Raw genomic sequence first — 72,089 nt, 5'->3', positions numbered from 1 at the left:
AGCTTGATTCAAGAAGCCAGCAATGCAGGGGAGGCAGTGAACTAGTGTTCAAAGACCAAGTCTCTGAGTTGTGCCTCTGAATCAGGAATTTTTAAGGGAAATTAGAGGAAATGATGATCAAAACATTCTTGTAAAATGTGCACAGTCTCAGGTGGATAATTAATCATTGCTTTCTCAGTTGCTGTTCTGTGGCCTTCTGCAGGCATTGTCAGTCTATTCTTATTAGGCCAGTCAGCTCATTTCCAGGGTTGTTAGTCAGGGTACTTTCTTTCTTTTTTTTTTTTTTTTTGAAATGGAGTCTCACTCCGTTGCCCAGGCTGGAGTGCAGTGGCACGATCTCAGCTCACCGCAACCTCTGCCTCCCAGGTTCAAGTAATTCTCCTGCCTCAGCCTCCAGACTAGCTGGGAATACAGGCATCTGCCACCATGCCCGGCTTTTTTTTTTTTTTTTTTTTTTGGATTTTTATTAGAGATGGGGTTTCACCATGCTGGCCAGGCAGGTCTCAAACTCCCGACCTCAGGCGATCCACCCTCCTCGGCCTCCCAAAGTGTTGGAATTACAGGCGTGAGCCACTGCACCCAGCCTAGGATACTTTCTTTTACTTCTTTCGAAGGTCCTTTTTTCTGAGGCTGTTTTTAGGGAATAATCTACAAACTTGCGTAATCATTGTATTCAAGCAAGCAAGCTTTTCTCTAACATGGAGTCAGTACTGTTGCACTTTGAGGATGGAGGGGCACACGTGAGAAGGGATGCAGGTGGCCTCTAGGAGCAGAGGTCAGACTTAAGCCAGTAATAAAACAGTAACCTACAACTTCAAGGAACTGGTTTCTGCCAACAACCTGAATGATCTTGGAAGCAGATGTCTTCCCAGAGCCTTAGATAAGAGCCCAGCCAGCTTATACCTTGATCTTGGCCTTGTGATTGATGGCCTCGGACAGAGCCCTGTCAGCTTCAATAGGACTCCAGGCCTACAGAACTATAAGGTAATAAATGGGTGTGGTTTTAAGCTACAAAATTTGTTATAATTTGTTACGCAACAATAAGAAAATGGATACATGAGCTTTATGGAATCAGACAAATTTGGGTTTGCATCCAGAACCTGCAACTTGTTCTCTCTACCATCTAGGGAAAATTCCTTACACTTCTTTCCTCATTGGTAAAATGAGTATATAAGTATAACCCACCCCATAAAGGTATTGTGAGGATTAACTGGTATAACACATTGTAGAACACTTAGCCTAGCACATAGTTAAGTATTCATTAAATAAATTAGCTCCTGTAGCTGGTAAGGCTGGGTCAGGTCCTTGTCTTCACAGTACAAAAGAATTTAAAAGCAAGACCACAGTGATAGTATAGAAGCTTTATTGCAGAGCGAAAACAAGCACACACTCAAGAGAGGAATGCAGCTGTGCTCAAAAGAATGAACTATGATCAAGGTGGCCAGAGCTTACATATATATGGATAAGCAGAATGAACGCATGAAATAATCTATAGTGGGAGAGGGGTTTTCTGGGAAATGGGCAGGCAATTCCTAGAATTGGGGTGCTACCCTTTTCTCAACTAGCTAAATATGGTTAATCTAGAACTGTCATAGCATCAGGTGCATGATGGGAGTAAGGGGTTTCCCCCATGGAAATTTTATGGTAATAAGGGTATAATGAAGCCAAGGGTCAGCAGTTGGTCAAGTTTTTCAGCCATCTTAGATTTAACCAGTTGTGCCAGTTGCTTCTTTTTTACATTCTTATCTGTGCCTAAAGCAGGATGTCTGCAATCTGTCTTCATTGTTGCAGCCTGTTGTAATAGTTCCTTTCTACTAGGGGATGGATCCTTGTGCTAATCTGTTTGGCCCCATTTGTATTGCTTTTAGCCGCCTGCAAGAAATCATGCCCTGTTCCCTTGCTAATTGCCTGCCTCAAAAGAAACATTTCAATTTTTTTCAGTTTCTTAAGTAAAAGCAGGATTTTTGAAAAATACTTGAATAGCAAATCATTCAAATAGAGCAAATATCAAACTACTTTTATGTTGTCATAGAGACCAAATCTGTTGATTGAAATCCCTGCTTGCCTGTCCTGGAATTTTCATCTACCACAGAGACCCTGAGATCCTACGCTGCCAGCCTATTATAGGAGGAAAGATCCATGCTTCAAGAAAGGAAACAAACTTGGCCTCTCATTCCCAGTCCTGTAATTAGCCAAGGCATCTTGGGAATATACTTCCATTTTTCTGGGTCTTGTTTTTCTCATCTGCACAATGAAATCAAACTCTCGACATTCCCATGAGCCTTCTCACTGTCCTCTTTTGGAAAGTTCTAAGTTAAAGATAGGAAAATGAGCTGTTGGCATCAGAAAAGCAACTTTGTGTCTTTGCATTCAACAGGTAGATCCAAGGCACAGCAGTGAGAACAGTTTCCTCCCGTTTCACTACTGGTAGTTCTCTTCATATTTGCTTCTGCTTCTTAAGGGTTATGAGAGCTAAAGAGAGCCTAAGTGAATGGTGGAGTAATCCATCTAGCAAAAAAGACTATTCTCCCAGGATCTGCCAAGCATTCATTAAGTCAGCTTCTCATTAATCTGCACAAGGTAAAAATTACTTCCAGAATTAGAAGAGAATGAAGGCAACATTATTATTAATATCCATGTCTTATTACTTGTTCTATTCCTCCATACGATATGAAACCCGTCTTTGTAATCATCAGTCCTCAGCAAGTCTCCTCAGATGTTATTTCAGCTAAAGCATGGTGATGACAAATGCCAACTCCAGCACTGGGGAAAAGCTTTGTGGATGAGAACATTGGCATTTGGGACAATTTATGCTGCTTTCCAATTCTGAGTGATTGCTGGTGTTCATGTTTATTCAGCAAAGTCCTTGGAGACCTGTTTGAAAGGGCACATGTTCTCTGGATATGGAAGAAAAGTAGCTCTGTGGGTAAGGAAGGAGTCATCAGCGATCTCAGCTTTCTGCTGCCTGGGACCTGCCTGCTGGGAGACTATTAATGAAGAACCCACAGAGAAGATAGGAAACAAGATTTGCTTTCAAAATAATGAATGGTTGTGTGCCCTTGGGCAAGTTACCTGACCTCAGTGAGCCTCCTGGGTAAAGTGGACATGAAGTGAAAAGAAGCATTCCTTTTTAAAATTTGTTCCACATGATTACAGTGTGAGGAAACTTACCTATATTATTTTTCTAAATCTAAACAAATCTCATTGTCAGAGTTGATGAGAAATCCAATATCAGTTGTTATTGGAGTGGAAGAGAGGCATGGGCTACAGACAGCAGTTTTGGTGGGCTAACACTGTCTGGAAAATGTGGGGAAGACCCTCTGTTCTTCAGTCCATTATGGTGGCCACTGAGGTGTCCACTGTCCACCTGGACTGTCCCAAGGTGGGCAGCTTCTCTGCTCATGGTGGCCTCCACCTCTCTGTGCTCTGCCTTGTTCTCAGTACCTTTAGCACGGCTCCCAATACCACAGAACATGGGGCAGAAGCCCTGCAGCCATGCTTTATCCTGTCCCTGTCTCTGCTAATGAGGTGTGATTTCAGATTCCTATCACTCCCCCATCGCCCTATCCCCGTTAGATCTCAAGGAATCTCACCTCTCTCCTCTAGTTATTCTACTTCTCACTCCTCCAACCCTTGGTGACTTTCCACTTTGGATCAATCTAGATCCATATATTGATGGACCTAGACTAGAGATCAGAGTGGACTTCAGCATGATGGCAAATGTCAACAATCATTCCAGTCTTCTGGAATGCAAAATGAACTGGTAAGACTATGGTGAACTAGCAAACACATGTCCATCTAAAAGAGGAAGTTGCTACTCAGCTCCAAGTGGTCATGTCACATGGAAATAAAAGTTCAGAACTGTATGTCTCCCAATGTTTCAAGAAAAGCATATTATTTTAGGTGAGAATTCCTGACTTTAAAATGTTGGTGCAGTTAAAAAATAAAAACATCACGCAGGCTAAACACACCACATGTGAAGCTAGCCAGTTGGTAAAGCTGTCATAACAAAGTACCACAGACTAGGTGGCTGAAACAACAAAAATGTATTGTCTCACACTTCTGGGAGCTATCAGTCTGAAATCAAGGTGTTGGTAGGGTTTGTTCCTTCTAAGAACTGTGAGGAAAGGATCTGCTCCCAGCCTTTCTCTTTGGCTGGTAGATGGCCATCTTAATGTTTACATGGCATTCTCCCTGCATCTCCTCATCATCTACCCTCTGTGCATGTCTGTGTCCAAATTATCCAAACTTCCCCTTTTAGTAAGGACACCAGTCATCACCAGTCATATTGAATTAGGCTCCACCCTAATGGCCCATGTTAACTTTACTCATTACATCAGCAATGACTCTGTTTCCAAATAAGGCCACATTCTGAGGTACTGGGCCTTAGGACATCAACATATGAATTTTAAGGAACATAATTCAATCCATAACAGTGGTCTCAACACAGACTTTTTAAAACAACTTACTTCTCTCCACATCAGCAGAAGGCCCAATCTTCATATTACACAAAGAATTGGTTATTAGGGGTGGGAGGTGGACAGTAGATTAATAAAAAAGGTAAACATTATAGGAGGCCAAAGTGAGAGCCTTGCTTAAGCCGAGGAGTTCGAGACCAGCTTGGACAACATCGTGAGACTCCGTCTCTACAAAAAATAGTAGTACTCCCATCTACTTGGAGGGTTAGGGTGGGAGAATCACTTGAGCCTGAGAGGTGAGGCTGCAGTGAGCTGTGATTGTGCCACTGAAATTCAGCCTGGGCAACAGAACTACACCTTGTCTTTAAAAGAAAAGTAAACACAACTCATTCTTTTGAGACGAGAAGCTACAATTCATTTATCAAACAGGTTATCTGCTCACTAGGGTATCTGGCATATAGTAGATTCCCAGTAAATATTTGTTGAATTAGGATGAGTTGAAGTAAATCAGAATTAGATAGAATAAAAGGAGAGGAGGGAGCAGATTAGAGGTGGTTAGAGGCTCTTCAGGATGCCCCTCTCAAGAGCTGAAGGAATTCCATCTTTAGAGTAGAACAAGAACTTAGCAACTTTGCAATGGGCATCAAATATGCCTGTTATTAATCAGGCATTTCCCTGGCTTAGAGGTAAAAATATATCAGGTTCTAACCTGGATAGAATTTGGGGCTAGGGATGTTGAGAGACTTAATTTATCAACATTGACCAAAAAAGTGAACCCTATAATTCATGATGAATTATTAGTGCTATGAAGCTGCATGCTCATTTTGGTCTCATCTTATTAAAATATGTTGCCACAGTAGTTGACATTTCCTTATTTGAAGAAGAACACATGGACTTTGAAGAAAAACCTAGATTCACATCCTGCCCTCCCCCATTATTTGCTGTGTTTTGTTGGCCAAGATAGCAAGCTATTCTGAGTCTCAGCTTTGTCATTTGTATAGGATTAAGTGATGAAAATATGGTGTTCCCAATGTTTGGGTTCTGGCATCCAACACAGGACAGAATGAAAATACTTCCTACTTGTTTAGATGTAAGTCTTTTTTCAGAACTTTCTAATCAATTTACTAATTTTGTTATTTTTTCCCTGAGCTTATTTTATGTTATGAAATATGATAGTCAGGTACCAACCTAAACTGACTTAAGTACAAAAGAAGGGAAAAAGCAATTAATTTGCTGGTACAAGTGGGAAGCCAGGCTTAGTTACTCCCAGGAGCTCCAATAATATCATCAGGGTCCTGTCTTTCTGCATCTCTCGTCTCAGCCTCTGCATGGTCTTAATCTCAGAAGCCTCTGCCTTTGTGATGGCAAAAGGAGGATTGTCACTATCTCCATGCTCACAACAGTCTTACAGCTTTGACTTCAGAACAAGAAATATAGTCTTTCTTTATGAATCTAGTATTAAAACATGTTTTTAAAGTCTGGGATCACATGTCCTTTCCTGAGTGGTAGCCAGGAGGTTGCAGTACCCTGATTGGTTAAGCCTGAGACACAGACCAGGAACAATAATTGGGCTAACTCCTGATTCCTTAAATGCATGGAATAGGAAAGAGTTGATTCCCCCCTGCAGCCCAAGATGGAACGCTGGGCAGGTGAGAATATAGCCACATAGTATAGTAGTATGCAAAGGGCTTTGGTTTTCTTCAAGATGATTTATTAAATCTTCTAAAAGTTGTCCAGCCAGTGCTTATTTCAGCCTTACAAATGAACCTGACCATGAACATTGATGTATTGGCTGGGCATATAAAGCAGCCTGAAAAAAATACAAGCTTCTAAAGATGAGTGACTATGTTTTGCTCAAAACGTAAGTCCACTTGTACACACACACACACACACACACACACACACGCAAGTGCACACTTCTACCTAAGGCTTTTACTGTCTATGTAATTATGTCCAGACACTGCAATATGACATTCATGGCTTTTCCTAAGCTGCTAGAAACTATCACTCCATATAGTTTGGGTTCAGATATTGAATCTTGCTTTGTAGTTTATAATACTGGGATTTGGGACTTTTCTGAGCCCTGGTCAGAAATGAATAAATCAAAGAATAGGTTAGGAGAATTCTGACATGGCTGGGTGTTTTTGGCACAAAGATGTGAGTGTAGAGCGACTATTAGAAGCCTATTTGTCTGAAAGCTAAGGTCCCTCCTGGAGTGAGAAAAAAAAATCCCCAAAACTAAAATTGCATGTACTTCTGGGCAAATATATGCCAAGATGTATTTGGGAGAAGTCTTCAGCAGGGCTGATGATTTTCTCTAAAGAGTTCCTGCCAGTAAGGAAAGGACCTTTGCAGCACCAGCAACAAAGCCTTAGTGGAGAGATGAAACTTTCTGCACAATGGGGTTTGTCCCTCAGATTCATCCTCCTGTTCCACTTTTCCTGGGTGAAGATATGAATCTTTTAAAGAGCAAAACAGCTGTAAGTAAGATGTATAAAACAGCAGGTGCTCCAGTGACATTGCTGGCACCTATCTGACAGACAGTAAATCACAGCAGAGAGCCGTGCTCTCAACTACATGAGACAGTTCCAACGCTGCACAGAGTGTTCCAAGGCCTTTGTCACGGAGCCCCATGCAGCAGAGTCAGACCCCAGGAGGCCTGGTTTTACCCAGAGGAGCAGCAGCAGTGGTCATGCGCAGGACAGGAACCTGCAGCACCCATGGAGCCCCAGGAGTTGCAAGGGAGTTTTGGGGAATAGCTGTGGTGCCCTCCATAGAGCAGTGGTGTCAACTAGAGGGGAACAATCTCCCTGAACTGCTTAGTTCCCTTGTACAAAGCAATTTAAGTTGGCTCTGCCTTGACTCCTTCAATCTGATTTTTCCTCCTCCAACTCTTAAAATTATCTTCAATTATCTGGACATTATATCTTCAATTATTTGACCATTATCTTCATTATTTTACCATCACATGATGATGCTGGCAATCAAAAAGCCTCTTAAATTAGAAGGATTTTACCCTTAATCCTGGAGTGGAGTGAATTTGGGAGGTGTTTATGTGTATAAATAATTGCTTTCTTAACACACACGCAGCTAAATGAATACTCATCAAAGCTTAGTTAACGTTGTCTTTGGTTAGTGCAATCATGAGTGATTTCTTTTTTGTTTTTATTCTTTTTCGTTTTGTTTTCTTTTTGGGAAGGCTTATCTGCATTTTTTAGATTTGCTGCAGTTATATTTTTGCCTTTATATTTTTTAAAAGGCCAATTTAAAAGAAAAGAAACAAAAATCCTCTATCAGTTCTTACACTCCACCTTAGAATCTAGTTCCTCACTGGAGCCATTTCTAACTTTTCCTCCTCCTACACTTCCCTGTCAAATAATGAGAAATTTTGAATCCCTGAACTAGGGCAGTGCCACCACCTCTGCAGGCATCAATTTAGCCCTTGCCAAATGTTGGCTGTCTGTTGAATGTACCCAGCCTGGGGCCTTAAATTAGTCACGTAATGGTTCCAACTCTTTAATTCAATTAAATTTAATAACTTATGATTGAATGTCCAAGTGCTATGCTGGGCTGTGGCCCTTTGTATTTACAAAGGTACAGTTAATGACACTGGCAGGAGAGCCGGAAATAAATTAAACTGTAAGCCCACCTTGCTCTTGAATCCGCCTTGTGCCCGCAGCTCCTCTCTCACTCCACTCCCACCTATATGATTCCTAAATCCTCTCCACATCTGGGTCCCTATGCTCTGTGTTGTACCTGCCCATATGAGTAGGATAGACACGTGACTCATTCTGTCTCTCCTACAATGATAGGGAACTTGCACTCCATGGAATATGCAAAATAATATATTAAAAGAACAGAAGGAAATATTAGAAATTTAACTTCCATTTACTTCTGACTTAAAACAAAAAGGAAGCGAAGCTTTACCAGTATTTCATATTCATTGACACATCAACCTAACCAGCTACATGTCACTTGTAGTGCTCTAGGGATCCTACGGGAAGAGGGAGGCTTCGAACAACAAGGAAGTTGACCGATGCGCTCAATGCATTGGTTTTCAGTTTTTACAACTTAGTTTGGTGAGTTTGAGATTCTGTTATCTGGCTGTAACTAAATCATCTCTCACAAAATATAACACTGGCTTAGAAAGATTCCTGCTCTAAAAAATCTCTGGATTAAAGATATGAAAAATCTAAACATAAACAAGAAACCTGCGTCTCTGAATTTCTATCCTTGATCTGAGTCCTTTTACACCCACAGTCAATCATGACTGAATCCTATTGTTAAAGTCACTATATATAGATATATATTTCACTGATATTAATGGTGAATTTTTCCCTAAGCGTGTTGCCACACAAGTTTTCTTGCTCAAATATTCTGGTTATACAGTGTTTTTCTCAAGTACTGAAACACTAGAATTTTGGGGGATGAGGTGTTGATATAACTCTTTTTATATTGAAAAACTTAATATCTGAATTATTTCTGACTTTAGCTATTCCTGAGAGTTATAAACTATATTAAAATTTCAGAGCAAAAAAAAGATATAGTTGTTTTAAAAGGGTTCTTCAGTATATTCAAAACTCTTGAGAAAGAAGAAAATAGTAATTGACCAAAGTTTATATTGAAATAATTTTTTTTCTAGTTCAAAGACTTTCCAAACAAGTGGAAAATGAATTGACAGTACTGAGTCTGATATGAGTAACCCAATATCCATTGGAAAGTCAATCTGTATGATGAAACTAAGATAAACCAGAAATTATTTCTTCAAAACAAAAGTATAGTTTACCATCATTTGAAAAATTATGGTTCTTGGAGAAAAATAGTTTACTATGTCCTCAAAATAATAAAACAACAAAGGGATTATTTGAGAAGGAAAGAGTTGAAGGAAAATGCTTCAAGTCAGTTTATAACTCTCTCCTTATAATTTCCCAACTAGAGTCTTAAGGCTTTTCCAGAAACTGAAATAAATCTATTCTAACAATTAAAACTTTACAAGATTACATTCTAAAAATTCAAATATATTTCATTTTCAGTGTTCATAATGTGTTGTATCAGTTTGCATTTAATGTGTGCTTTATTCTTTCTAAATAATGTTTTATTTTATCTGTAAATTTATGTTTGAATAATGTATGTTTTTTATTTCACTTTTAAGAAATTTGCTTTAACTTGTTGCTTTTGTACTACATTTATATATTTGTATGTTTGCAATATGGTGAATGTTATCTTTACTGACTTTTTATACTATGAAATCTGAACATATGAATTAAGAAAATATCTAAATTAACATGCATATTTTTATAATATACAAAATGAGTACCAACATACTTTTTTGCCATTTTGATGTTTTAATACTTTGAGGAGTAGGTTAATAAAAACCATTGCAATTAGGAAGAATTTTAAATATTGGTTATTTTAACTTTATTTCATCATTTAAATGTTTTATGGTGAAAATATATATTAAATGTGCTTATGCTGGAGGCAGGTGCTCAGCAACTTATTGCTAATGGGGAGTACAACAAAAAAAATGAGATTGTTCACTGTGAAAAACTATAATATGTATTATCAGATGACTTTTTTTTTTTTTTTTTAAGAAAAGCTAGCATTCAACAAATGAGTGCCATCAAAACTATCCAAAAAACATTTTTGGAAGTCCTCGGTTCCTAGATAGATCATAGTTCCAGCCATGCTTTCTCCTGCTTAAAGTTGACACCCCTAGCTGGGTGTGGTGGCTCATACCTGTAATCCCAACACTTTGGGAGGCTGAGGTGGGTGGTTCGCTTGATCTCAGGAGTTCAAGACCAGCCTGAGCAGCATGATGAAACCCCACCTCTACAAAAAATGCCAAAAAACTAGCAGGGCATGGCAGCACACACCTGTAGTCCCAGCTACCTGGAAGGCTGGGGTGGGAGGATCACTTGAGCCTGGGAAGTCAAGGCTGCAGTGAGCAGAGATGGCACCACTGCACTCCGACCTGGGCAACAGAGTGAGACTCTATCTCAATAATAATAATAATAATAATCATAATCATAATAATAATTTACCTCTTCATTCCCACCCACGCATTTCTCCACATAATACAGGCTAGACCAAAGCAAAGTCATGCAACTGCTTCCATTTTTTATGGCAGCTTGTAGCACATTCAGGTCAGTACTGAAGGGGAAAATAAGAAAATATTCCTTGGCTTTTGTTCAGGAAATGTTTTAACTGCATGTGTCTGAATAGCCTTCCCTGAATATCTGTTCTGTGAAGTCATTTGGCTGAAAGCTTCCCTCTGTCACAGGGTGCCTGTAATAAAACTATCAGAGAGTAGATAAATAGAGCCAGTTCAAACACTCATTGCTCTGTGTTGCCTTAAACAAAGGAGAGAGAGAGCCTATATCCCTGAAGAATAGAGCATTATTAAGATGTTTCTCTGCTTTGTGAAATATTCACTTGCAGATGGAAAGGGGCTGTTTGTTGGCATCAGGTACAAATAAAGCACCAAGAGCCTTTACCACGCACATGAAGTCCCGCTCACCCTTTTCCACATTAATGTTTATAACTTCAAAAGCTCACTGGGTGAAGAAAGAGAAGGAGGGTACTTCGATGACATTAGCAGTCCTGGCTTTTGTGTTAAATTGCATTTGACTGGGCATAAGCACTTGGGCAAGCATGGGAATTGTGGTCTTGATTTTTGGATTCTAAAGTTATGCCTCTATGGATTCAGAAATATCGTCTCCATCATTTTTATGGAGACTGTCCTCAAATAGGACTCACGCTTAGATTGCATGTAAATTTGCATAATGATTGCTTGAGTGATGACAGAGAACTTGGCACAGTGTCTTGCAGAGCCAGTAGAATCGTAGAGAAGCTGTTTTTATCCTTAGGATGGATTAAATCTAGACATGAGAAAGCACATGCCTTCCAAGAATGCTTTTCTAAAACATTGCTCAGGAGAAATGCAGCGGAAGGGAAATCTGACATGTGACTGGAATAGAGTAACTTACTCAACTTCATAATCAAACTCAGCTGTCATTTGATTGAAGTAGAAGACCAAGAAGAAAGTTTCTTTGTTCCATCCACTACGTGAATTATTTAAAGTTATAATCACCTATACCTGCAGATAAATTCTCAATAGAGACCATGTTATTACACATCTTAATTGTTTTAAGTTTTTTGTGTTAAATTTGAGAAAGTTTTGTTGTTGTTGTTGTTGTTTTGATTTTTTTTTAGACGGAGTTTCACTCTTGTCGCCCAGGCTGGAGTGCAATGGCACGATCTCAGCTCACTGCAACCTCTGCCTCCCAGGTTCAAGTGATTCTCCTGCTTCAGCCTCCCAAGTAGCTGGGATTACAGGCAGTCCCCCACGCCCAGCTAATTTTTGTATTTTTCGTAGAGACGGGGTTTCATCATGTTGTCCAGGCTGGTCTCAAACTCCTGACCTCAGGTGATCTGCCCCTCCTCGGCCTCCCAAAGTGCTGGGATTACAGTCATAAGCCACTATGCCTAGCCAAGAGAGTTTTTTAATAATGGTGACTGGAAACAGAAGAGATAAATGGAAAAATGAACATATAAGAAAGTTAGTTAACTAAGGTATTTGAAAGTATGCAGTAAATTTCATTCATAAGTATTTTGTGGTCTTAGTGCTAATGGTTTCTTAAAATTGTGGCTCATGATTTCAACAGAGGTAGAATCGACACTAAATAAAGTTGGAAAAATTGGTAATAGATGAGTTTCATCTCAATTTTTAAGAGACTATGATATACATAATTCTTGTCCTCATTTAACTATCTAGAAGGCAAAATAGAAATAAATATAGGTAACTATTATTTGAAAAACACATGACACCTTATTTACTAATACATTTGTATTAATCTGTATTCATCATTTTTTTATTATTATGTATTTTTGGTGCTTTGACATCTTAGAGCCTTGTTAACCCTGGAGGGACTGTACCTCCTAGGGCTAGCTAATTTCTAGAGATAGCAAAAGACTAACTTGTCATTATGCTTGTCATATGCAAACCGACCACTCTAGAACCAATGTCTTCAAACATTTTCTCTAGTGAGCTCTTACAGGCCACTATTTTCCTGCCCTAATCATCTCAGGGCCAGGTACTAAACTATTAGGAGCAGCTCTGACATTCCAAAGCCCACTGAAATTATTCAAACTAGCCAGTCCTAACGAAACCTGCCTTTCCCATTCCCATTCCTTACTATGGAAACCACAATAAAGCCTCTTACCACCATTTCCCTCTCTTCCTCTGCCTCCTGACCAACCCCAGTGCTTCTCCATGTGCTCCCCCACATCTCTGTGGCATGGAGTGCTCCCTCCTCTTAGGATCTGTGAGTATAACACACTATCTTATTAATTGTGGTCATTAATAATATCTTATTAATGGTCAATTAATGGTCTCTTGATCTGTTAGCCTTGCCATACCTAAATAATAATAAAATCAATGTTTTGAAACATAGCCTGGTAATATTAATGTTTCCTCTGCTATGGCAGACTGGATATTACAAAAAAAAAAAAAAAAAAAACCCTCCAGGCACAAATTTTTAGTGCTGAATGAAATATAAAAGCATATTATAAATGCACTAGAAAGTTAAGGAAAAGCCAAACTGATGCAAAGCACAACTCCAGACAAGTGACCAAGCTGATGCCAGAGACACTCCCTGAGGGAATCCATTAATGTCTAGTGGCCTAGATCTTCAGTTTTAGTTGACTTTGCACAGGAGACAGAAAGCAAAGCCTAGAGCCTGCATAAAGTGAGAAGTCACTCCCATAAAATAGGTATCCCTCAAAAATGGTAACCTTGGTTAATGGACTAGAAAAGATAAAAATTCACAAAACAAGATAGTCTTGGCTTGGGGATAGAGGCAGTTAATAATACCTCTTGAAGATTTATAATCATAACTCTATCCTCAAATAAATTTTGGGCTGGAATTCATAATGTCTTTGTATCTCCCCAAAACCCCAAGCCAATAATTTTGTTTAAAGTAGTCCGAGGAAGAATTCCCAGATGCCTGTCAGAAGCAAATGGAAATGATTTCTAAGGAAACTCACCTTCAACTTTGATCTCAAAAATTTCCCCCAGAGAAAGCTCCAAGTAACTTAAGCTCACATAAGCGCACATAAAAAATAACAAAACACATAAAGAAACAAGCCACTGTAAGTCAGAATCAGCAGAAACAATAGACAGGAGAACCCGACCCAGAGAATCTAACAATATCAGAATTACTAGGCAAAGAATGTAAAATAAGAATTTTAAATATGTGTCAAAAAATAAGAGAATGCATTGAACTTATATGGCCCGAGAAACAAATACTATAAAAAGTAAAATACAAATGAAAAAGAATCAAATATACATAAAGCCCTTTTAAAAGGTAATAGCAAATTAATTATAAATTCAAGTAATGGGTTAAACATCAAATTAGGCATAGTTGAAGAAAGATTTGTGAACTGACAAATCTAAATGTCTTAGTCCATTGTGGCTGCTATAATAGAATACCATGGGCTGAGTGACTTGTAAACAACAGAAATTTGTTTCTCCTTTTCATTGTGTTTTATACTTTCTTCTCTCTCTTTGATCTGGAAATTTTCTACCGATCTTTCTCATTTACTTAATCCTTTATCTTCTCTGTCTAAACTGCTTAAACCCATCTATTGAATTCATTGCATACATTATATTTTTTAATTCTGGAATTTCCATCTGATTATTTTGTATAGACTCCAGGAACCTGATAAAATTCTCCATATTTTCATTTATATTGGCACATTCTTATACTAAAAAGTTATTTCTGGTGTACCTGAAGTTCTAATTTAACTGGGCGTTCTGTATTTTATCTGCAACCCCTCATCCCCGTGCATGTGCAATTTAGAAACAGGTGAATACTTCAAGAGGATATTGGGCATGCAATATCTTCTCTGCAGTTCTTTCTTGGGGATCTTGGCCCTTCAAATCCTTGCAGCCTTATAACTCTAAACCCTAATTTCATCTCACCATTCTAGAGCACCTGCCACAAGCTCCAGGTGACACCTGTTGGACTCCATGCCCCATGCCAACCATCAGCAGATACCTCAGAAAGGAAAAGCAAGGCAAAGGGAGGGGTCACTCCTATGCATTTCCCTTTTCTCCAGAATCTTGGCCCTCAAGTGCTGGCTGACTTGTTGACTCTCCTTTGCCTTCAAAAAGCTGTTTGTTTGTTTGTTTGGCATTTCAATTATTCGTCCACGAGAAGTTTATTCTGATAGACTCTACACTGTCATGGCCAGAAGTGAAGTACAGCTGTGACTACTCATGTGTGGAATAGTGTTAGTCATACTGTTTTCTGGATGAGGATGAATACCCTTTCAAATTCCCTTTGAAGCATCAAAGCCTATCCCGTTACTGTCTGAAGCAGTTTTATGATTACACAGCACAACCAAAAGATTCTTCCATGACAGATTCTATCTCAATATCTCTGTGTAATGTTCCCTTGCAGCTGGAGAGAGTTGCTAAGATATAGAAAAAGACCACAGGCCCTGACTCTTCCTCCTCATCTTGGCCATCTCATCATGGTGGTTCTGCTGTGATTGTCAACTATTGAAATTGGTTACGCACCACCCTTACCCTTAATATCTCTGAAACTGTGGATGTTATTTCACCTTTCTGAGCCTTGGCTTACTCATCAACAAAGCAGCAATAATAGTAGTACTCACCTTCTAAAATTGCTATAAAAATTAAACAAGATCATCTCCATAGAGCACTTAGCACAATGCTTGGCATGTAATGTGTTTTATAATTGGCAGTTATTGTCATTACCTTTCCAACTGGGGAAGATAAAAATAAGTGTTTTAAAACATATCATCCCCCAGGCATGATGAGAATGATTTGATTATTCATAAGCATGCTGATATAACTGAGATATCTGTTAACTTCTGCACATGCAGAAGTTAGCATGCACAAAGGTTTCAAGCCATGCCTGAGAAAGGGAATTTTGAACTGAATCAAATTACTTATTTATTAGTTTACTTGCTTATGCCATAGCAACTCCTTATTCTAAAAAGTATTTGAAACAATAAGGACAGAAATATGTATATTGCAGCAGGATATAAAATTAAATGTGGCAAATAAACATAAAGGGGAAAATAAAGGTAAGATAATTGAAATATATAGTATATGACACAGAGCAAATTTGGAATAGAGTCTTAAAGTTCTAATAGCTGATGCATTTAATTTGTGCTTGAACCCAGAGAACGGATGGCCAGACAGCACATCTCAATTTATTCCCTAACTCATATGAGATTATGGTTTAAGACAAAGCCTTCTACAGAGGAACAATTATATGTTTCTTTAAAAGATGGCCAGATGACACCTTCAAACATCTAAGACCCTCAAAAAGACCTTCATAATTCTATTGTCTGTCTCTAAGCCACCCATTTTCTAGTGCATTAGAGGATCAGAGTGTTGGGTCCTCCTCAGAAGTGAGCATTTACTGCATTTTTGTCTCTTCTCTTCTTTTTTTTTAATTTAAAAAAATACTCAGTGCTTTTGAAATTACTGCCTTATGAATCTTGCCTTTCTAAAGCATAGAACTCATCTTCCCTGCTTACCTTATGGCTCATCTGACCCAGGCTTGCTCTACCTGCCAGATAGATGAAAGCTTTGAATCTGAAGCAGCAATGGTGAGGAAGCAGATGCCATGGGGAATCCGTCTTATTTCTGACCAGGTTTGTGGCTAAGGCTACAAAGTCCAGTGCCTGGTCCGGAGGTGGCACTGGTGATGCTAGGAGAAGCAAGTGCACTAAGTCCTGTCAGGTACAGAAGTGGAAGTAATAGAGATTCCAGCATCTAGGGCTCAAGAACTGTGGTAGTAGTTTTCTCGTTAGACCAGCTCTGCTGCACAGCTTGGTGTCTTAGTCCATTTGTGCTACCATAATAAAATACATGAGACTGGGTAATTTATAATAAGCAGAAATTTATTTCTCACAGTTCTGGAGGCTAGGAAGTCCAAGAAAAGGTACTGCCAGGTTTGTTGTCTGGTGAAAGCCAGTTCCTCATAGATGGTGCCATCTTAGTGCCCTTACATGGTTGAAGGGATAGAAGGGCAAAAGGGGACAAACACTGTGTCCTCACATGGCGAAAGAGCAGAAGAGTGTGAACCCACCCCCTCAAGCCATTTTAGAAGAGCCCTAATTCCATCCTGATTGCCCTCATGACAATCACCTCCTCAAGGCCCACCTCTTAATACTATCATATTTGCATTAGGTTTCAACAGATGAATTGTGGGGGGCACATTCAGACCACAGCACTAAAGGAGTTGTTTTTAAAAGTTTATCTCAAGTCCAGCAGCCGAGCCGTTCAATGATTCTATCAGTTACCAAATAAATATTCGTGTTAGTTCATTCTCACATTGCTGTAGAGACAATTAATTCGTCTCTACTCGTTAATTTATAAAGAAAAGAGGTTCAATTGGCTCACAGTTCTGCAGTCTGTACAGGAAGTGTAGCGGGATCTGCTTCTCGGGAGGCCTCAGGAAGCTTCCAGTCATGGTGGAAGGCAAAGTGAGAGGAAAGCATCTTACATGGCAGGAGCAGGAACAAGAGTGAGGGGGAGGTGCTACACACTTTTTAACAACCAGATCCCATGAGAGCTCACTCACTCTCTCAAGCGGATGGTGCTAGGCCATTCATGAGAAATCCACCTCCACAATCCAATCACCTCCCACCAGGCCCTGCCTCCAACATTGGGGATTATAATTGAAAACGAGATTTGGGCTCGGAGACAGATCCAAACCATATCAACACTTTAAAAAAACACTCTTTCTACCTGGGTCAGATTCTGTTGCTTGAAAACCAACAACTCTGGCTAATACTCCGGCCTTTTTCTCCACCTGCCTCATGCCACGTTCACACAAGTAGATGTTTTATTTCTAAAATTCATGATTTGATCCACCTGCTTTGTCAGAAGAACTGACTTCTAGGGAATCCTGTTAAGGAAAAGAGTTCTTTCACCTTTTTCTTTATTATTTTTACCTGTGTGTAATTTGAATTTGTTTTAAAGAGAATGAACTGCTTTGTTAATTTTTAAAAGCTTAAAATGTGAAAAACTCAAGTTGTGGCCAGGATGACTTTGTCTGTTGGGCCTTCAAGCTACCTGCTGAGAGACTGAATACAAATAGATCCTGGCCAAACCATATATAAAAATAGAGGCCAGGCGCCATGGCTTACGCCTGTGATCCAAGCACTTTGGGAGGCCAATGCAGGTGTTTCAGGGGACCTGCCCCGAAAATCACCTAGGTTCTTTTCTATTTTCCTAAGCATCGGCTGGCTTGAGAAATAAAGGGACAGAGTACAAAAGAGAGAAATTTTAAAGCTGGGCACCCGGGGGAGACATCACACGTTGGTAGGATCCGTGATGCCCCACAAGCCACAAAAACCAGCAAGTTTTTATTAGGGATTTTCAAAAGGGGAGGGACTGTGCGAATAGGTGTGGGTGACAGACATCAAGTACTTAACAGGGTAATAGAATATCACAAGGCAAGTGGAGGCAGGGCGAGATCACAGGACCACAGCTTGGAGGCGAAATTAAAATTGCTAATGAAGTGTTGGGCACCATTGTCATTGAAAACATCTTATCAGGAGACAGGGTTTTGAGATCAACCGGTCTGACCAAAATTTATTAGGCGGGAATTTCCTCTTCCTAATAAGCCTAGGAGCGCTATGGGAGACTGGAGTTTATTTCACCCCTGCAGTCTCAACTATAAGAGACAGGTATGCCCTGGGGGGGCCAGTTCAGAGACCTACCCCTAGGTGCGCATTCTCTTTCTCAGGGATATCCCATGCTGAGAAAAAGAATTCAGCGATATTTCTCCCATTTGCTTTTGAAAGAAGAGAAATATGGCTCTGTTCTGCCCGGCTCACCGGCGGTCAGAGTTTAAGGTTATCTCTCTTATTCCCTGAACAATTGCTGTTATCCTGTTATCCTGTTCTTTTTTCAGGGTGCCCACATTTCATATTGCTCAAACACACATGCTGTACAATTTGTGTAGTTAACGCAATTATTGCAGGGTCCTGAGATGATATACATCCTCCTCAACTGACAGGATTAAGAGATTAAATTAAAGACAGGCATAGGAAATCACAAGGGTATTGATTGGGGAAGTGATAAGTGTCCATGAAATCTTTACAATTTATGTTTAGAGATTGCAGTAAAGACAGGAATAAGAAATTACAAACGTATTAATTTGGGGAACTAATAAATGTCCATAAAATCTTCACAATCCACGTTCTTCTGCCATGGCTTCAGCCGGTCCCTCCGTTTGGGGTCCCTGACTTCCTGCAACACGGGTGGATCACGAGGTCAGGAGCTCGAGACCAGACTGGCCAAGATGGTGAAACCCCGTCTCTACTAAAAATACAAAAATTAGCCAGGTGTGGTGGCAGGTGTCTGTAATCCCAGCTACTTGGGAGGCTGAGGCAGGAAAATCGCTTGAACCTGGGAGGCGGTGGTTGCAGTGAGCCAAGATTGTGCCACTGCACTCTAGCCTGGGCAACAAAGCCAGACTCCATCTCAAAAAAAAATAGAACTCTGACCTGCAATCTGCAGCCACCGGTCCAGAAGCCAAACAGCAACCACTGTAGCCATCTGTCCAAAATGACCAGGACTTGATCATTAATTGACAGCCTCCCTAATTTTTGCTCCCCCGAATTAGGGAAGCTGTCAGTTTCCAATTTATGACCAACAGGAGGAAGCCAAATATACTCTCCTAATCAATCACGTAGGATGCTCTTCTTCTAGTTAGCCCACCTACAAGCTTCCCCATGCCAACAGCCTCCAATCATGGCATTCCTGAAGTCTTCCCTTTTTTTCTCATTATAAAACTTTTCCGCTCCCCTGTCTTACTTTGAGTCTCTGCCAAATACAAGTAGTGATGGCTCACTCCATTGATATAGCAGGCCCTAAATGAACAGACTTTGCTTGTTTTAATTCGGGTGGTTTTCATGTATTTCTACATTGCCAAGGCCTTGCTTCAACCACAGTATATTACTGCATGTGGTAGATTGACTTGAACTGCAAGTTGGTTGAATTCTGCAATGTTTCTACCTCTGTTCCCTCCACTCCTTCAAATGAGCCCCAGACCTCAACACCACACCCTCTGCTCTGAACCTGGCAGTGGGAAATGATGGATGGGATGGACATTTAGGGAGAAGCATTTGGCCTTTACACTTTCCTCTCCTTGTGCTATTTCCACAGTTCCTAAATCTGAATCCTGAAGAGAAAAAAATATTACCTTTTAAGTTCATAGAGATGAAGCATAATATAAAGATGTAGTCAGAGCAGATCCTATTAATTTAAGGGTGTGTTTAATGAAGATTTGTAATGCATGCAGCAAATGTTTCAATTTTCAAAATTAATTCTTAAAAAAGGAGGCTTTGTAATATCTATTCCCAAAGTAACTTAGATGATCTTGCTCTTCAAATGTACAAAGGTTCCCATAGATATTAAATGAACAATTTATAATTAATTTTCTTGAGTCACATTTGAATGGTTCTCTAGTTATTTGTATAATATTGGATACAGTATCACGAACTTAGTAACTGAAAATAATTCCATTGTTCTTGCCCTGAATTGTTAGAGATGGCATTTTTAAATGAACTGTCTGCCTAAACTAAATGAATTTTTCAAGCTTTCTGCAATCTCCCATACTCTTTTCATTTCTTTCTTCAGTAGTTACAAAAAGATGTTGTCAAAGCATGGAGAGGATTGCCGATTGAAACAGAAAAATCCAAACAGTGTTCCTTAAGTACTTTGCTTTCTTTGGATCGCATTTTTCATCACTGCTTATAAAGTCATCTTATTACTGAACTTTATCTACTCTAAATCACATTTTTTCACACATCTCAAATATGCACATGGTTTATAATCAGTGTCATGTCATAATTTGTTTGGCCACATTTTTTAATCTCCTGGTGATACACAATATAATGGCATATGTTACAATAGATCTTAAATCCAGTGGAATATGGTGACAGCCTTTTATTCAGCATGATTTTCTGGAGGTGCTGTGTTATAATTGGTACTGTAGAGATGTAGTTGCTGAACTAAAGCAAGCTGTCCCTAACTTAGGACATCAGCTTTCAAAGTGCCACACCGATTTTGTGCTCTAGAGTTTCTTGTGGTAAGGAAACAGGTAGGTCACCAGGACAGCCGCTCTGTCCTTTTGTTCTTTCTTTTTAAACAAATGGGACTTCTATATAAGCTTTCCTTAAGAGAGAAGCTGTGTTGCCAAACCAAACAGAATTTTGAAAATCAGTGACGAAAGACATTGACTCTCTCCATAGCTGAGTGAAATCAGGGGCTCTTCTTGGGCTCCTCCTGTTGTGATAGTTCCTGAACTCCATAGTTTACATATATGTGGGGCAGAGCATTTCACTGAAGCATTAATTTATGTTTTGCTGTCTATAATTTTACCTGCCCTGCCCCTTTTCTAGCAGGCAGCAGGGTTTTTGTTCTCTTTGCCCACGGGAGCTTTGTGGCAGGCAGAAGCAGGAACTGCTCTTCCTCATTTTTATAAAAGCCTAAAATCCTTGAAGAGATGAGGCTCACTGTCCTCCACCACCTCCCTCCAGGCTAGGAAGCTGTCTAGGTCAGTGCCGAGCAATTGTGGTTCCCTCTGCATAGGCGGCCTCAGGAATTGGTTTTGACTCCAAGGAGATATACAAGGATGGACCTCAGACATAGGACTCCCACTCTCTGTAGAGACCTGTTCCCCAAGACCAGCAAGAAAGAGCAGAGCCACAGAACCTGCAGCGACAGTGAATGTCTCCTTGGAACCCAGAGTGGGCAGATGCCTGGAGTTATCTCTGATATTTTGACACATGCAGGGCTCTGAGAGTTCTGTAGGATTTTGTAGATGAGAGGAGACAAGAGGGGAGAAATCTCCAAGAGTGACCGAACTTAAATTTCACACCCCTCTGTAGGTGAAGACTTGGAGTCAGTTTTAAGTCAATCAATTTCTTCCATAGAATTTGAGGTTGCAAATTTATATCAAGATACTTGTTTTATTTCATCAAACTTGGTAACATCTGAAAAGTTAGTGTTATATTTGTTTTACCATTGAAGACATGGAGGCTCAGGAAAGGAAGATTTGCCCCCCTCTTCAGAGTGAGCCTATCAATGCAGAATATATGGGTGTTCAAAGAAATAACAATGATACCACATTCTCTGGCAAAGTTATTTAATTCCTCGCTTCACAGTGACTTTCTTGTCTAGTCATTCCTCACAGATATACCTTCACATTGCTTTCTTTTGAAGAGTATTGAGTCATTTAGGAAAGAAAGACTGCATTTGAGGAAATATTCTCAATCATGCCCAAAATATCTGGATTATAAGTAAACCAAAAAAATTAAGAGAAAGCGTTCAACTACATCTAGAGGAGTAAGAGCCATGTAGACACAGCCAATATGACAGAATGATGCAGGGCATGAATTCAAATTGCAGCGTAGTGTTCTGCTTTGTGTTTGTTCTTTTCCTTTTCAAATAAAATCTGACATGGAATCTCAATATTTAAAATGGAAGCAAGTGAATGGAATCCTTAGGCAATTTACATTTTCACAGTTAGGCTGAAAATACACCATTGTTTGTGGAATCCATGAAGCATCTTCTCTGGGGCTCTAAGGGCCTCCTAAGCAAATCTGCAAACCATTTTTGGAGGAGGACCCTTACAGGAGGACAGTAGGATAGCGATAAGGAGCATTAACTCAGCCCTGAGATGGCCGTTCGGTTTCATGTTTTTAGGAATAAATTAGATAACCCAGTAAACATGATTAGCACAGTGTGAACAGATGGCAACCCACAGTTTTTTTAACTCTCAGGGAAGGCTGTACATAGGTTCAGGAGTCAGACTGCAAGGACTCTAGATTGGGCTCTTCCACTTGGCAGCTGGATAACTTAAAGCAAGTCATTTAACCCTGAGCATCAGCTCTATCTTCTGCAAAGCAGATATCATAACAGAATCTACCTCATGGATTGTTGTGAGGATTAAACGAGATGATGAATATAAAGCTCTTAGCCCAAGGTATCCACGTAATAAGAAATCATGACGTGATTGCCCTTATCATAAGTATTAATACTATGGCTGCTGCTGGTTACTTGTACCCACAAGTCTACAATTACTTTAAATTAAACTAAGACAGAAATCATTTTCTCTTCCTTCTCCTCCTCTCCCTTCTTTTTTCCTCCTCCCTCTGCTCCTCTTTCTCCTGCTCCTGCTCCTACTTTTTCATCTTCCCCCAACATGAATTGAGCTAATGCCAAAGTTCTAAGAGCCCACATCTTTTCAGCATGAGCATGAAAAATGAGGGCTTCCAGATCTTTGCCTAAATTTACTTGGAGAAAAAGCTCAGAACTGGAGCAGAATGATGAATTATTATTCACAGCTCCTTAAAAATTGGAAGGTAAATATTGGCTTTCTCAATGTAGAGAATTACATTTCCTCCAAAATCTGTATAAGATTGTTTTCCACAAAGAATACAAAATAGATGAGTTTGTTTTGAGAGCATTTATTATTATGCAGATTAGAGATTAAGCACCCAAATATTTTATTTGCTAGTTTGCCATTCATGAGAAAATTAGACATGCTAAAAAGTTCTCATTTTTAGAGCAAAGACTCCTATATTGTTGACTCAAAAGGAGGTCTACCATTGTCAAAAAGATATTTAAATATACACAGATATTTCTCAGAATCTTCAATCTAGATGAAGATTGTAATTCAGCTTACAGTGCTGCTGCTTTATGACATAGAACTATGATTTCTTTCCTGTTTCTTTTATATATGTATATATACATACACACACAATTTCAATGAAAGCAATGATTAATTTATAAAACTGACTAATTGAAAGTTCAGTGGTCTAAAGAGGTATTTCAGTGCCTCAGAGCAATAACAGCTTTGTGTTTTCTTCTTCATCTTAATGGGCCTCAACTTCCTGTGGCCTTTGTTGCTAGGAAACAAGAGCGTACTCAATTGAAAGCCACCTTTCTGTTGTTGTTGACTCTTTGGAGTCTGAAATGAACCAGGCATATCTTGAATCCTCCAGGATTAACTATCAGTTATGTGTCCTAGGACGACCTATGGATGATGTGAGAAACATTAAGCTCAACATTTGCTGTGGAGCCACGGTTTATAACCCCAGGAGCAACTCACTTCCCTTACAACTTCTCTTGGGAAAAATTCATAAGCTTGTACTGTGTGAAATTAAGTCCCACAGAATTAGAAAAATAAATGGAGCCAAACTGTTGTCATTTGTCCTCATTTCCATATTACATTAAAGTACAGGTCACCTTAGGAACCCTGACACGTGTTCAGAGAGTTAGACCTTCAAAGTAACAGTGCATTCCTCGGCAAATTAATTCTTTCAGTATAGTCGTTTTTGTATTTACACTTCAAACGCAGAGTTTAGATATATGCTAGAGGCTTTTAATCTTCCTCAGTGATATTGAAAATGGTGAAAGCTACCAAAATGTATTTATAAGATAAGTATGTTTAAGGAAGATGTCCTGGTCAGTGGAACAAGATAGGAAAGCATGCAGTTTCCAGCCTTGTTTTTTCCTCCATAACCCAACTCAGAAATATAGATTTTTTTTAACAGCATTTGATTCTGATGCAGTTCTGAGTGTACATTCAGAGGCAAAGGCCATGTCTACAAGATGCAAGTCATCCAACTGCAGAAGTAATGGCTCAAGGCAGGTTATTAAAGCAGCCTGGAAATCCAATCTGACCAAAATTGGACCATTAGTCAATGGTGAAATGTGATTCAAGAAGTCTCTTGAAGAGCCTAAAGATTGGATGGCTTGACTATTTGCAGCTTTTCTGCTTTTCCTTTACCATTGTAATATGCTGTTTTGTGTATGTGTGAGCCCACGTGTGTTGTGACTCTACTATATTTCAAACCCTTTTTCCCCCAGCCTTGAATCTCCTGTTCCCTTAAGCAGAGTGTCTTGCATTTATATGGAATCCACCAACAGTTACTAAAATTACTTCAGTGGTTGTACATAGGTGACTCTCCTTGTGCCTAAATTATGCCCTAGATTACGCATCTCTGTTTCTGTTAAACAAAATCAGTCAGGTCAGTTAAAAGAAAAATCAAACATCACATAGACACAGCCAAAAAGCTGATTATGAAGCAAGTCATTTTAATATGATTACATCAGATTTTTTTTTCTTTTTTTCCTTTCTATTTTTTTTTTTTTTTTTTTTTTTGAGACACAGTCTCGCTCTGTCGCCCAGGCTGGAGGTGCAGTGGCACGGCCTCAGCTCTCTACAGCTATTTTAAACCACTGCTAAAATTGGAGAGTCCCCTTAGTTTAGGTAGCTGGAAAGAGAATAAGGCTATGTCCTCTTCAGCTGTCACCATGAGGAGAAGTACTGGCTGCTGAATGGCAGCTGCTCTAGAGGGATGTGGTAGTGGAGCTGAGGGATCACCCAGCTGTTCTAGAGGCACAGGGTGGCAGCATGTATCCTCTATTCTGGCTTCTACCACAGGCACCAGTGCAGGCTCACGTTTAGCATTAGAAAAGCTCATCTTCACCAAGCTACCCACCAGCTCCTAGACACTGGTTTCAGACAGACTAGCTCAAGATTTCTACATTTTATGGGCCAATAGCAACGATGATTTTTTTCCTTTCCCTCAGTCACTTCCCGAGGAACTGGCCAGAGTATCTTTTTATGCCCTGAAACACCAAAGATCTGACGCAACATCCTTTCATTGGCCTGGGAGCCCCTTGCTCATCTTCCTGACACACCTACCCTTTTAAGGAGTTCTGCCTTCAAGATCTTGTTAAATTAACTTTTGCCTAAAGCTGCCTGCCTACATATATTAAGTTTGGCCTAAAGGTTTCTTCATACATAGTGAACCGTAACCTGACTTGATGTATAAACACATTGTAACATACTCATAACAAGTAGCCCAGTCTCAGACAATTGCAGACAGCCAACTGTTCAAACCTGGTTTAAATAAGGCAAACACCCAGCTATAGCCAGTCCAGCTGTTTATATACCTCACTTCTGTTTTCTATCCATCATTTTTCTTTTTCTGTCCATTAAGGTTATCTGACTATGTAGCAGCCCAAAAATCACTCTGAACTTATTCTGGTTCTGGGGACTGCCCAATTCATAAATCATTCTTTGCTCAATCAAACTCAGTTGTGAAATATGATCTACAAAATAAAGTTACTCTGGTTCAGAGGTCTAAAGTGGAATCAGGAAGCCATTCTAAGAAGGGCTATTTGCACAATCTCAACCTTGCAAAAACAGAAATTCGCCTGGAAACTTTGAATTGGGCCAAACCCCCATACCCAGAATATCATGAAAAATAGCTGACTTTTGTTACTGCAGCAACTCCTAAATAGCAACAAGCAATGAACTGTGGACTCATGTACTAAGCCAGCCACATCCACCAATGATAATTCTTTCAAAACAACTTTTAAAACAACAACTATGTAATCACCATCAGCATCCCTTTGAAAATCCCTGCTCCCCTTCATCTCCTCAGAATACAATTTGACTTTAAGCGAAATCTATGTCTCTTGAATTGCAATTGCTAAGACCCCAATAAATGCCTTGTGTTACTGCATTGCAATCTGGTCTTCTGTTTCTTCTTAGTTGACACTGTTAAATTTAATTTGCATAAAGTTTTTGTTTTAACAGATGGTGTCAGAAGTGGGATTCAAAGTAGAACTTCCAACAACTTTCAGGCACATGGAGTTATCAAAAGAGGTACACATCAAGCCCATTATGTCCATTGTTCTCTTACAGCAACTAGAGATTGTAGGTAAGTTCTCTCACAGATTCCAAAGCTCTATGAATTTGCATTTTGAGCTATCTGACTTTGTTTGAGCAAATATTGGATCTAAACTGGGTTTGGAAGTCACAACAGAAACTGGACTGGGTCTAGAATCAGATTGAGTCCAGGATCAGATTGGTTCCAATAGTTAACTGGACTGGATCCGGTTAGAGGCCTCAGATGTCTGATTGAGTCAGACAGAAGCTGGCAGTGATAGATGACGGAGGCAGATAAGGGGGAGGGTCCCCAGAGAATCTCTGACCCACCTATGTCCTGGGAGAACAGGGTGTAGCCATGAGAAGTTCACGCTTTGTGCAGCAGGGAAGAGGCTGGTCTCTTCAGCAGCGTGTGTGGTAGTCTGGTATTCAATCTGTGAGGTGGAGGGCCTGTCAGCAGGACTCTCTCTTACTTTGCTGAGATTTTGTTTTTGTTTCACCCAATAAATTTTCTTCTCACCCTTCAATGTGTCCGTCCACCTAATCTTTCCTACTCATGTGACAAGAACCTGGTTTTAGCTGAACTAAGGAACAAAATTCTGCAACAGCAATAAATGGCAATGACTGCAGGGGAGTACAAATTCTGGCATTCAGAAATTTGCAGGGATTTTTGTATTCTATTTCCTTTGTTTCTTTTTCTTGTACACTTAGGTCAGGAAAAATTTTTGACTAAGTTGAGCAAGAGGATCTGACAGCTAAAGCCTAGATTCAACAAAACAATGAGATCTTTAATTTCTGAAGAATTGAGAACTCCACTTTCTGGCTATTACCTTTAAATGTAGAAATATTAGGCCCCAGAAGCTGCAAACACTTACATAAATGGCAAAAGCTTATGAAAGATAATTTAAAATTACAATAGAATGTTCCAAATTAACACTGCAATTTAAGAAGTTCATTTAAAAATGAGGGCTCCCGAATTAGGCTCACCCAAGGATGCCTAGCAATATGAAGAAACTTCTGAAAAAGTTCAGTATTTGAATTGCCTATTTTTTTTTCTTTTTTTTTGAGACAGAGTCTCACCCTCTCACCCAGGTTGGAGTGCAGTAGCACAATCTCGGCTCACTGCAACCTTCACCTACTGGGTTCAAGAGATTATCCTGCCTCAGCCTCCTGAGTAGCTGGGATTACAGGCGCCTGCCACCATATCTGACTAATTTTTGTATTTTTTGTAGAGACAGGTTTTCATCATGTTGTCCAGGCTAGTCTCCAACTCCTGACCTCAGGTGATCCACCCACCTCAGCCTCCCAAAGTGCTGGAATTACAGGCATGAGCCACTGCACCCAGCTGTATTGCCTCTTTTAAAAGACTCCTTAAAAAGGGCAAGTAAAAAGCTTAAGCTAGTAATTAATAGGAAAAATTGAATCTGCTAAACTTTTGACTTAGTTACTATTCCACCTCAAAGGTGGAAAGAAAGCTAGGTAAAATGTTTATAAAAGATATGCCTCCAGGTGAATTAGGCTTGTTTCTTTTTGAGAGCTATCCACTCTGAGTCCACCCAGAGAGAATGCTTTCTTTGCTCTGTTCTTTAATGGTCTGAAAAGAAATAAAAACTAAGTTAAAAAGACCTCCTATTGAGCTAAATCAGTCTCCAAAATACAACTTTCACTATTTAGCTATTTTGAAAGCCTTTTGCAAAAGAAATTTACATTTACAAAGTAAATCTCCATTTGTAAGGTGTCTGCCTCTGTGCAACAGGAAGAGAAAAAGGAATGTCACCAGAAACAATAACAATGAAAAAGGCATTGGCTTAAATTTACATAACAAATCTTACCTTTGTCTAAGGTGGCTTTCTTGGCTGTCTTGTCTTAACTGGTCTTTTACCTACACTCTCCTTCCTAAGTTTGGGAAAATGATGATATTACATTGATGTCTCACCTCTGTGCCATTGAGATGTAAATTTTCTACCTTGTTTTACCTAAGCCATCTGTTTTGAAATAAAAATGTAGGGTGAAAATTTTTAGATAGTTATTAAAAATGGGTTGCAATATGAGGGTAATAATTTTAGATGGTTATTAAAAATGGGATAAATAAAACAGACGGCAATAGGGTTAAAACAAAGACGGAATCTACTGAAGGCTGGATTGGTAAGAGATACCTGCTAATCTCCGCATTATAGAACTCCAAACAGTCTGTCCTATTTACTTCAGTTGAGAGAAATTTAAAAAGCTAAAGGCAGAGATTACAATGAGCAACCTAGCTAACAATCACTTAGGCCAATAATCATGCAGGTCAATCAAGAAAAAGGCCAGAGTTGTTTCACTTCACTCCTTTCTAAAATGGGTACAATGGTCAGTGGGTGGAAAAAAAATCTTTAGAGTAAATTGTTTTGGGAAAAATTGAATGACCCTTTAGAAGAATGAGTAATGGTTTGGGACAATGTCTACTTGATGTGATGAAGTGTCTTCTACTGTGATGAAAGTTAATTTTTCCTGGTTACTGAAACTCCCTGGGGAGAGGATTGAGGACATTTGTGTTCCTTTGAAAAATCCATCTTTAAGAAAAATAAGGAGAATTTTTAAAGCCTTTTCCTTCTTCCATATTGGTAGCAATAATATACTAAGTCACTATATTTGGGGATGATATTTCCTAAATTCCACTGGCTAGTTTTAAGGGAGGAGACCACCTCTCATATTGTCTTCTGCCTAATCTCTGCCTCTAAGGAAAGAGAGAGTAGGAGTTAAAGAAAAGGCAGAAGTGAAATTCAACAGTCAGACAGCCTGGTGCCACACCCCAGGCCTGGTAGTTAAAGATCGACCCCTGACCTAATCGCTTATGTTATCTATAGATTCCAGACATTGTTGAGGAGGCATCGTGTAACTCCCTGTTCGGTTCTGTTCTGTTCTGATCACCGGTGCGTGCAGCCCCAGTCACATACCCCCTATTTGCTCAATCAATCACGACCCTTTCACATGGACCACTTAGAGTCATAAGCCCTTAAAAGGGGCAGGAATTTCTCCCTCAGGGAGCTCGGTTTTTGAGACGTGAGTCTGCCAATGCTCTGGGACGAATAAAGCCTTTTCCTTCTTTAACTCGGTATCTGAGGGGTTTTGTCTGCAGCTGGTCCTGCTACATTTTTGTTTAATAAGAAATTTAAGGGGCAGGCTCACACCTGTAATCCCAGTACTTTGGGAGGCCAAGGTGGGGGTGGATCATGAGGTCAGGAGTTCAAGACCCACCTGGCCAATATGGTGAAACCCCGTCTCTAATAAAAATACAAAAATTAGCCGGGCGCGGTGGCATACACCTGTAATCCCAGCTATTAGGGAGGCTGAGGCAGGAGAATAGCTTGAATCCAGGAGGTGGAGGTTACAGTGAGTCGAGATCATGCCACTGTACTCCAGCCTGGGTGACAAAGTGAGACTCTGTCTCAAAAAAAAAAAAAAAAATTAGGCATAATTGTTAAAAATGAGTAAATTATATAAATGTAAAGGACATGAAATTTTATAAATGAACTTGTTATTGTTTTAAAAATCTTTTTTTAGAAATTAAAAATATTAAAGTCATGTTAAGCTAAATAATAGATACTCATTAAAAGTCTGAATCATTTATAAGTGAGTTAAAATACTGAAACAATTATTAAGCATAACCTTAAGTTTATATATTTCAACATTTTGTTTTTATATGATACAGAGAAACTAAATATATTTAGGTTGTTAATAAACCCAAAAATAATTTTATGAGGAAATATGTTTCTAAAAATTATGAAATGGTTCTCATCAACAAAATATTGATATACAACAGTTCAAAAATTCTAACTTCCTAGGATTTCACTAAAAACTAAGGTTACTAGAGTTTTTAAAAATTTAATTAATATAAGGTAACTAAAACAACTTCTTGTATCAGGAAAGTAAGACACGTTTTTGGTAAGTGAAGCTTACATAAAAGACATGTTTTAGATAAGAGAAAAAAAAGTAATTTTGTCCTAAAGTAAAATGACTGGCTCTTCCAAAATGAGAAAGAGAAAAGGTTGTAGAAGTTTTGTGAAACATGAATCTTGTGAAAGAAATTGTATGTATGATCAAGCTGGCTAAAATTAGATGGGAACTATTTATAAGGTTTTCTAAAAATTGATGATTAATAACAAAAGTACACAAATACAAAATTAGAATTTGGCTTTCTCTTTTAAACAAGATTTTTGTGTAATACTGAGAAGAGATAGTAAAAGATTTTTGTTCATCTTTTGAGTAAACTGAAATAAAAGAGGGGCAGGGGAGAAAGAAAAAGATATTTTTTATGCTTCATGCTGTCTTTATTAGGTCTTTTGATTGTTAGAAAAACTGAGTATTCTTTCTATCAAAGAGTAAAGGTTTTTTCTTTTTTAATTATCAGTTTGATGAAATGAATGACTATTATTTTACAATGACCTGTGAACTGATTTTGATTAAGTGTTATAAACCTTTGACTAATTTGACATGCTTTCCAAAATCAAATTTCAAATTCTAAAAATAAGTCTTTCTGACTTCAATCTAATTTGGGGATATCTCAAAGGGCCCCTGAAGCATCCAAACAAGAGATAATTTGATATATTAAATCATATGGGAAGCATTATTAAACAAGAAATAACATTTAACCTTTGAGTTATATTTTTATGGATATGTTATAAATATGTGTTCAAAAATTGTATGCAGTTTCTAAAATTTTGAGATGTCTTCGCATATGTTATCAGTCATAATTATGGTTATTATGTTAAATTATTATGGGCTACAGGAATAACCAAATTTACTTTCCAATTGTGTCTTTAACCATGACTATTTTAAGACTTGTTGTCCACAGTAATTGCTTAATTCTGATGCTTTTTTCTGAAAGTTCTTTACTAGCAATTATAATCTTGAAGAGTTGAGTCTTCCAAAAGGTTCATGGAAAGTTTGGGAAGGACCATGACAAGTACTATTGAATACAGGTTTCTGATAACTTTAGGTTCATCTCATTTGGACTTGGTAAGAATTTCCAGAATTCTAATGAAGAGACTGACTCATTTACAAAACTACTACCCCAAGCAAAAAAAGAATTAATTAAATACAAGGGAATTCTTTGGCAGATTTTCAGGCTAATTCAACCAGTACTGAAATTGTTAAGATATGCAATTTGAATGAACTCCATGATCCAAGTCACATAACCTATGATAACCCATTTAATAAACAATGTTACACACCTGAATTGGAGAAACAAAAATTGTGTTTAGGAGGATTTAAATTCAATGTCAAGCATGCACTCATGGAGAGCCTGGATGGCCATCTGATCATCCTTTCTGCACCCTTAAATTTCCACTATTGAAAGCTTTGCATTCCATGACACATCATAGAAGAGAGAAAATAATCCAAATTTTGAAAAAGAAATGTTGGTGTGGTGACTATTTTAAGTTGCCAAAATGGTTTATGACCATGTTTGTTTTCTCAAACACATAATCCAGGGAAGACAATCAAAACTTCAGGTACATTTCCCCTGCTGAATGGGCAGTTTGAACATTTATGGAAGGATATCATTCAATTGCCATTTTTAATGCATGTTTTCTGGCTTCACAAAAGCTTTCCCATGTAAGAAAGCTAATGCTACAACAGTAGCTAAAAATTTATAGGAAAATGTATTTCCCTAATGGGACATTCTTCAGTGATCACAGTACTTGTTTCACTGGAAAAATTGTAAAAGAGTTAAATGAGTTATTACAGATACTATAGCATTAAGCAAATATAACTGAATTGACTGTACTGCCTTGGTCAAAGATATTGCAGATGGAAGGCAATCTGATTCACTTCTAGTGGAAAGCATAAATTAACCCCTTTTTAAATAGTCACTAGAAGGCCTATACTCCTAATTGTAGAACCTAATGTATCTCCCACTCTCCTATACACTGATATGACTAAATGTTGCAAGGTTTTAATGCATTATGCCAAAGTATATTTTCACCAGGTGAAGGAATCTTTTCATGCTCCACCTACTAAGGACAATTGAACCCTTCATAATCTAGAACCTGGATACTGGATCTTCTGGAAATGGCATCAGAGAAAGATTGCCCTTGCCACCCATATGGCAATGAGACTTTGGAACTTCAAAACTTGGGTTCATAATCTTACAAAACAGAAGGACCCTTTAGACTCTTGGAACTGTACACTCCTTCAAGACCTTAAGGTAAAGCTAAATAGGGAAGTTTCTCTTCAAAAGCAGATGGCATCCTAGACATACACAGGTTTCCCAAGATCACAGATCAAGACTCCTCTGCCATCATGAAACTCTTAGCTCTCTTAATCTTTTACTTGCTTATGCCTCTATGAACAATGGAACTTCAAAAGGGGCCTTGTGTCCACCCACAGGGTGTACTTTCTTATAGAGGATTTTGCAGCCAATCTTATACATGGGTAATCTTAAGCCTTGATGAATGGAAGATGAAGGGTCAATGTAGGTGGGAAATTTTAATAGTAACTTTATTACTCCATAATCAGTTAGACACCATAATCAATCAGAAACAGAAAGTTGGCCCACACCTCTTAAACTACATCATAGTTTAAAAAGAACATTTCCAGAAGGCTTTACTCTTCTGGATGTGTATCATTTGTTAGGTCCCTTTTCCCATTGCTTGGAATAACTACAAATAAGGCAATAATTAGAAATGTATCCCTCCTAAGAGGCTCCATAGCAGGTTCTACTACAAAGATTATGATTGTACAACAGATTTGTTAAAATTATTTTGCTGAAGTTGAATTATAATAGAATTGCTCTAGATTACCTACTGGCTGAACAGGGAGGAATATGTGCAGTTGCTGACACTTACTGCATATGGTTGAATATATCAGATATTATAGAGACCCCGTTGCAGAGGATTAACCAATAGGCTATCTGGTTAAAATGGGTAGACTCTTCATTCAGCTCATTCTTTGATTCATTTTATTTTGGTTGGTTTGATTTATAGAGACCCTAGGTAGGGAATATGCTTCAAACTATTGTTGTTATTCTCCTACTAATCACAGTAATAGTCTCCCTGGTGTGCTGTATTCTCTCAAAAGTTTTAAATATTTGTATGCAGCCGTCTGTAGAATACCAAATGATCTCTTTGACTGGAATAACCCAAACTTAAATGCATGATTATGTGGACACCATAACCTATGAATGACATGTTGAGACTGGAATCCCAAAATTACGGTAACTGAGAGTAGTACTGAAGCTCTAGATTTTTGTCATACTCTCACATAGGTAAAAACTTGACCTAAAGAGGGGATTATTAAACAAAATTATGGGAGGCCATTGTTTGGGATTGAGTTCCTTCACTAGACCCCAAAAAATAAAACAAACTGACATGGAATCTGTATTAGTTCATTTTCATGCTGCTGATAAAGACATACCTGAGACTGGGAAATTTACCAAAGAAAGAGGTTTAATGGACTTGTAGTTCCATATGGCTGGGGAGGCCTCACAATCATGACAGAAGGCACGGAGGAGCAAGTCAAATCTTACGTGGATGGCAACAGGCAAAAAGGGAGCTTGCACAGGGAAACTCCCATTTTTAAAACCATCAGATCTCATGAGACTCATTCATTATCATGACAACGGCTCAGGAAAGACCTACTCCCATAATTCAATCACCTCCTACCAAGTTCCTCCCACAACAGGTGGGGATTGTAAGAGTTACAATTCAAGATGAGATTTGGGTGGGGACACAGCCAAACCATATCAGAATCACTCATGCTAAGTGCCACATATTCAAACTGAAGCTTTAAAAAAGCAGATAGATTCCAAAACTGATGGAAACTAACACCAAATATTTGTGAACTTCAAACTGAGATGAAATAAGCCCATTTATGGTAATAATAGTGATGTTGATGCCTAAAGTTTTTGTCAATCTTTCAAACTTGAGAATTTGACCAAAAGGAGAAAATTGTTAAGCTTGACCTAACAGTGCCTAAATATTTTAAGTTTGGCTTAGAGGTTTCTTCATACTTAGTGAAAGTAACGTAACTACATGTGGAAATACACTGTAACCTACTCTTGTAACGAGTAGTTAAATCTTAGCCAATCTCAGCCAGCCAACTGTTCAAACCTGGTTTAAATAAGGCAAATACCCACCTGTAACCAATCCAGATGTTTCTATACCTAACCTCCATTTTCCGTAAGAAATTGGTATTGAAATCTTGGACAACTTGTTTAGCTTCTCTGTGCCTCAGTTCACTCATCCTTAAAATGGGACTGGCAAAAGATGCTATTTTATAGGTTTCAATGCCAGTAGAGTGCTTAGCACAGAGCCTGGAGCAAACCAAGTGTTGGGTCAATTTAGCACCAACTATTAGCTATGAACAAAAGGATCTGAGAAATAGTAAATCAAGCTTGATGGCAGGAATGAAGTCTTGTTTCTCAAGCTATTCTCAAGCTATACCATGTGCCCAGCACATGGCAAGTTCTCAACATATCAGTCAAGCTGATGAATGGTACAATTAATGAATGAATGAGTCATTAATCCTGCAGGGAATCATGAGAGGTATACCAAGGCAGCATTTGAACCTGGTTTTGCAGGAATGAAGAGGGTTTCACCAAGAGGATAAAGGAGAAAGAACAATTTCAGGGAAAATCATTTGGCATGACAGAGACATTAGGAAGTATCCAGTGTGGCTAGACCTTAGGGTATAGAGGGCAATGTTGCCCATTTAGGAAACATGGAAGTCCCAGAAAAACATTTCTTGGAAATTTTACTTAAAACCAAAGTCATAGTATTCTTTTCTTAAAATTGCCTTTCACTGCCCCCCCACAAAAGAACACAAAAAACTAACCCAAAGTAATCAGACAACTGGGGATTAAGTATTGTATTTTGCTTTTTACAAACTTGAGGACATGGAGAACATTCTGTATTTACATAGTCAGTTGCTCTACTTTTGTGGTTTTTGCTCTCTCAGATATACCTAGAGAACTTGCTGGGATTCAGATTCCCAGGCTATCCATCATACCTAATGAGTCGTGATCTCTAGGTACAAGAACTAGGAACATACATTTTAAAGATGTATTTCAGATGATTATTTTGCATACTGTAGTTTGAGTATTGTCTCAGTCCAATTTTGGTGATAGAACACCACAGACTAGGTAATTTATAAAGAACAGAAATGTATTTTCCACAGTTCTGGAGGCCTGGAAGTCCAAGATTAAGATGCCAGCATCTGGTGAGGGCCTTCTTGGTACATCATGACATAGCAGAAGGCATCACATGAATGAGAGAGAGTGAGAAGGAAGCCAAACTCACTCTTAATAAGGAACCCACTCCTGTAAAACAGACCCAGCCCCACAATAAGAGCATTAATTCATTCATGAGGGTAGAGTCTTCATGATCTAGTCACCTCTTAAAGATCCTACCTCTCAGTACCATTGCATTGAGGATTAACTTTCAAATACATGGACTTTGGGGGATATATTCCAACCATAGCAAGTATTTATAGGTTTAAGTGCAACAATCTCAAAGTGATGCCTGAGAGTTGAATACATATTTGAGTACTTCTGGTATCATGGCCTTTGGCCCTGTGTTTCCCGTGACTAGAGCACTTCTCCCGAATTCCTCTGCCTTCCCTATTATTCTATTTCTATAAACCTCACTACTTATTCTTCCAGTGTTAGGGAAGTCATTATTTTTATTCAAAATTTATTTCATAAATAAGGCCTACTCTGAGCTAGACAAGAGGATATCACTTTTCTTTCTTGAAGCTAGATACCTTTCCTTTGTTTTCCCATGATACCCCATACTTTCCACTCTCATAACACTGAGGATAACCTACTTACTTATCTCCTGGCTACGGACTGAATGTGCCCCTGCAAAATTTGTATGTTGAAGCCTAATCCCCAATGTGATGATATGTGAAGGTGGGGCCTTTGGAAGGTAATTAGGGTTATGCGAGTGGGGTTTCATTAATGTGATTAGTACTTTTATAAGAAGAGACATGAGAGTGCTTACTCCTCTCTCTGCCCTCTAGCAAGTGAGAATACAAGAAGAACATAGCCAGATGCAAACCAGGAAGTGGGCCCTCACCAGACACCAGATCTGTTGCTGACTTGATCTTGGGCTTCTTATTCTCCAGAATGTTTGTTGTTTAAGCTACCCAGTACCAGTCTATGGTATATTTTTTATAACATCCCAAACTGACTAAGACACTTCCTTGCTATAAAATATGCTCTATAAGGGCAAGGACTATATTTCATTTTGTTTTCCTAGTACCTACATTGCACATTGCCTCACAGATCATAAATACTCTATAAGTGGTTGTTGAAAGAAGAATGAATGCATACATAAATGTGTCAGTCAGTGATTTTTGTGTAAGAAACAGTCATAAAATTCTAGTGATATATAACAATAAGCACTTATTTCACAATGCATCTGAAAGCCTTCTGGACATAATTAGCTGAGCTTGGCTTCAAATTGCAGGTGTACTTTGCTGCACATCTCTCATCCTTCTTAGATTAGCAGGCTAGCATGTTCCTTTCATGGTAAAAGATAGGTGCATAAGAGGGCAAGCAGAAATATATGATGCCTTTTAAAGCCTACACTCAAAGCCGGTACAACACCGTCACTTCTATCCACACCCCATTGGTCAAAACGAGTAAATGACAATGGATGCTGGATTCAATGGGTATGGATTAAGGAAGTGAATGTTTAGGGCCAATAACTCAATCTACCACATAAGAACTAATAAATAAAATATTAAACAAATAGACTATTGAGAGGAGAGATTTGGAGGGAAGGGATTTTACCTTTCATTTAATTCATTTGCTTCTATGTTCCAGGATCCACAAGACTCTGGAGAAATGCAATGATACTTGGGAAGATCGAATCCAACTTCCATTTGGAGATTCACTAGAAGCCATTAAGTTCACATATTGAAAGAAAACAAAAAAAAGAAAGAAAGCTGGGTTCTTGAAATCTGTAATAATGGCACTTAAGTTGTGTTTTTGCTACTTCAAACTTCAGAACCTCTACAGATGTGCCAGAAAGTGAATATGCAAGTCCTGCATACATTCTGCTCTGCTCCCCCTCCTACCTTGTTGTGCTCAGCTATTCCAGGACACACTGGGCAAAAGAGAGAGGCTTGGAGGTAAGCCTAGAGGGACAGCTCTGAACTAGAGTTACAGCAAAGGAACCAGGCAGGAGGAAGAATGGAAGGGCTTTGTGAAATCTCTATTTCTAGGACTTGTAGGTTTTAGCAATTATTACTATGTTTGTAAAGCAGCCACATCAATGTTTCATTTTGATTTCTTAAGATTTTTTATATGTCTACAGATAAAATAATCAAGCTTAATTTATTCATGGTGTGAATTCAAGTTCCCTTCCATGAATCTTCTCCTTCTAGCTCCACATTTAACATCAACTAGAGAAAGAAAGACTTCATCTTCCCAAACTTCCCAAACTTCCCAAAATGTGAAAAGTTGTTCTTCTTTATTAGACCTTCTAAATCTCTTGCACCTTCAGTTTGCCTTAGAATTCCAATAGAGGAAAGCAGGCAGAGATCCCAATTGTCACAATTTTCCCTTTGAAAGGACGAACTACAAAGTTTGCAACTTTTTTAAAAATTCAAGATAAAAGAAGATAGCCACTAATTTCATCATCTCAGGAGAAATAAGTTGATAACAGAGCCAATTAAATTACTCATGTTTGAAATCTTCTAGGAACCTCTCTGATCCAAATTTATTATCACTTAAACAATAGTCTTCTAACAAATCCTCAATTTTTTCTCCTTGAATAAGAAAGCAGAAGTCCTTGGCTTAGGCCATTGGAAATCTCAAAGTTCTACCCAATTTCTAATCTTGAATAAATTCCCATGCTTAAATACATTAAGACCCATCAATAGGATAAAATCTTAGGCAGTCTTGAACATTCAGGTTTACTTAAAATAATCAAGGATACTAGGAAATATTTCTAATTTTATAAATTGGGATGCAACACAATATATGGTGATACCAATTGTGTTAAATATTAATAATCACATGGGTACACATGTGCACACACACAGAAAGAAAAAAGACAGCAAGGAAATAGGAGACTTCAAGAAGTTTACATAAAATGTGCATTATATAGAAAAATTATGCATGGATTTCAAAAAGTTTTTGCACCAAAATTAACTCATGCTAACTTCTCATAACATATCTGAACAGGATCTAGTTTGAGGCGCTGAGAAGGATAAGACATCAGTTTTAAATTAGTTTTTATCCGAGCAACATGAATTCTGCTAAAACTGAAGCAAGAACAAACATCAAGTTTATGGTGAAGCTTGGGCAGAAGAATGGTGAAATCATCAATGCTTCATGAAAAGTTTATGGGGATAGTGCCCCCAAAGGAATCAGCATCTTACAAATGGATAACTTGTCTTAAGAAAGAATGAGATGATGTTGAAGATGAAGTTCACAGAGGCAGACCATCCACATCAATTTGTGAGGAAAAATTAATCTTGTTCATGTCCTAATTTAAGATAACTGGTGATTAACAGCAGAAACAATGGACAACACCACACACATTTTATTTGGTTCAGCTTACACAATGCTGACTGAAACATTATAGTCAAGCAAACTTTCCACTTGATGGGTGCCAAAAATCTCTGTGCCCATATCAGCTGCAGATGAAAGCAGAGCTTTCAATAAAAATTTTAAGCAAGTGGGATGAAGATCCAGAAGGATTTTGTTTCTAAGAATTGTAGCAGGAAATGAAATATAGCTTTACCAGTATGATCCTGAAGACAAAGCAATGGCTTTGTAAAAGTGGTAAAATTGGTTCAGTCAAACAAAAATTGATAGATCAAGAGCAAATGTCATGGCAACCGTTTTTTGGGATGCTCAAGGCATTTTGCTTATTCACTTTCTGAAGGGCCAAAGATTGATAATGTCTACTTGTTATTAGAGTATTTTGAGAATGTTAGCCAAAGCTTTAGCAGAAAAACACCCAGGGAAGCTTTACCAGAGAGGCCTTCTCCATCACAACAATCCTCCTGCTATTTTTCTCATCAAAGGCAATTTTATGAAAGTTTTGATGGGAAATCATTAGGCACACAACCTGTATTTCTGATTTGGCTTCTTCTGACTTCTTTGTTTTTAATCTTAAAAACTCTATATAAAGGGTCCAGGCATGGTGATTCATGCCTATAATCCCAGCACTTTGGGAGGCCGAGGAAGGTGGATCACTTGAGGTCAAGAGTTGGAGACCTGGCCAACATGGTGAAACCCCGTCTCTACTAAAAATACATAAATTAGCTGGGCATGGTGGTGTGTTCCTGTAATCCCAACTACTCAGGAGGCTGAGGCAGCATAATCACCAGAACCTGAGAGGCAGAGGCTGCAGTGAGCAGAGATCGTGCCACTGCGTTCCAGCGTGGGCAACAGAACAAGACTCTGTCAAAAAAAAAAAAAAAAATGTATAAAGGGCACTCATTTTTTTTCAGCTGATAATGTAGCAAAAACTGTAATGACATACTTAAGTTTCTGGGACCCTCATTTCCTTAAGGATGAGCTAAATGGCTGGCATTATTGCTTGCAAAAGTGTCTTAAACTTGATGAAGTTTATGTTGAGAAATAGAGCTTATATTTTTTACTTTCATATTTTAATCCTATTTTTCCATGACTTTTTGAAGTTCCTTCATAGATCTAACTGTTATTAATGTTTTTCTCTTGGTGAAGTAATTATGTATGATTATATTATGTATGCCTTCTATATTTTTCTTAATTCTTTATGATGATTGTATATGACTTCTCTAATCAGAAAAAAAATTGTAATAGATTACATTTATGTGACTAGCTTTTTAAAGATTATTAAATTAACTTTATCAAGTTGTTGAACAAATATTTGATTATCTCACTGGAGAGCCTTCTGAAAAGTCATAGAAATATATCAATATTCTAGATCACTACCAGAGGAAATAAAATCCAAAAAACACAAAAAACTCAAGAGCAATATTATCATATTATAGAGGTATATATGACCCTAAGTACACTTTCATATGTGAATATCAAAAAAATTCATACAAATAATAAGTTAGAGGTGATATTTTATTTTCAAAAAAATTCAAGATAGGTTTCCTTTTACTTAAAACTCAACAGTTAATTTTCCTTGAGTGCTAAGTAGTATGTTAGTCATTGCGTTAATTATCACATTTAATCCTCAGAAAAATCCTGTACGATATGTCTTCTACCAATTCCACTTTACAGATGAAAAACTTTAGGCTTAAAAACATCCAGCAGTTAGGAAGTAGCAGAATCAGGATTTGAACTCATGTCTCATAAATCTAAAGCCAATACAATACAGAGTGACATTCCCAAATATTTTGATGAGGATGTCATCCTTTAAATTACAACAGAGTCTGGTATTTAGCAGACTGAGGAGTGACTTGATTAACTGGAAAAAGAAGTCTTAAAACAGAGGAAGTGTGTTCCTTTTGTTAGTTATTCTGATTTGCTTTCTCCACTCACTTCAAAAGATAGAACTCCACTGCCTTGTAGATGTACTCAGTGCATAGGCAGAGACAGTCTCAACTGTGAGACTCTGAGGCTCCTGAATTTTCTATCATCTTCATAGCTTTCCTCCAAGTTGGCTTTCAGTGTCTCTAAGAAAATTATTGATCAGGCCTTAGTAATCACCCTTAAAATTCTAGTTCTAATGCTATTTTGAGGCTGGAGGAGACCAGGCAGGGAAGCACTGGTTCTTGGCATCTAAGAGGAAGCAACAAGCAAAGCCAACTCTGCCAGGAACTGTGAAAGCCCCTGACTTCAGCAAAGGCAGGTATTCCTGTCTTAGATGCCTCAGTCCAAAGAAGGATAATTTCAGAAGTCACTAAAATTTACATGGTGAGATAATGAGTTGCTGACCATGTTTAAGGAGACAGAAATTTAGATGTACTTTAAAGAGACAACTGATGTAGAAAGGCATTGGTATTTTAGCATAACACTCTAAGGTCAAGTCTTTTGCACAAAAAAAGAAAAACTAGATTATTGGTAATGGAAGTGTTGGCATTGAAATCTATCCAAATTACCTGAACATAGATTTCTCTGGGCTCCTACCAGAGCAGGTGGATAATTGAAACCTCTCCCAGTCCCTGTGGCTGGACTTGCAACGCTGCAGACTTATATACAAAAAGCAGGTCAGGTCAGTATTCCAGATGTTTCTAACAATCCAGACGTCTGGTGTGTTGGCAAGGCCTATCCAGATGGTTACTAAATATTTAATCTTTTGCCTGGATGTTGGCTCCCATCTGTACACCCAGGCTTAGAACCTAACAGGGTATCAGTCAATACCACGTTGTCTGTTAATTAAAGATTTACTTGAGTACATTTTGTCCACTGGGTGCCTGCTGTTTCAGTAATCTTCCAGCCAGACACATTTACCTGAATATTCATGGTCACTTAGAAGGCACTGGGCATTCAAGCTCTGACTAATCGTTTAATTCTTCCTACCCACCCCTCAGCATCTGATCTTGCTGTCTATTTACTAGGCTTTTATTATTTCCCTTTTCAAATTCTAAAGATTTCTGGAGATAATGCTACAAAAATGACTTGGTAGCTGCCTGAATTTATATGTTGTTCATCTGAGCAATTCTATTTGCTGGTGAATAAAGTCACTTGTCGCACTTTTGCTTCTGTGTGGTACAGCAGCCTCCTGCTATCCACCCTTGGTCATCTGCCCTCCACCGGGGCAGCCAGAAGGTCTTTGTATTGGTCTGTTTTCATGCTGTTGCTAAAGACATATCAGAGACTGGAAAGAAAAAAAGAGGTTTAATTAGACTTATGGTTCTACATAGCTCAGAATCATAGCAGGAGGCGAAAGGCACTTCTTACATAGGAGTGGCAAGAGAAAAATGAGGAAGAAGCAAAAGTGGAAACCCCTGATAAAACCATCAGATCTCATGAGACTCATTCACTACCACGAGAACAGTATGGGGGAAACTTCCACCATGATTCAAATTATCTTCTACCAGGTCCCTCCCACAACAACTGGGAATTATGGGAGTTCAATTCGAGATGAGATTTGGGTGGGGACACAGAGCCAAACCATATGTCTTTTAAAAATCCCCTTATGAAAAAGCCTAATGTCTCAATCATGGCCTGAAAGTCATCCAAGGTCATATCCCTGATCTCTTTTTACTTCCATCGTACTTGCTTTCTTTTGTTCTTTCTTTTCTTCTAAAGCGACATTCCTTCTCTGGCATTTAACTTTGCATATTCCTGGATGCTACTTTCCCTTCCTTTCAGACTCGTTAAACCCCACTCATCTCGGAGATTAAGCCTCCTTTGCTCAGGGAAGATGGATGTCATGAATGCCCCAAACAAGCTGAATCTGCCCAACCTACTCTCCCATAACATCATGGCTTCCCCTTTATATAACTCACCTCATTCATAACTATTTCTTGGCAGTCTTCTCCTTAGATTGTATTATCTCAAATGTCACAGCAACTGTGTGTGCTCTTAAATGCATATCCTGGCACCTGGCACACAGTAGGCACTTGGCAAATATTTGCAAATCAGCAAAATGAAAATGAAAATAGAAGTTTAACTTGGCTAGTTTAGAATCTGTAGAATAAGATAACCATATTGAATCATTGATTCAATAGCAACAAATATTTCCTGAATATTTCTTCTATCTGTCAGGCACTGTGTAAGATCTCCCCCCCAGCAAAAAAAAAATTACAGTATCTTTTCCCAAAAAACTTACCTAGTTAAAATGCTTGCTAGATGATGACCAAGGTAACAGTATATAACTTTTGTAAATTCAATGTGTAGGTACACAGTAATATTAGTGATAAGATGAATGATTATTTTTTATACTTTTCTTTCTCTTAGTTAGTTTCACTCTGACTATGGTTTATATGTAGACTTAGGATGTTGGGTTCTCAGACTTCTCTCCTTGAGGTCAGATAGTCTCTCCATTTTAAGGAGTAATTGGACCTTAAGTGGCTTTATTGTCCTCCAGCCTAAGATGCTGTTTCCAGCCAGCTCAGCAGTTCTGCTCTCCCCTAGGAAGTATAGCTATGAAACAGGGAAGAGAATGAAAAAACTCTTCTTTTCTCGCATGGTGCATGAGCCCCTGGCCTGTCTGCCACTTCCCTCTCAGAATAAAGGAGAATGGGTGATTTAAGGTGGGGTAGACTGAGATCAGGTTTTGAGTTGCTTCCTGAAGCCAAGCACCTTCCCAGGGAAGGGAGAGGACAGTTTTCCTTTATGGTCAACCAGGTATATGGTACCATTGACAGAGGCATTGGAAAAACTTTGGGACATCTGTTCTGCTGGACTAGCACTTGCTTGAGGTCCTACTTCTAAAGAGTTATTTCTTAAGCTTATACCCCATGTTAAATTTCGTTTTTCACTTTGGGAGGCTGAGGCAGGCAGATCACAAGGTCAGGAGATAGAGACCATCCTGGCCAACATGGTGAAACCCCGTCTGTACTAAAAATACAAAAAATTAGCTGGGCATGGTGGTACACACCAGTAGTCCCAGCTACTTCAGAGGCTGAGGCAGGACAATCACTTGAACCCAGGAGGCGGAGGTTGCAGTGAGCCAAGATTGCTCCACTGCACTCCAGCCTGGCAACACAGCGAGACTCTGTCTCAAAAAAAAAAAAAAAAAAAAAAAAAATCTATTTTTTTTTCTGAGCAGATTAACACTTAACATTTACACATGAATTAATTTTTCAGGTTGATTTCTAACTACAGACTAGGTGGATGTGAGGCCAGAATAAGACCATAGTTGAGATGTTTTGAATAGAAGGACAGTATGGAGGGAAATATGTCACAGTAAGCATATATGAGATGTCTGCATTGGAGAGGGGAGGGCAGAAAGGATGGGATGGGGCCTGGGCAGTTCCTGGCAGCATGGTATGATAAAAGGAGTGCTGGGCTTGAAGTCAGACAGAACTGGCATAGTCCTGGCTTTGCCACTGGCCAGCTGGGTGACGTTCGGCACTTCGTAGCCCTGAACTTAATTTCCTCCTCCATTAAATGAGAAGAATATTTCTTACTTGAAAGGATAATAGTGAGACTCAAATCAGAGAATATGAATAGTTTTTGTAAAGGGTAGCATAATAGGCCGTGGAGCCAGACTGCCTGGATTTAAACTGTAGCTCTGCCACTCACTAGCAGCATGTCCTTGAGTAAGGCAAGACATTTCTTCATCAGTGAGATGGGGATAGTAAGTATATGCACCTTGTAAGACTGTGAGATTTAAAGAAATTAATATGTATAAAGCTCTTAAAATAATCCTGAAAGGCTGTGAATGTCCAGCTCAATAAAATTGAGGAGGGATGATGAAGATAATGATGATGTCAGTGGTGGTGATGATCAGCATCTGCAGCAGCAGCAGGAGGCTTCCTACAGATGGGAGGGGTAGGAGAAGAGAGCTGGCCTGGGAGTCAGCAGCCTGGGCTAACCCTAGCTTGGCCATCCCAGCTTCGTGTCCCTGTGCTCTGGTTTCTCTAGCTGTAAGATACGAGTTTGGGACTAGATGACTTCTAAATACCTTCTAGCTCAGACAGTAGGTGATTCTGGGACCAGATGTGTAAGGGATTTCAGAGAAATAAACATTGAGAAAATAAAAACAAAACCATCCCCTATCCACTGCAAGAATTAACTCTCAGCTCCACTGAGGTGAACAAACATTTACTGAGTACCTACTATACACCAGGCACCATGTAACATAAAGGAGGCATTCTCTGCAGAGCAGACTGCAAGCTGCCCTTTCACATAGAGTGGAATCCTTACAGAGCCATCTCTGTCCTTGTGATGACCGTGTGGTCACATCTGAAGTTGTGGTGGTATGACAAAATAATCAAGTACATGGCAAAATAAATTAGTTCCATGGCTTTAAACATGTTAAAAACCTCAGCTAACTCATCTGTGAATACCACCTCTTTCTTGGAGCTTCTTCGGAAATTTTGGGAGATAAGGTATGTTTCACAGGAGCTACAATTTTTAAATTATTAAGTTTTCCCTTTCATCCATTCAGGGTCCAAGATTCTCTCCTTGGTTGGACTGAGATAGCCTTCTTGGGGTAATAATGGTAAGGGGGTATGGGCTGGGGAAGGCAAATGTTAGAATTTCTTTCAGAAAAAAAAAACAAAAAAAGAGAATGGGTAGTGATATTCAAACTCTGACATTCAAAATGAAACTATTTAGAAAAATTTGACCTGTTTCCTAAATGTTGCTTGAACAACTACTTAAGGGACTGTTTAAATTACTAGATGGATTGAACTAAGTTCTAAATGGAATTAGAACAAAATTGATTATTTTTTGTTTTTAACCAAAGTACTTGACCTTGGAGGGAAGATCAGATAACTTATAAACAAACTGAATAATCCATATTTGCTCTGTATGTCTGAGTCGAAAGCTGAATGAAAATTTTGCCTAGCATAGTTATTGGAACATAGTAAATAGTTACAATTAAGATTTTTTTGCCGTCTAAATTTATAATAATTAGGAGTATACAAAGGAGAAATGATGCATAGTCAAAAAGCTGTTTATATTTAACTTTTCCTGGTAATAAATGAAGAAAGGAAATCACATTAGGCTGAGAGCTTATTGGGGGCAGGAGGTATGCCTTACTTATCTCTCTGTCTCCATCACCCAACAGAGTCCTTAGAATAGCTGCATTCAATAAATGAATACATTAATGAATTACTCCATACCAAGGTCAACTTGTGGAGAAGTAGAGTTACCAAATTACGCAGCTTACCAGGGATGATATTTTGTGGGTATAACAAAAACTCACAGTTCCTAGAAGGTGGTCTTAAATTCATAAACTAGTTGTGTAATCTTGGCCAAATTATTTATGTAGTCTACATCAGTTTATTCAATCTACAAAGTAGAATACATTATCTGCCAACCTTACAGATTTGTTGTGAGAAATAAGTAAGAACAGGGTATGTTAAAGCAAGAAGAATGCTAGAAATACAAAATGTTATTTATTCCCAAGAAGTCTGAAAATGAATAAGTCACATGTGGAACACTGAGGCTTGGCTGCTGTTTCATTCCTGGGAGGACAAAAGCATTTTAAGGTTATTTTATTATTCTTTCCTGCCTATGATTTAGATAAAGTACAGTTTTTCCTTGTTTTTTTTTTTTTGAGACGGAGTCTCCCTCTGTTGCCCAGGCTGGAGTGCAGTGGCGCGATCTCGGCTCACTGCAAACTCTGCCTCCCAGGTTCACGCCATTCTCCTGCCTCAGCCTCCCAAGTAGCTGGGACTACAGGCATCCGCCGCCACGCCCGGCTAATTTTTTGTGTTTTGTTTTGTTTTGTTTTGTTTTTTTAGTAGAGACGGGATTTCACCGTGTTAGCCAGGATGGCCTCGATCGCCTCACTTCGTGATCCACCCGCCTCGGCCTCCCAAAGTGCTGGGATTACAGGCATGAGCCACTGTGCCTGGCCACAAGCATAGTCTTGTAGACACACCTGTTTTTATTTTTATTTTTAATGAAATTGAGTGATTAATCCCCCGAGAGTCCATGAAGTTAGCTAAAGTATGATTTAAAATCATTTCTTTCATTTTTAATCAAGAATTTATTCTTATTAAAAATTTCTGGCCTCCATTGGCTTCAAGACCAGAATGAAATGAATTTTATTACTTTATGACAGAGCCAAGTTTCTATTCTTGAAACTCCAGTGAAAAGCAGATGAGGCAATTTGAACACTGTCCAATGCATATATGGGCTAACCTGGAACTAACCAATTCAAGCTTCCTCTGACAGCCATGTAGTCTCTGCCTTCTCTACGTCCGTGGCTTCAAAACACACAATTCCTTTGCCTAGGAACAAGAACAAGCAACAACAGAATTCAAAGTCAGAAAAACTTACTATGAAGCATAGTAAAAACTATAGAAGAGCTTTAAAAAGTCACCCTAAAATTAACAGCATCAGTGTTTATGAATTATTGATATGAACCCACCCTTACTCTGCAGCCATGTCAACTTCTCCCTTAAGTCAATGCTTCTCCTAATCAACATTCTCTACAGGCCTCTCTTAAGCCAATAGCTCTCAACTGATCTACTTCACATACTGGTGATGTGAAATATCTCACAGGGATGCCACCAAATTTTGCTGTGTGGATTCTGGGATGAAGGGGTGTGCTTCCTAGAACTGATTTTTTTTTTTTCCTCTTTTGGGCTTCATTTGGAGAACCTCTTGTGTCTTCCTTCTCAGTTCCCATGGTTTGAGTGGGTCCAATTTCAATCTAGATACACAAGTCAGCATGACACCTAGGCCTAAACTAAGCAGCCTTTCTTTTTCTTTGGCTTAGGGAATGGGCACATGAGCCTTGTGGATTGGGTCAGGACTGGGCATATGACCCAACTTGGGCCAAGAAAATCTAGATGCTTCTTCAAACTGTTGGGAGTACAAGAGAGAAGATGTCTCCTTTTATCTACATTTGAATCTGGGAGGATTTAAGCCTGCAGCTGATATGTCACTATGTAGGGTTTGGAATTAAAGCTAGCACAGGATGTGAGGAGGGAGGGAACAGAACCAAGAGTACAAAGAGACTGTGATGATGCCCTTCCAGCCTCTGGATCTAGTCATGCCTGAAGCTACCGGACTTCCGTGATATATCAGCTAAGGATATTTTTTCTTAATTGAATCAATTTGAGGATTGGGTTTCCTATCTATTGTGAGGGACTTTTCTATTTTAGCATTGTAAGTCTTACATCCCAAGAAACTCCTCATTTCTGGAAAATCTGGGACAGCTGGCCACTCTATCCATTGTCAATAAAAAGGCACCACCCAATGCAAAATATATATATTTCCTTACCATTGAGGATAAATGACATTACAGTATTGATAAAATGTTGAACTAAGTGCCTCATTTGACGTGAGACAGGATTTGACACAACTGATGTGAAAAATAAAAGGGTAGAACACAGTCAAGGCATAAAAGAAAGATGTCCTCTGCACAGGAATCTTACCCCTGAGTATGGAAAATGATGGGGTCAAGGAAGACAAGAGTTCCAATCAATAAATAAGAGCTGAAGTATTGACCAAAGAATAACGTTAGCCTGTAAATGTTCTCATGCACTAGTAGACTTTTTTTCTGTACAATTTTATTCTAATCACTGATAACTTATTTTAGTGTTGTTTTGAATTTTTCTTTTCTTTTTTTTTTTTAATGAGACAGAGTCTTGCTCTGTCACCCAGGCTGGAGTGCAGTGGCGTGATCTCAGCTCACTGCCACCTCTGCCTTCTGGGATCAAGTGATTCTCCTGCTTCAAACTTCTGAGTAGCTGGAATTACAGGGGTGTACCACTATGCCTGGCTAACTGTTGTGTTTTCAGTGGAAATGGGTTTTCGTCATGTTGGCCAGGCTGGTCTCCAACTCCTGACCTCAAGTGATTCACCTGCCTCGGCCTCCCAAAGTGCTGGGATTACAGGACTGAGCCACCACAGCCTACTGTTTTGAATATTTTCATTAAGCCATTAAAAATTCTAGAGTGTTGTGATATGCTCATAGTCTTAGCTATTCCGGAGGCTGAGGCAGGAGGATCACTTGAGCCCAGGAGTTGGAGGCTGCAGTGAGTGACGATCACACCACTGCACTCCAGCCTGGGCAACAGAGCAAGATCCTGTCAAAAAAAAAAAAAAAGATTCTGATTTTCAAATGTATGCTGTGACAATTAAAGGATAAGAATAATTAGTTTGACCCTTAATGTTTTCTCCATTGAAGTTTCTGTACAGACCTTACTTTCCTCTCTGAATTTTAAGATCCTAAAGGACACATTGAAGGTTTGCTTATCTTATGTCCTCCTTCCACATCAAATGTACCCATTGACGTGGGTGGCAGTAAAATATTTTTGAAACAAATTAATCTGAACCATCTTAGGGCATAGAAATCTTACTTACAGAATTGAAGGATTTAAAAGCACTTCACTGAAAATGAATTCTTTTCAGTCATTAAATCCTTGGGGTGTTTTAGGTGGCTGGACTGTATTTGCAAAGCTTTGAGTTATCCATTGGGAACAGGAAAAGCTGCCGATAATTTTTTAGTATTTGGTTCTTAGTACACTGGGAGATTTGTGTCTGCAACAAAGAAGCATTTTAGAAGTGGTAGATTTGTTTGATGCTAGTGGGGGTGAGAAGTGTTAGGAAAAGAAATTATAATGAGATTTCTTTTTTTGGAGAGAGGAAAAATAAAGAAGGCTAGAAAGCCAGAGAGGAAGAGAGAAATATGTCACTCTATAAAAAGTCGAAGATCTCTCTTTCTATTTTTATCAGGGCCAGTGGATGATTCTAAAGCTGAAATTCAGACCATAACTCTATGACTAGGTCATTTTATTTTTCACCTTTACTGGAATTTGAGTCAAAAACAAAGAAATATTGACTTAAGTGATATTTGGACTTAAGAGTTCTCAGAGTAGTATGAGTACCCACAGAACTCATGATTTAAAGCATTTATATTGAAAAATTATATATGCATAAGGTAATATATATCCATTCATATAAATATATTCCTATAAATGCAGGCATATATATTTAGGAAATTTTTTTTAATGCCTACAGATGGCCAGGCACAGTGTCTCACACCTGTAATCTCAGCACTTTGGTAGGCTGAGGGTGGAGGATCACCTGAGGTCAGGAGTTTGAGACCAACCTGGCCAACATGGCAAAACCCTGTCTCTACTAAAGACACAAAAATTAGCCGGGTGTGGTGGCACATGCCTGTAGTCTCAGCTACTCAGGAGGCTGGGGCAGGAGAATCACTTGAACTCAAGAGGAGGAAGTTGCAGTGAGCTCAGATCACACCACTGCACCCCAGCCTGGGTGATAGAGTGAGACTCCATCTTCAAAAAAAAAAACAAAAATAAATGCCTATAGATAATTGTATTTCAGAGGTTAACAAAATGCAAATTCCATGAACGTGATTCAGTAATACTGTGTTTCTGTATGATTCCAGCATCTCATTCAAAGACCTTTAAGACTTAGAGTCAAATAATTATGTATCTTGGGATTTCAGGTCACATTAGAGTTTAGCATCAGTTCACACAGAAAGAGGGCTCTGCCTTCTTAAAAATGGATGACCTCAAGTTTCTCTTGTGCAAGCAAGGCTAATCGTTTCTCCCTGTCTACAGTCCTTTTCTTGTGGAACAGGTCTTTGCCTCCTTTCTGAGAGTCAGCTTCATAACTAAGAATAACACTACGATAGACTAATAAGTTCATGACTCCTGGGCTCAAATCCTGGTTCTGCTGTTATCAACTCCATTACTTTAATTTCTTTATCTTATGGTTGCTCATTTTATAAATGAGATTAAAGCTAGTAACTATTTAGGGGTTGTTATGAATTAGTAAGTATTTGTGCTTAGAACAATACTGCCATGCAATGAGTATTAGCTCCTACTAATATGGCCCCATCACTGTCCCTTTTAACCACAGATGACTAGACCAGGAGTGGCTACCTACCAAGAATATGGAACTAAGGTATATCAGTATGTCAGAGTCAATTATTGGAGAGCTCTAGAACTGAAATCACTTATGAAAGTCAGAACAGAGGTCACCATGTTTGAGTCATAGGCATGGATAAGCAATCAGAGAAAGCTTAGTTTAGAGGGAACTAAATAGGTGTAGGATGTTGTGCAAAACACTTTACATGTATTTTACATGTATTACCTCATTTAATATTCACAACAACACCACGAAGTAGATATTATTATTATGCACCATCTTACAGAAGAGAAAATTGAGGCATAGAATGGTTAGGATTCAAACCTAGGAAGTGTAATTCCAGAGACTATACTCATTCATATCCACTCTACACACTGCTATTGAGTAAGTATACGAGTGAGAAAGAGGAATGGAAAGAGGAATGTAGAGAAAGGAGATCTTGTGTTTGCCTGAATACATGTCTCATAAGGCTCACTTCCTACTCATGGGTTCAATAATATACTTCTTTAACTTTTCAAGAAATTTTCTCCTTCTGCTCTATTTAGTTTGAATGGTTTACTGCCATTTTATGATTCATGACTAAGACTTCCTTATGTTTAGTGGCAAATTGTCTAAAATGACCAAAAAAACACCATACTTATTCTCACAATGAACTGCAACTTATGGTTTTTGAGGCACCTATAGACCTGACCGACATGAGAGGCTAGAGAAAGAGTTCACACACCCAACAACGATTTCAAAGTCTGGTTCAGGATCTATCCAGCCACAGGAAGAACAAGAGCCATAGGTAATTGTTGTACATGGGATGAAATAATTTCCTCCACTTCAGGACTAAGGTTTATTGAAGAACAGATGGCACCAGGATGCGCTTGCTGCATCTCAATGTCATCAAAGGTAATTTGCATTCTAGATTTTTGGCTTCTCAAAAAAATATTTCTCAGTGTCAGCTTTCACAGTTAAAGTGAATAGGTAGTTTGAGTTGGGCAGAAGACATTTTAAATTAAGAAATCAGACATCTCCATGGTAATCCAAGTCACCAAAATAGGTCAGAGCTAGACTATGTTTCAAAAGACAAAATCACTGGAAGTTAGGGGAAGAGGAGAGAGGTGGCCTTGATGTTCTGAAAATAAAGTAAGTAAGAAGGAAAGGCAGGAAGGAGGGAAGGAAGGAAGGGAGGGAGGAAGGGAAAGAGGGAGGGAGGGAAGGAGGGAAGGGAAGGAAGGGAGGGAGGGAACGGAGGGAATGAAGGGAAGGAAGGGAAGGAAGGAAAGGCGGGAAGGTGGGAAGGTGGGAGGGAGTGAGGCGGAAGGAAGGCAGGCAGGAAGGCAGGAAGGAAGGAAGGAATGAAGGAGCCTATGTTTTCTCAAATGAAAATGAAAATGTGATATACTGAAAGCTTGAAAAACTTGAAAATATTATATCCAGTACCCTGACTACTTCTCAGTGGTGACATGTGTCATTTGAAGAAATGTCAGAAGGGAAGAGGAGAAAATTACATTTGGCTGATTATATGTGGTAACCATTGGAAGGAAAACACTGACATAAATGGTCGCTAAGTCCACAGTTTCCTCTGGTTGTCCCATTTCTTCGCTTCATTTGTTTAGCTTTATCTAAGCTTTGCTCAAGTCCTGAATGCACTGAAAAGAGCCAAATTCCAGACCTGCTGGCAATGAACTGTGCTTCATTCCTCATGTATGAACTCAGCGTTGGGATGAATCTCTCCCAGTGGAAAGAAACAGGCAAAGAAATGTGGAAATTTGTACAGCTTGGTTATTGTACGGAGTGAGGAAGGTGGACTCATTGCATTTAGAATAAAAGATGGATTTTCCTCCTTTGGCAGTATTTAAAAAAAGATAAAATTTATGACCACAATGAATGTCAAGCTAATTAACTACTACAAAGCACCACTTTTCTTTATGTATCTAATCCCTTTTATAAACAAAACTAATTGGAAGAATGGTAAAGATGCTATAAAAATTCAGAGATGTTTAAGCCAGGAATGATTGTTATCTGCCATGCTGTGAGCCAGCATTTTTGGTTTCCTGCCTGCCAGACTTCTTTGTGTTCCACCTTTGTTCCCCAATTTTTCAAGCTCCCAGCTCACTCTGCCCATTATTCTCTCCATTAAATGTTTTGCCTTTCACATATTGGATTAATGCTGCATTTGGGATAGGAATCAGGAGAGAGAAGACAGGACTGAGGGGAGGATGGGGTGTGCGGGAGGTGCATGGAAGAGAAAATGGGGTTATAGGCTGGGAAAACGGCCTAACAGACTGACTTCATGAGCCTGTGACCTATGCAGTCATCTAGGGCCCTGAGCTTAGAAGGGACCCACCCTTGGCTTTACGGTCTGCTGCCATCATCTTGAAATTCTCAAACATTTTGAACAATACTCCTCACATTTGCATTTTATATTGGCCTCCACAAATTATATAGCTGATCCTGAGAGCCACGGGAAAAGAAGCCCAAAGGGAGACAGAGTCCAAAGGTCTCCTAGGAGATTATGAAGTACATGCGAGCTCCAGGTCATCAACTCACCAGGGCTGAATTCCTACAAGCAGAAAAGGGAGGACAAGGAGCAAGAAAGGAATGTGCTCAGGGTCTGATTGCCCCAGCCTGGAAAGCTTCTACCCTTCCTTTCCTCCTCCATTCAATACAACAACAGCTTACAGTCATGCCCAAAATTAAATTCCTTTGGCTTCACATTTTGCCTGCTCTTAGGAAATACATGCACGACATAATTAGTCATAGTAGTCATTTATGTTTAGCCAATCAAGGAAGAAATATTTATCCTGTATATCCTACAGTAAGTCATTCTTCCAGGCACTGTGGATATGATGATGAGTAAGGCATGCAGAAGCCTTGTATTCAAGGGCATTACATTCTAGTGGGGAGACAGGAAATATAACTCATAAATAAGTAAATAAAAACTATAATATGTGGTACTGATATATGCTATATAAAAATGAAGTGGTAGGTAGAAACTGAGCAGGCTGCTTTAGCTAGGGTGGCCTGGAGCTGCCCCTCTGGGGAGACGGCTCATGACTTGACAGCTGAGTGAATAGAAGGCAAGTCTGCGAAGATCTGGAGAATGAATGTTCCAAGAAGATGGGGTACCATATGCAAAGGCTCTGAGAAGAGATCTACTGATAGTTATTTTTGTATTTGAGGGACAAAGAGAAGGCCAATTTGACTGAAAGCTAGTGGATAATGAAGAGAATAAAGAAACGTGAGAACAAAAAGTCAGCAGGGGTCAAATCTTTTTGCAGTCCAGAGGAAGAATTTAGATTTTATTGAAAAATAACAGGAAACATTCGAAAATTTTATCGCTGGGGAGTGACATGATCTAATTTACATTTTTGAAAGAAAACTCTGTCTCCTGTGTAGAGGATGGACTGCAGGGCGTGTACAACAAGAATGGAGGCAGGGGAATGATTCAGAGCCCATGGAAGTGACCCAAGGGAGGGAGGTGGTCACTTCAACAAAAGAGGTAGCAATAGAGATAGGAAAAAGTGGTGGGATCCAGGATAAATTCTGCAGAAGTGGTCAGGATAGATTCTGATGGACTTATGTGAGATCCGTTAGAATCTATCCTGAACCCTCTTTTGCTACAGCAAAAGAGGAAACATGAGTGGCTTTTATATGATTAGCCTGAGTAGCTGATATATTGCAACCCCATCACTGATGATAGAAAGTTTGCATAGAAGATTTTTTTCTGTGTTGGAGATGAGAGTGGAAAGCAAGAATTCTTTTTCAGTCCCTTTACCTTTGAGGGTACTATTAGACATCTTGGTGGAGATGTTGGGTCGGCAGCTAGATGTATGAGTCTGGTCAAAAGAAAAGAGGTCAATTCAGGAGATATGGGAGAATTACCAACATACAAGTGTGTTTTGAAGCCATGAGATGGTATGAGAATCCTCTTAAGGAGACAATGTAAGCAAAGATGAAAAGAGGGCTAAAGAGAGAGCCATGCACGCTCCAAGATTTCAGATCTAGTTTGTTAGTAGGGGAAAAACCAGGGAGGATGTCAAAGAACGAGAGATGAAGTGTTTTTAAAATGGACAATAATTGGGTGTAGATATCTGATGAGACTTCAAGATAGAACAGGAAAATCAGCCATTGGATTTGGCCAGATGGAAGTAATTAATAACCTTGGGAGGGACCATTTATGTACAATGGGGTTGAAGTGAGAAGAAAAAAATGCTCAGTCCAAGTGGATGGCAAAGAAGGAGAAGTACAGATGAGAGTGCACACAGTAAGTATGGACGCATTTTTGTATTTTTCTTAGGAGGGGGGAGGAGAGAAAAGAAAAATATAGTAGTAGGTAGAAAACACCAGGACCAGAAAGGCTTCATTTTAAAAAATCTTTTAAAAATTATTATTTTAAGCCATATTTGTACAGAGATGCAACTCATTTCATAGAGGGAGAAGTTGATAGTGCAGATGAACTAGATATAATTGAAATTCTCTTAATCAATTTCCACTTAACTTTAGACTAGATTAACTGCTCTTCTCCATTTCTTTTGCAGAGCATATTGATGATTCCCATGGCTGGTATTCCACACTCTAAAATGCTATGCACTCTGTGTTCACCAGCTTGATCTGTGAAACGGACAAAGATGTAATTGTGTCCCTCCCCAAACCTGCTAGTGCCTGTGTTATAGGCTGAATTATATTCTCCCCCAAATTCATATATTGAAGCCCTAAGCCCCGGTGTGACTGTCTTTGGAGACAGGGCTTTTAAGGAGATAATTAAGGCAAAATTAGATCGCAAGGGTGGGGCTTAAGCCAATAGGATAGTGTTCTTATAAGAAAAGGAAGAGACAGGGAGGCTGCACACACAGAGAAATGACCCTGTGACACCACAGTGAGAAAACGGCCATCTGCCACCAGAGAGAGGCCCTAGGAGAAATCGAACCTACCAACCCCTTGATCTTGGACTTTCCACCTCCAGAACTGTGAGAAATAAATTTCTGCTGTTTAAGCCACCCATTTGTGGTATTGTATTACAGCAGCGCCAGCAGATTAATGCAGTCTATTCAAATACGGTCTATTGTAATTGTGTCATTTAATAAAATATTACATAAAATGAAGAAATCATGTTCAAAAGAGTTGTTCTTAATGAAAACTTAGCTGAATGCTTTGGGAAGACTTGTTCTTTTAAGAAATTGCTTTTAAAAATTGCCATTCCAGGTGATCATTAAAAAGTCAGGAAACAACAGATGCTGGCAAGGATGTGGAGAAATAGGAACACCTTTACACTGTTGGTGGAAGTGTAAATTAGTTCAAACATTGTGGAAGACAGTGGCAATTCCTCAAGGATCTAGAACCAGAAATACCATCTGACCCAGCAATCCTGTTCCTGGGTATATACCCAGAGGATTATAAATCATTCTACTATAAAGATACATGCACACGTATGTTTATTGCAGCACTATTTACAATAGCAAAGACTTGGAACCCACCCAAATGCCCATCAATGATAGACTGGATAAAGAAAATGTGGCACATATACACGATGGAATACTATGCAGCCATAAAAAAGGATGAGTTCATGTCCTTTGCAGGGACGTGGATGAAGCTGCAAACTATCATCCTCAGCAAACTAACACAGGAACAGAAAACTAAACACCACATGTTCTCACTCATAAGTGGGAGTTGAACAATGAGAATACATGGACACAGGGAGGGGAACATCACACACTGGGGCCTGTCGGGGGGTGGAGGGAAAAGGAGGGGAGAGCATTAGGACAAATACCTAATGTATGCGGGGCTTAAAACCTAGATGACGGGTTGATAGGTGCAGCAAACCACCGTGGCACATGTATGCATATGTAACAAACCTGCACGTTCTGCACATGTATCCCAGAACTTAAAATAAAAAAAAAAATTAAATTGAATTAAAAATAAAATAAAAAATAAATTGCCATTCCATTGTTATGAGCAAGACAACTATAAAAGATTTTTTAAATTTATAAAAATCTAGGACTCTACCCTCAGATTATCTTTAAGCTTCCTCTGCTTTAAAGAAACTAAAACTAAAATTCAGAGATGAAACAACATATCAAAAGATGAACCAAAACTCTAATCTCTGTCCTGCAAAAGACTGGCAAATGAATTAATATGTATAATATATGCTAGTTAAACTATTTTAATGACACCAGGTGGGGTAGAGCAGCTCATGCCTATAATCCCAGCGCTTTCGGAGGCTGAGGCAGGTGGATCACTTGAGTCCAGGAGTTTGAGACCAGCTTGGGCAACATGGCAAAACTCAGTCTTTACAAAAAATAGAAAAAATTAGCTAGGCATGGTGGCGTGTGCCTGTAGTCCCAGTAACTGGGGAGGCTGAGCAGGGAGGATCACTTGAGCTCGGGAGGTCAAGGCTGCAGTGAGCCATGATCATGCCACTGCACTCCAGTCTGAGTGTCAGAGTGAGACCCTGTCTCAAAAAAATAAAAAAGAAAAGAAAATAGTTTAATGATACTCAATTTTAATTTATGAACCAACTGTAGTTTCCAGCTGTGTCAGATAAGAAGACATTTGCTGCAAAGTACATGAGAAGGTGAGATGGGATGGGATTTAATGCCCAAGGGGAAGTGTTATCTTCGATAGAAGCATGAACATTGCTTCCGTTTTCACAGGTTGGAATGTAGAGTGTAAGTTGGCAGAATTGGTAGTGGGAAGATGAGACTGTTCTGATCCTATTGCTTCTTTTTCCCCTAGGAAGTCTGAGAGGGAGGAGGGTGTGGTAAAGAGTTGAGAAAAAGGGAACGTGTGAAACAGCTGTCTTGAAGAGTGGAAAAGTTAACTTACTAGGGAAATGTATGCCATGGTCTTGCCATGTTGAGTGCCTATCTAAGATTTGTGATCATAAATGTGAAGTGAGTCCAGTTAACATGGTTGCCTAATTTTCTCCTGTAAAATTTAACCTCACAGGAACCAATATACATTTATAGGTTATTTGGGTGCGATTGTGGTTGGGGTTTTCTAGGAAAGTAGGATATGAGGAGAGTGGGGCACAGAAGTGAAGATATTTTAAAGGAGATTATTCTGATGATGCATCATGGGACTTGGGCTGGGTAAAGAGGAATAGTAGGACATACTATAAAAATAACAGTGGTTGTATTGGGAGAGAGAACTCAGTGGGGCAAAGTACTGTTGGAGGAGTATGAGCATGGAAGGACTGGATGGCTGGCCAGCAAGTTCAAAGTTTTAAATAAAGATTTTAGAAGTGGTACTGTTTCTGGTAATAGAAACATCTAGAAGTGGCTATGTGGATGGGTAGCTGAGGTGAAGTGGAGAAGTGATCATTTAACCTAATGAACTGAGAAGCCAAAATGTCAGATGGGTCATCATGTGGATGCTGAAGTCATCAGTCATGATAACAGAGAAGTTATGGAGAAGGAGAGACACATCAGGTTTGCAGGACACTGGTGACTGGTAAGGGAGAGTGACAAGAAGTTAAGGAGCTCACAGGAGGAGTCTGAATGTTTTCGTGCCATGACTTTTCAATACTGAGACAAGGTCTTGATTTGGCAAGTGAGAGGGGCACATGAGAGTCCTAAAGACCTGGGCAGTGTGAGAGTGCAACTTAGGATTGCGGGTCAAGTCAGAATGCAGGAAGGAGAGGGGAGAGGTCACAGAAAAGAAACTTGTCTACGTTTCAGTGGATTTCTGTGGACCAGCAGACGAACAGTTTAATCAGTGTGTGTGTGTGTGTGTGTGTGTGCGCGTGCGTGCATGCAAGCACGCAAAGGTACTTCTACAGATAGCAGAACACATAAGATGGAACTCAATAGTTCACTAGATAGCAAGAGCTCATTCAAAAATCCCATCCCCAGAACTTCTGCCTCAAAGCAATGGTATAGTTCCCCAAAGATGGTAAAAATGGACGAGAACAGCCATCCTCAGATGCTGGAATCTGAACATTGGAGGGTTTCTGAGTCTGAGCCCAGCTTGTGGCCTTCATCTGCAAAGAATTTTCTTTGCCGTCAGCATCTTTGCATGGTGCCAAGAGGCATCCGTGTCAATCCACATTCATGAAATAAGAAAAAAACATGGTGATCTGAAAGCAAGATGTGGTCACTGCTTGGGAGCCTTCAACCAGAAAATAAGAGCCCAGTAAAAATTCTTAAGTAAGCAGAGGGAAAGGGCCTCTGTATTACACTTAATGTGAAATGCTTCCAGCACAAAGGACAATTCAGAGAAGTATATACTTCCAAATACACAAAGAAAAGTTGGGGTAGAGGCTTTCTAGACTCTGAAAAAGTTAGCCAAAAATTCACTTTGGAGAAACTGCTTAAAAGTTCAATTAGGAACAATTTGGATAATATGGTTTGTATTATCACCAAGCTTGGCTTTTATCAATTCTGCTCAAACTGTTAGGTATCACCTTGTCGGTCAAGGGGAGAAGTAAAGTACCAGCCCAACTTTTCTTAGGAAAATAACCCACAAGATTGTTATGTCTACTATATTTGGGAATGGGTGTTTGGGGTGTGCTTCTCTACTGTTAATCACTTCAGTTCATTTATCAAAGGAGCACTCAAACTAGGTGACATGTAGACAAAACAACTGGTTAATTTCACTTTTTGCTCCACATTTGTGGCAGGCCAAGGAGAAGTTCAGTTGTTTGGGTTGCTTGAAAATACATCATCAACATACAAGTTCCCAATATTGATTCCCATATATCAGATGAATGGTTGAGCTAGAAGATCTTTTACATCCTACTCAGCTCCCAAATTCTAGGATTCTGATTTATTGCAACCCTATGGCGTAAACTTGCACATTTTTGCAAATGGAAGGGGAGGCAGTTAGGCTAGTAAGTATGACTTTAAATTGAGAATAAGTAAAGCATTTGGATTGTCTCAGTTGAGTATGAGTGGAGAAGACAGATCCAAGATCATAGGGTTATTGTGGTCATTAAATAATATGCTGTATGCAGAAACTGAGGCCTAGAAAGAATTTGTGACTCTGTTGAAAGGGAGCTGAAGCAGAACTCAAATCCAGATTTGCTGAGACCAAGGCCTATATCTGATTCAGGTTTTCAGCTCTAATCAATAGAATCCACTCTAACTAATTTATTAAATAGAAAAAATGATGTATTTATTTAAGATTGTTGGGTAATTCATGGGCATGGAGACTACATAAAGAGGAAAAAAAGTCCCCATTAAGCTTTTGACCACTGTAGTGGACACTTCACTGTTCTAATTGTCAGGGACATTCTTAGTCACCTGTTTTGCTGACAGGCCCTACCTAGACCCTCCCACTCTGCTGTGCCTGGAAGCTGGCCTCCTCTGTTATAGCTGCCTCACTGGAAGGAATTTCTCTCTGTGCCTGATTCTTTGTGTCACTAGCTTCCAATCCAAGTCTCTCATAGGAGCATCTGATTGACCAAGCCTAGGTCACTTGCCTGTCGTTCTACTGTAAGAGATGTTTAGAAAGTGAATTTCCAGTGTCTATCTTTGAGAACTGCAGATTCAGAAGGTGAGAAACTCTTTAAACACAGGCAGAGTGTTCAAAGGGTGCTGGAATTCCCCAAATAATGACAAATATCTTCTAAATATAGTGCTTCACCTGCATGGAGCTGACAAATTACAAATAACTTTCATATTATTTTCACTGGATTATTTGAAGGTGAAAAATCCACAGTGAAAAAGATAGTAGTTCCCATTTTCCCAGAAGGAGAAACCATTTTTCAGGAGTGGAAGCTCCATGTAGATTAAGGACCAGACATAAGCTTCTCCACCTAATGAGGGCAGAACTGTGTTTAACCTCCTGGGTCAAAGGTTCTTGACTGATCATCATGGGCCTTCTCCTTACTTAGTAAGGATGGCATTAGCTATTGATCTTTTACAAAGAGTGTTTTTTTTTCTATTTTGATGCTATTCACCATTATTAAATAAAATTTATAAAATTCAAAAAATTTGGGAGTAAAACAAAAATTCACCTGAAATTACCACTCAGAAATAACTACTGCTAATACATATTTTTATCATATAAATTGGGATCAAATTATATGAAGTGTCTGTCTTAACATGTTACCAGGGAACTTTCTGCATGTCATTAAAAGTCTTCCAAAACATAATTTAAATGACTATATAATAATTTCACTATATATAACAACAATAATTTACTAACTATATATTTAATACGTAAATCTATATGGTATTTCTCACTATATATAACAACAATAATTTACTAACTATATATTTTATATGTAAATCTATATGGTATTTCTCACTGGAGTTTTGCTATTTCAAATCACAGTGATAAATACCATTTTTACATAAGTTGTATCTATGTATATATAACAGACAATGTATATATGTGTAAATACATATATACATACATACATATATGTGTATATACATATACGTGTATATATGAGATATGTGCATATAGACACACACACACACACACACACATATATATATAAAATTGACTATTTTCTTAAGCTGGAATCTTAGAAATGCAATTCGTAAGTGTCAAATACTACCAACTGTTTTGCTGTGTGTAGTTGTTTTCCCTGAAACTTCAGCAATGCTAGGTCAGCTTAATATTAGTTTTTTTGTAAATGACTTGCTTTTGTTTGTTTTGGTTTATTTTTGCCTGAGTATTTTTGTTGGATTTTTTCTTTACCTGAGTAACTAAAATGTTTGCTGATATTACCTACATGTGTCCTTCTTTTCATGATTCTAAGGTGGTGGTTAAGAGCATTGGCCTGAAGCCAGAATACCAACAATGAGTCCCAGCTCTGCTATTTGCTTCTTTGACCTTAGGCAAGTTACCTAAGTTTTCCATGAGTCAATTTCCTTATTTGTAAAGTGGAGATCATAATTTTCTAAGGTTATGAGTGTTAATGAATAAAATATTTAGACAAATGCCCACATAGTAAATGCCCAATAACTCTTTCTTATTACTATTACCCATTATTTTCTATTATGTTGATCCATTCTTCTCTCACCTATGACATTTTTCCTTTACCCAAAATTATTTTTTACCTTCATGCACAGCTCCAATTGTTCTAGCTTGCTCCTTGAGAATTTCTGTAACTCCTCCTTCTCCCTATATACCACCTTCTCTTTCATCCTTTTATCTCTTTATATTTTTCTCTTGTATCCTCAGAGAGTATTTCCAAGAGAGTTCTTCACCCTAGTGATTCAACTCCTATACTGAACAGACAAGCCTTTTCTTCTGTCTCCAGTAAAAATTTTGATTACCTTATTATAATTTTAGTCTCCTTGCAACTCTTAATTATATTATCCAGCTTCCTTTTTGTCTCGGCTCACTGTCTTTTTACTTCATTCTGTTTTCATTTTGGTTTATTCTCTTGATAACTTTCTGCTCCTGTTTCATCAACACCATGCCCTCTAGCATCCTATTAACGATGTCACATAATATTCTAAAATTTTTTTCTAAGTTCTACATAAAATCTTTTTCAGAAATCTGTTCTTCCAAAACTTTAGGATGATTTTTGCTTTCTATTGTTCTGTAGTATTTTATCATGGTCCCCTTGGTGGGTTTTAGGTCCTCTATACTCATCCTGTAAGCAAAAAGAGATCTTTGGGAACCTGGTATATGTCCATAAACAGGTTGTATAGATCTCCCTGGTCTATCATCATTCTTTTGAATGATGATCAATTCTCTTCTAAATTCTTCTGGTGGTTGTTTCTAACTTGCAGCTCAGTTCTCAGTATCAAATAGCTATGCATATAGTGTGGCTCTGTTATATGGGATTAACATATGCACCCACATGAACTGCCCAATTTTTGATATTCTAAACTAATGCAGTATTTGGAAAACCATAGTTCCTAGCATGCATTGTTCCCAGGGTTTTCCTATCTTTGTGGGAGCCATATTTCCCACAATGCAATGTAACAGTCAGTCCCAACCATCCCTTTCCAGTCAGATATTTTATTCAAATAGATATAGAGATGTGGGGGCAAAGAGGATCTTCAAAATTAGTCATGCATTAAAAGCTCACCAGTTTTCTATTTAGTGAAGATTCTGGGTCTTTGAATCATATGATAGGCAGTGATGGAATGACATTTTTTTTCCACCATCTATCCATAGTTGAGAAACCTGCTTTAGGAGGTAAAGTGTAGATATAGATTTTCTTAATTGAGTTTCCTAAAGCAGCTCCATTGATTTTGGATACAGTGGTAAATGATCCTAGATTCCTGCATGGGCTTTACTTCAATATTAGTTTTCATTGTGGCTAGTTTTCATCTTTTTCTGTCTTTTACATACCATTGAAGTAGGGAGTCAGTAAAGTTGCATCAGGAACCGAAGGTCATACACTTTTCATAAGTGAGAATCTCACCTGTTTATTTTTTAATAGGTCAATACAAAATATAATACTTTTTTAAAAATGATGACTTGCCTTAGTCTCCTCTAGCTCTTGGAGTTACCTTTTTGCTGCCACATTATCCTGGAGTTATCTTTTTGCTGCCACATTTTGCTCCATCTCCTGTTTTTTTCTGTGAGTATCAACTCTTTGACATGAGACAATGAGTTCCTTGAGGACAGCAAACCTTCCTGGGTCATCCACACATCCACTGGCCTGCCTTACAGAGAACAAAGCTCTGAAAATCTCTGGATGAGCAATAACAAGGTAGCACAGAGAGGCTCTTTATGGACCAGCTTGTGATAGCGGAAGGATAGGTTAGGTTTCCACTCCCCATAGAATCATTCTGAAGGGGTTGAAAAGCCATTTGATCTCATGCAATTGCAGAAATATGTATTGGGTTCCCACTATCTTCAAGGTACTTGAGATTTCAAGATAACTAAGCCTTGTCTGCTGCATTCTCCAATATGGATATAAAACAGCCCATGCATAAGCAGCTCTGACAGAGGGCAGACAATGGTGATGCTTTATTGGCAATTTAAATAAAGCACAGAATGTGAATGAACTGGATTACTTTTATTAGCTAACCCAACAAACATTGATTGAGGACCAACTCCAAAGCAATGTAAACATAAACATTCACTTAATTATGACATGTAGACCATCTCAAAAGGAGCCAAAAACCCATATAGGCTGAGTACCCCTTCTCCAAAATACTCCAAAATGCTTGGGGCCAGAAGTGTTTCAGATTTTCGATTTTTTAATTTCGATTTCGATTTCAGATTTTCAATTTTTTTGAATTTTGGAATATTTGGATATATATATATATATATATAAAATGAGCCATCTTGAGGATGGGACCAAAGTCTAAATGCTATATTTATATGTCATATACATTTTATACACATAGCCTGAAGGTAATTTTGTACAATATTTTTCATAGTTTTGTGGATAAAACAAAGTTTGTGTTGTGTGGAATTTTTCACTTATGGCATCATGTCAGTGCTCAAAATGTTTGAGATTTTGGTGCATTTTGGATTTTGAAATTTCAAATTAAAGATGTTTAACTTGTCATTTATTTGTCTGAATAATGGAGAGCAGCACACACATTCCTTTGTAGTTATCCACTGCTGGGAAACCTCTAACCCTGGATCCTCAACACATCAGTAGGCAGTTCAGGAATTAGGTGTCAGCCTAACTATATCTCATGTGTTTGATGTTCTTTTCCTGATTTCCACTCAGTTAAGAAAATTTCCTTTCTTTTCTTAGCAATAGTGTTATTCATTACAGGAGAAATTAAAGTGTCACCTAGGACATCTGTATTTGTATGCTACTGGAAATAGCCTGTGTTTTCTGAAGTTGATGTTAGTTACAACTAAAGTTTCATTGCTGGAAATAGCTTTGCTTATTTTCTGATGCTACATTGTTTTCTTCCAATGAAAAGATGAAAGAGTTTTCAATATTGGGGAAACAAGACTTGCAAATAATATTAAAAGTTTTTAATCATACTGCATGTTTGTAAGCGAAGCAGAAAGTGGATGCCTATTTTAAATATCAGTAAACAAAGACAAAAGTGGAAAAGTACAGATCACAAGTGAGTCAGGAATTAGAGGAAGTAGGCATCGTGTCTTTGATTTCATACTTTCAGCTGCATTACCTGATTTCCACCTGTGTTATAGGTACCATGCACTTTCTAAAAAGCAAGGATGCAAAATATTCTATTGGTGACACTAATAGTTAACTAGATTGACCTTTTACAATTTGCCAAGGACTGTGCTAAGTGCTTTTATGTACGTTATCTCATTTAATCCATACAAAAATGCTGTAAAATAGATGTCATTTTCATTTTACTTGTGAAGAAATGAAAGTTGAAGATAGATGGTTATTGTCCAAGGTAATGTAACTACTATGTGATAGAGTGAGTGGGATTAGAATCCAATTACGTCTGACTTCGGAGCCCATGCTCAGTCTAAACCACCATGTGTGCTGCCGTGAGACCATCAAGGCTAAACCTCTCAGTTTATTTTTGCCAAATCTGTGACCCAGAGCAACTGTGGTTCACTCTATGTCTCACAAATGGTTGGCGAGACAGCAGAAGCTAAAAATGCAAATTTCTCGATTTCCAGGCCATGATTCTATTTGTGAAGAAGAAACAGGAGCATTTTTTTTTTTTTGTCGTAGACAAGTGCTCCAATCAGCACTGTTTTACTGACTGTAAGAATAGAAGAACAGCATGTCTAGCATTTTTACAAAAGATATGTAAAGTCTATGTAATTAAGAAAGTTGCTTCCAAACTTCGTCACCTATCAAGTTGAAAGAGACTGGCAGTTGGCTGGGCGCGGTGGCTCACGCCTGTAATCCCAGCACTTTGGGAGGCCGAGGCGGGTGGATCCAGAGGTCAGGAAATCAAGACCATCCTGGCTAACATGGTGAAACCCCGTCTCTACTAAAAATACAAAAAATTAGCCAGGCGTAGTGGCAGGTGCCTGTAGTCCCAGCTACTTGGGAGGCTGAAACAGGAGAATGGCATGAACCTGGGAGGCAGAGCTTGTAGTGAGCCGAGATTGCGCCACTGCACTCCAGCCTGGGCGACAGAGCCAGACTCAGTCTCAAAATAAAAAAGAAAAGAAAGAAGGAAGGAAGGAAGGAAGGAAGGAAGGAAGGAAGGAAGGAAGGAAGGAAGGAAGGAAGGAAGGAAGGAAGGAAGGAAGGAACTGGCAGTTAAAAAAAGTGTAACCTGAAGTCTACTTGCCACAACCTAAGTTAATTTTCTTATGCTTAGTCTGACATAAGAAATTTCTGAATATCAGTGGCAATGGGTCTACCAATCTCCCAATCAGAATATACATCTCTGAAAACTCTGTGCGGTAAAAAGTGCTTGGGGTTGAAGTCCTATTCTTCCTTTTTCTCTCTGGGTGAGCTTGCTTAAGTAATTTCACTTCTCTAATTCTCAGTTTTCTCACTGTAGAATAGATACAGTTATAACATTTATAGATCATTTATTTAAAGAATATAGTTAAAATAAGGCATGTGAAAAGCAATTTGCAAATTGTAAAGGGTATACAAATGTTAGTTTCTATATTTAATAGGTACCATTTTCATCCTAAAAAAATACATCTTTTAACTGTGTTTTCTCTACTTGTAGTCATTCATCCATCCATTCATTCATTTGTTCATCTGTCCACCACTTATCAAGATATCTGTCATGCCCCATCTTAGACAGGTTATAAGAGATATACAAAAATTAGAAAGCAGAATCTAACTGCTTGTTCATCCTCTACTTTGGTATCTAACGGACATCACAACTTAATGTATTCAGGACTGAGCTCCTGATCTCTGCCCTAAACCTGCTCGCCACCACCACTACCACCCCACAACCCCCACAACTCTTCCCCATTTTAGTTGATAGCTGTTTCATCCTTCCAGGCACACAGAACAAAAACCTGAAAGCCAACCTTAACTTCTATTTTTCTCTCGTAACCCACATCTAACCTTTCAGAGAATCTTACTGCTCTATCTTCGAAATGAGTTGAGAAATAGAACACATCTTTCCATATCCACTGCTGCTACCCTTGTCTAAGTCACTAGAATGGGTCGAATTGTGTCCCCACAAAAGACACGCTCAGGTTCTAATCTCTGGTACCTGCAAGTGTGACTTACTGGGAGGTAAAGTTTTGCATAGGTCATCAAGTTAAGATCAGGTCATACTGGATTAGGGTGGGCCCTAAATCCATGACTGGCATCTTTATAAGAGAAAGGAGAGGGAGATTTGGATATAGAGACATAGACACAGGGAGGACAGCCATGTGAAGGCAAAAGCAGAAATGGGAGTGATGCTGCCACGAGGTAAGCTGGGAAAGGCAAGGAAGGGTTCTTTTCTAGAGCCGTCAGAGGCAGCACAGTGCTGCTGACATCTTGATTTTGAATCTATCCTCCAAACTGTGAAAGCATAAATGTTTGTTGTTTAAGCTACCGAGTTTGTGGTAATTTGTTACAGCGGCCCTTGGAAACTAATTCGGCCACCCTCACATTGTGCCTGGACAATGGCCGTAGCCTCTTTAACTAGACCAACCCTCTTTTTCCATGTGCATTTCCTAAGTGTGTTCTCAGCATAGCAAACAGGGATCTTTTAAAAGTGTAAATGTAAATAAGATCATGTCCCTTCTCAGTTCGGAGCCCTCCAGTGGCTTCTTATCCATTGTAGTTCCAATAGGTTCTATAGAACCTGCCACTCCCAAACTCTCATCCGTCTCCCCACCTGCTACCCCCATCATTCACTTGCTCCAGCCACCCATCTTTCTGCCTCCAGGTCTCAAACACCCAGGTGCTCTGCCTCAGGTTCTTTGCACTTGCTGTTCTTTGGTCCAAAGGCTACTATTTAACCACCAGTTACCACTCAGGCACAGGTCAATCAGAATGAGTTCTGGGGGCCTTTTGCTGTTTAAGGAGTCCATCCTTTAGTTGTCTGCTGCCTGGGGAATGGGCTGTACCAAATAGTGCTGACATATCTCAATATTTTAGCAACTCACTTGGCCTTATGAACCTTCCTGGATGAATGTCAGCTTTGGCTCTGCTAAATTTTCTCCTTTCCCGGGGACTTACAGGGTTTCCCTTATCTCCATCAGGTCTTTGCCCAACACCACCCTCTTGGGGAGTTCCATTCTAACCACCCTATTTAGTATCCCCACGCTCCTTATTCAACATTTCCACTTCTGTTTCTCTATGAACCTTGTTGTCATCTGACCTGTATGTCTTCCTTATTTATCGATTGCCTATTTTGTTAATAGAATGTAAGCTCCATAAGGGCAGGGTTTTTGTTCTTTTTGTTTTGTTTGCTTTGCGTTAGCTTTTTCTGTTTTGTCACTTGCTGTGATCCCAGCACTGAGAACAGTGCCTGACATGTAATAAACATTCAGTGAACATTTGTTAAACAAATGAATGAATGAATGTTTTCAAATAGCTTACACAAAGGCCATATGTACATCTACAGAAACAGCCAGAGGAGAGTCCTGAGCGGACCACATGCCATAGGAACTGTCATTTTCAGTGCTCTCATCTGGAACATTGAAGCCCAGATGCTCCCTTTCTCCCACTCTCCCTTCTCCCCTCAACCCAGAGAGCCAGTTGGGCCTGAGGCACCCAGGATGGGTCCTCTCCAGCAGTTCTCTTCATTTTTATAATTGTGATTAAAATAGCTCTTGTGACATAATCCCAGCATCCTCCTTTATGGCAAAATAGCTTTATTTCTATTTTGTCAGATGAAGTATCATTAACAATTTGTCTTGTTTTGACAGCATGGGGCTATAATTAGTTTCTACAGGAAAATGCACCAATTAACACAGTGTTTGTTTCTTGGCTTGAATCTAAACGGAAATTGGAGGAAGCGAACTGAGAAAATATAAAAAGACGCTGCACTGATGCTAGCAAGAAACTCACCTGCCTGCAGATTAAGGAAGCGGTGTGATAATTTAGCTACCTCTTTCTTCGAGGAATGATTTCCCTTGCCTTATCAATCCCCAAGAGGTTTTATCGACGCCCATCACATCCAATCTCTCTTCACTCTCTGAAATTTTCTCATGTTTATATAATCACTCATAACACTCAGAAATATATACTAGTATGCTGTTATTTTTAGCATGCTGCCCAGATAAAATTATAATAAAAGGAATTTGGAATACTATGCAGTAGATCAATGATTAGCTAGATAGGGAGAGCTCTCTAGGCTAAGTTTACATATAAAAAGTTAATATGAGGAACATTATCATTGTATATGCTACCTTTTGTGCTAGACAAGTGGGAAAATAAGAATGTATATTTATATTTGCTTATACTTGCATTAAGAAGTATTAGAAAAATAAACAAGAAGTTATTAATAAAATGTCTATCTGGAGAGCAGAGGGGGAACAGGGAGAATTGAGATAATACAGGAGTGAGGTTCTCAGTGTATACCTTTTCATATTATTTTAAAATTATATTTGAAGCAGGCAAATGTATAACCTACTCAACTTTTTGTTGATGTTTTACAAAAGAACTGTGATGTCATATACACGCAGGACCTAATAAAATGCTGGTGACTCCAAATACCCAATAAGTTGGGTTGACTTATTACAGGTGGAGCAATAGGGTCACTGTGTTTCAGTGAGCTAAACCCAACCTGGATACTTTGTGTTCATGTGAACATGCTTCCACAAAAGAAAGTCGTTATGTTTGTTGATATAACCTTTTCTCACCTCCCTGTCATGCCAAACCTCTCTCTCTCATTCATTTGTCTTATAGAATTATAAAGAGAAGCTCAAACTTGATGCCACATTCTTCCTCTTGTAATAATAACTGGCATGTATACAGTGCTTTGCAGCTTACCTAGCTGTTTTGTAAAATGTTTCCTTTGGACTGTTACTTGTGAGACCATACCTTTGTTCCCTTAGTCTAAACAGTTAGATATCATTGATGATCCAGGCCAGCCTTTGAAAAAAAAGTGTAATAGAGCATAATTAAGTATATAGATTCTAAGTCAGAAAGACCCTGGTTGACATCCCAGACTCATCAATATTTGCTGTATAACTTTGGACAAGTTACTTATATTTTCTGAACATTTGTATTGTCATCTATAAACTAGGCATAAAAATTTCTACCTATTAGAATTGTTGTGATGCTTCTACACAGCAAGAGGAATCAAATGAATGGCACTATGTCTCCTACATGTGAGTTCCCAGTAAGTATTAAGAATGACTTGTGATTATTGTTCTTATTTATATGTACTTATTTTCAGTGCATCCAGAAGGTCTACTCCCTGCTCCTGCTACAAATGTTTCCTTCTTGTTCCTTGGCACAATGAACATTAGATGCGCATTGCTTTGGGTTAAGTACATACTTTGCTAAGGTGCTCCCATTTAAAATGCAAATTTACATGTGAATTATTGGCTTCTTAGCTTAACTTTGATATCATTTTTCTTCCAAGATGACTAAAAAGAAATGGAAAATAGGGGGAATTGGGAAGAGTACTTTCGGAGCATGCACTTCTTCTCCTCAGGAAAAACAGATCAAGGAGGCAAAGTTGGAGGAATCAAGGGCATCTTTGCAGCCTGAAAGGCACTCAAAATAGCAACAAAGACTGAGGGGGATAGGAACATGGGGGGTAGGGTTTTGAGAGGGAGCCCCACTCCACAGATCTGCCAGGCCACCTCAGAGGCACTATACTGTGCAGCATGTCAGTTCAGATCCTGAACACCTGCATCTCTACCTGTCAGAACATATCTGATGATGAGCCATTTGATTTGGCTTCTTGGCTCCTGCCACTGGATTTGAGTGGGTGTCACAGTGTGACTGTGCACCAATTATCTCCCTGTCCTGTTATAAATTTCATTTAGGCTTTGGAGCATGAATGTGATTATGAAATTACCCTAGGTCTTTTGTAAGATGTGTTGAAGCAAAATCAGACTAAAGGTAGGAACAGAGATTGGAAAGTGCTGTCCCTAATCCAGAAGTGAGGCTAGGAGAGGCAGCTAGAATAGGATAACTTTGCCTCTCCTCCAAGGATTACTCAAGTCTTAGATCATATTTCTGCACCAACATCAAGTCTACATCCCAATAATGACTCATTTTTGTGATCATCTTGAGAATTTCCACACAATAATCAGCTTGGTCTTAAGGTTGTTCCATTTTGGTTTTTAGGATTGATGAGCTAACTATATCCACTATTTCCCAAAGTTAATTCAGTCCTATAGTCACATTAGACAAGTGTCTCTTCCTGAGCCAGCAGGTGTCACTATTGATCAATTGGAAATAAACATGGTAGACTCACCAAGATAAGAATAGATCTACCTCTGATTAGAAAAAAAAAAATTAACTTGGCATTTCAAGTTGAACTACTATTGCTCAGATCCACTGGATTCCTTGTAAACAGCTGAGCTCTCAAAAGAATGTATGTTTCTTCATCACCGCCTATCTGCAGGTACAAGGCATGTAGAGGTCTTGTGAAAATGGAGTTGAAGAGATGGTCCTCATGGTTTCACTCCAGGACCAATGCTCTGAGACTTACTTATAGGCTTATTTTCTATATTATTTTTCTTTTCTCTTTATAGCTAGGAATAGTCAATCCTAATTGACCACTAAGGGAATCTTCCATGGTATATTTTAGCCCCAGAATGACTTTCCTCATTTGATCTATTCCTCAGACATTAGAGTTGATTTCAGAGAAATATGTACCGGAAATAATCAGTAAATAAATCATGTAGTGTACTTCAAAACCAAAATGTAACCTTGGGGAGAGATGATCTCTGACTCTGCATCATCTGAGGCACTGTTCTCTCTTTTAACACAAAACTAAACAAAAGGCAATTTGTTAAATACATTTATGCATATCCCTTTCCTTTACAAATATACACTAAATATTATTATATGCAAACTACCATGCTTTCTCCATGAGGCTTACCTCAACCCCCTTCTCTTCTAGAGAATTTTCTTATATAAAATTCCTCTGTCTTTAATATTTATTTTCTCTCAATAGTTCTCTTATTTAGTTTGGTGTACATGTATTTTTCTACTGCTAGATTGTCAGGTCTAAATTTTTTTAAAAGGTAAAAATATTGGATATGTTCTACCCACAGAACCTCTCCATTTCACATGTGGCTTATGACAGTAGCCAGCATTGCTTGATTTCCTTTTGTAATTGAAACACCAAGAGTAATGCCTGGCATAGAAGAGGTAGCCAAAAAAAATTTTAATGTTAGGCATTTCAGTGATGGAAAAACAAAGACCCCTTCTCTGCACCCATAGTGAAATGCTTATAGTCTAGGAGGGGACGTAAAATATGCATGCAAATAGGACTTCCAATCTTGTATTAAGTCCTGTAGGAATAAAGTGCACAGGGAACTCAGAAAATGTCTCTGAGTGGCTGGCCATGAAAGGTTTGCAGAAAAAAAAATGGGCTTTAATTTAGAAATACATATATATAGAAAAGAGAGGGAAAGAAGGAGATAAAAATATTTGGCATGAAACAAATATCAGAGCTGTGGCACAGGGACAGGGAAGCCTAGAAGATACATAGAGTACTTATTTGAATAATACCTTAATTAGGTAAAATAAATAAATAAATATAATAAAACTTAGGTCCTGCATGCATAATTTATGTAGATAGTAGGGAACATTGAGCTTGAATCAGGAAAAATAACATC

This window comes from Pongo pygmaeus, chromosome 4 (assembly GCF_028885625.2).
Source record: "Pongo pygmaeus isolate AG05252 chromosome 4, NHGRI_mPonPyg2-v2.0_pri, whole genome shotgun sequence".
NCBI classification, from domain to species: domain Eukaryota; kingdom Metazoa; phylum Chordata; class Mammalia; order Primates; family Hominidae; genus Pongo; species Pongo pygmaeus.
This window is presented reverse-complemented; position numbering follows the sequence as displayed.